Source organism: Simochromis diagramma, unplaced genomic scaffold (assembly GCF_900408965.1).
Source record: "Simochromis diagramma unplaced genomic scaffold, fSimDia1.1 OVJJ01000531.1, whole genome shotgun sequence".
Lineage (NCBI taxonomy): Eukaryota > Metazoa > Chordata > Actinopteri > Cichliformes > Cichlidae > Simochromis > Simochromis diagramma.
Genome location: NW_024387353.1, coordinates 1,856,966 through 1,929,054, shown reverse-complemented (window position 1 = coordinate 1,929,054; position 72,089 = coordinate 1,856,966). Strand labels below are relative to the sequence as shown.

The following is a 72,089-nucleotide window of genomic DNA, read 5'->3' as shown; positions in this document are numbered from 1 at the left end:
ATAAACAAGACACAAATTCCACATTGACAGTAGTAGTGATAATAACCATAACAATAATAAGAATAAGCCGGCAAAACAAAAATAACCCCAAAAATAGTTGTTTGAGCTCAATATTCAATTGTCTTTTTGTCTTTGGTCATTTGTCAAGTCAAAAATTCTTAGTCTAGTTCTTTTTCTCTTTCGTTTGTGGTTTGTGTGTTACCACTTGGGAGTCTCCGTCGAGGAAGAAGAGTAAGTTCCTCTGCAAAGTTCAGTCTGGGCTCAGGCTCGCCATCTCCATCCGGAGAGAATCCATTGGAATCCAAAATCTTAATTCCTTCCACACGAACAAGGTAAAAAACCTAGCCTGCACAACAATATTAACATTATTGTACACAGCCAGCTCCGTTTCTTCTCTTGTATCACAGCTATAGCTTTAGTTCTTTATCTCTTTTCACATTTCTTTCACATTACCACAGTAATACATTACATGCATGCTTTGAATATATCTCTCGTTATACATGAAATTATTTTAACCATGTAAAACAACAACTGAATTTCTTGTTCTCTTTTTAACCATGAAATTATGATTAATAGGTATAACCAGCAAGATAATACATTTTTCCAATCATCCTTCAAGTATGCTAAACAAATTCTACCACAAACAGCATTTCAACCGTTTTAAAACAGCAAATTACCACTCGCGAATCGGTATGAAGAGAAGAAACAACTTTTAGCAACAGACTAACACATTATTAACTTTTCAAACCCATGGGCTCAACTCACCAAAATGTTAGAAAATTCCGCACGAGCTATCCGTGGCCTGTCTCATCTACTTCCACGTGCGAAAAGATCTAGCTCATGTGAATGATGGTCTGGTATTTCGGAAGACGGGGCTAAAACCACCTTCGACCAATGAAAAAGGCATTTATCCCTTGTGATCCGGCAACAGAAAAATAAAGTTTGCTAGAGGATCACACTTCCTTTTTTCAAAATAAATGTTTCTTTTCAAAATAAAATAATGAAAATACATTTATACAAATAAAGCGAAAACAAGAAAAAAAAAAAAACAAAAGGCAGTTTTCTCTACTGGGTTACATCTGCTTTAATCAACTTATATAGAAGTTAATCTCTTCTAGTGTTCACAGCAAAATGAGAGAAACTCACTTCACTAAACCTCTTAACACAAGAAAAAGACCACGGTCTGTCAGGAGGATGATCACATCTTATTTTCAGTGGTTTCAGATTTTTGTACGACTTTATATTAATGTCACACTTTTAAGCATTAGTAAGATATCATTTAAAGAGAAACTTTTTACTTCTTTGTTCTGTCTACATTAATACTTTGGAAACTGACTAAATAACTTTAGGTTTTTACAACAGTAACAGTGATTCGTTTGTGCTGGAAATATCCAAATGAGGCTAAATCTTCACTGAACACATCCCCTACAAACACTGTTATAACAGCCTGCTTGATTTGTTAATCAGCAGAATATCAGAATATTATAGACACTAGTTGTGATGTGACTACAATGATTTTCTGGATTTGTGTGATAACAAGGACTGCAGCTGAGCTCCACAGAAGGATCAGTTTAATATTTAACAGCTTACAAATAGAAAAGAGCTGCTCATCAGTGCAGAAACACTGACAACAGTATTTGTATTTCTAATGACAGCTTGTTATATTTTACAACTTGGATTAATATAAAAATCTTTAATGAGCAAAAACAACCTTTTTTTACTTTGTGGACCTTCCAGCTACGTCTTTTCATCTGAACTTATTGTTATAAATGTAGAAACTAAGAATGAGTCAGACTGATGGGCTGCAGAGAACATCAGTCATCTAAAAATAATGTTAATGTGTTAAACATCTGGAGCCAGTGTTGTGTCTGTATTCTGTGACTCATTAAACATTTATCTTTTTATTCGGGGACACCACTTCATTTCTTTTTCATGTTACTAACAACGTATTCAATAAGTTTATGAATGTTAAACTGTGAGTGCACACAAATGAAATTCGACAGTAAATATTAAAGTAATCGTTCCTCCCAGTCTTTTAGTTTGTTCTGCAGCTGTTGCTTCAGATCAGTTCCTCTTCAGCTGAGAGGTTTTTGTACGACAGATTTTCACTGTGTAAACAGAGTGTTTGTTTTTGAGCCTCAAATTTATGTTTAGATTATTTAAATTAAACTTTATTTTTATGTCGAGCTGTATGATATTTATTGATTTTATTTTCATATATTTTAACATAAAGGTCTTATTTTACTGATAACTGTTAAAATTTAACAAATCATAGATGATATTATGGTGGTTCTAGTATGGAATGGAGGTCAAAGGTCACAATGAGTTTTCTCTATAACTATTCGACTTGTTGAACATGTTGACTGATTTTTACTTAATTTTTAGGGAAAAGAGAAAAAGAAACTATTTTTAGATTGGAAGCAAATGTGTGTGTGTGTGTGTGTGTGTGTGTGTGTGTGTGTGTGTGTGTGTGTGTGTGTGTCCTCAGTGAACTGTATCAGTCTCTGCAGTATCTTCCAGCTGCAGCAGTCACTTCAGTTTCTGTTCAGTCTGACTGAGGGAGGTTTTTGTACGACTGTTTTTCACTGTGTGAACACCCACTGACTGTTAGGATAGTGTTCACTCTGACAGTAATAAACTGCTGCATCTTCAGCCTGGACTCCACTGATGGTCAGAGTGAAGTCAGAGTTTGATCCACTGCCTGTAAAACGATCTGGAATCCCTGATTGTCGAGTGCTAGCAAGGTAAATGAGCAGTTTAGGAACTCCTCCATCTTTCTGTTGGTACCAGGCTAAATAGTGATGTGGCCTGCTGTAGTAAACATCCTGACTGGTCGTACACTTGATGCTCACAGATGCTCCCACAGCAGAGCTCACTGCTCCAGGCTGAGTCACTGTGATCTGTCCTCTGGACTCTGAGGACACAGAGACAAAAACATAAAGCAGCTTCATGGTTTTGTGGGCTTCATTTCAGAGGGACAGATGTTGATAGAGGAGAGGAGTTTGATTCTCTGGACTTTACCTGTGAAGCAGCAGCAGAGGAGAGTCCAGATGAGGACGCAGATCAAAGTCATGTTTTTGATGAGGAGGATTTCTGTGGCTTCTGTTGTGATGAAGGACAGCTGTCAGTCATCCAGTGTTCAATTCTCAGGACTATAAACTCTCCCAGAGCACTGGAGCATGGTGCTGCTGATGCAAAGTGCCTCTCTATGGAAATGATCTGACTCTAACAGGGACTTGCTTCAATCAGCTCGCATGTTTTTTAATGTATTTATCTTAAAGGATGATTTTCACAATTAAATCCTGTCTGGACTCTTGGGGTAACTCTCGACTCTGCATACATTTAGGATTCTAATGCAAACCTCCAGTTTTCTGTCTTGTTATTCATTTCTATTCATTTATTTCTTCATTGTAATTCATTGCACACTTTTGTAAGCATTATGAGCAAGCACCAGCTTGTCTTGAAAGGTGCTACATAAATAAAATTTCACTTACTTTTGTCGTGTTGTTGAATGATGGATCAGCTAGTTTGTCACAATACTCCACGTGTAACATGTTATATAGATAGCTTTGAAATGAGTAAGCAATATAGAAAAATTACAATAAAGGTTGTGTAATTTTACTAAAGAAAGCTTCATATCAGCTGCCAGAATTACACACGGAATACACTGAATGTTGGAAGTAAGTTTTTACCCTTTAAAATTATAAAAATAATATGTTATATTTGCTTCAGTTGTTGGCTGTTGGGTGAGATTAAAAAGCATCCAAACTTTATTGTGTTGTTTTTCCTGATATATGAAGGAGGCTGACAGAAATTTATGTCTAAATTTGTGTTTGAACTTTTTACCTACTTGCTGTTGATAAACCAGTTCCTTCAATGATTTTTCTTTATATGATCTTCACAGCAAGTTGTGGATAAACTAAATTTTACATGAATAAAAATTCTTCTGCATCATCTTCCTTGGTTTCAGATTAGGGTTAATTGTATAGTAAATATCTCTGTTTATGCAGAAAATTGTTTTAGTGAGTTGTGTTTGTAAACGAATTTTGGCCAACAAGGGCTTCCCCTCAGACTGGAGTCTGTCCTGGATCGTTGACGGCCGCAGATGCAGCAGCATTGATTGTGAAGTGAGCAGGAGCCCCGGGGTGCAGCAGACAGTCATGAGCTGATTCACTGGGGACATGACGTTGTGTTGTTGTTGTTGTTGTTGTTTAAACTTTGCTACAGCTCTCAGTCTGCAGTCTTTTTCAATCTCAGTCTCTTTATTCTTCATCTGTTTGTTGCCTGTTTTATGAACTTGTCTCAAGATTTTACAACAATAAAGATTTTTCACCAGAACATGTCCTGTTATTTCTGCTGTTTGTTATATATGTTTATAAATACATTAACATGGATTTCAAAATAAAAAAAAAAAACATTTAACACATTTTATTAAATAACAGTTTTGATCTGGTTACAAACACACTGATTCATTGAAATAAATAAACTGCTTTAAAAGAAAGAAAAAAAGACGTATAATGGATAAATCAACCGGCTAATTAGATTTACTATGTTAACACACAGTAAATCGTGTTTCTTTGTAAATAACTTGTATTCCTATGTATTATCTTGATAACAATGATAATGTTTGTAAATAAAAATATTATATTTATTAATCATTAATTTTCTCCCTTGATTTTTCACAGCTTATTAAAACTGATTATTTCAACATTTTAATGAATGAAGCAAATATTTTGTGTTGTCAAAAAGGTCGTACCAGTATTGAGATACAATTAATAAACAGCATCAAAGTAAACAATGAAGTAATGTTGCAATTTGTACATTTTCAGACTGAATACATTGATAGGTTCGTAGCTTGAACCTATTCGCTGGAACGTTGAAGACAATATAATTACACCGCAAAGCAAGACACGAGTAGGCAAAGTTCTTCATGTTTCTCGTGCACGGGAGAGAACCGGACCACCGCCGTTCCTTCGCTTGACCCCAGTTGCTCTCGTCCGCTCCCCGTAACACTGCTCTTTTATTGAGGTTACATGAATATGCATAGGTTCATTAACGTATGACGTCTACATACAAACAAAGAGTACCGTGTGTGTGTGTGTGTGTGTGGTACTGCTGATCAAAGGGTCATATACATAAAAGCACAAAGGCAAACATCCCTGGTCAGGAAGAGGGTAGACCCCCCCTCACCCTAGATGGTTCACCCTAGATAACACGGTGAGGAAGTCAAGCCGTTAAAGCACTTAGACTAGAACAGACGTAGCTACGTTAATCCTACCATAAAACAATAAGACAAGGTACGACCTCTCATGCTCCCAGAGTGCTCTCTAATACACACAAAGTTTGCAGACTATCAAGGATCAAAACCTCTACCAATCTACAACTAATTACAAAACTCTAAGTATACATGGTTAAATATTTCTAAGCATAAATGACAACCAACAATACAAAACCTAACATTCCCCCCTTTTTGACAATTATGCTAGAAAAGTTCCCAGTTATGAATACCTCATGTCTGACAGTTTCAATGCAAACATTTTTATACTCAGCATATGTCAAATCACCCTAAATTACTGAAAAAGTACACAGTTTAACAAATGTATTAGCAGTTATCCCAGTCCTCATTGATCTCATCCAATGGCAAACTGCATCTGCTCTTATGATCCCAGCAGCCTTCAGAGTGTCATCGTATGCACAGTATAGTGGCACAGCATTAGGTGATGTTCATAGGAAACTGCTGTCATCACCACCATAGCTTCTGGTTCCTGTGCTTTTCACAGGATCATGATGCCATCCTTAGACTCCCTCTGCGTTGTCGATGGAGCTTGGCACGCTCTCTCCATCCCTCGAGTTTTCATGTTCCAACGCTGCTGAAGATTTAAGGCAGAGCACGTCGTACACCTTAGTTGTCTTCCTCAGCGTCAACATTGAATCTTTCATTTTATTTAAAATCTTGCTGTGGGAAGTCTCCTCTTGATCTCCTGGAAGCTCAGTAGCACAGCTCTCTGTGTGATGTCTGCTGTGCTGAAGATGATCTCTGATCCTCCTGAAGCCTCTCTCCTGGCCTCAGCTCCCATCTTGTGGACGATCCTCTCAGGCACTCCTTCTCGTCATGGCACCTCACGACATCTACAAATTGAAAAAAAAACACTCTTCTCGCCACACGGCTTTCGCCATGTGTCAACTCCCCAATGAGACATGTACAAGAATGTTGCACAGTCTCCCTAAAACAATCTCCAGGGTTTGTCCCTCGCTAGGAAGAAAAACTTCTATTTGGAGAGCATGTCAACAATCATCAAACCACATTCTTTAGTTCAGTGAACTTCACTTATAGGCCATCAAAGCCTCATCTGAACATGGATGCACCACTTGCATAGGTTTAATACCTGTAAATAAACGGTTAATCACACAAATCACTGCAACAATAATAGAAAACATTATTTCATGTTAATCCTGGACCCCTCCTCTTGACTCATGGACACTCCCACGAGTCAACTCATCAAACCTAGATTCCTGTCTTAAAGAAAAAGGTTAGCTAGATCATGTCCCAGGCAACATCAGGGCATCTCCGCTGGAGTAGCTCCGTAACCCTGCAATAAAAGATGTTAGTGTGTTTTGCATATTAAGTTTGCTTAACACCTGGCTCTCCCAGGAGCCTGCATACACACCATCATGGCCTGGAAAGCAAAATCTGGAAGTAAGATCAAACTCCACACTTATAAACAATTATATCACAAAAGTAATAAGCATTCAACATCAGCAAGACAAGTGTCATGTGCAGGTTTTCTCAAATCAGTAAACTACAATTATTACCATAATTTGCCTCAGACATGGATCATCCCATGTACTCAGTCAACATTAATGTAATCGGTGACTACCCTTAAGCAAATTCACTCCACTCATATATTACTATGGGCTCAAAAGTGGCCAGCAAATGAGCCCATATTAAACTATCCCATAAACACTGCATCTCTTATTTGTTTTTCTCATGTCACTTGTCCGCTTCTGCTGAATCCTCCACATGCATTCTTAAAAAAAAACAAACATTAACAACACACATTGACTGTGGTCAAACGCAGGTCGACAGGTTCCAGAGGTGCCATAAAAAGACCATAAAGTTAGCCATCCATAGCTGTGGAAAAAGTGACACTAGTTTTCAACACAAAAAATTTCTCACATATTATTCACATCATCAAAGTAACCTTCACATTTTCCCAAAAACACAGTGTAACAGCATCACCACTCATAACCTATAAACACAGTTTCTTCACACATAAACCCAGAAATCCTGTAGTAGAAAAAAACATCAACCAGTTGTCCTGGTATAAATCATCTAGTCACATGAAGAACTGTCATGCTGTAGAAAAGAAAATGCAAATGTTAGCGCTGCGCAGACGTATACACTCTTTCTCACAGTTTCCTCTGTGAGCAACACAGGATAGTGGATAACACCCCTGGTAGATGCACAGACACAGAAAGTGGCATTTAAATTAATTATTATTATTATTATTATTATTAAAACCATCACGCAACCTCGAATGTTGCTGTCATCTTTCTGCTCCTGTAAAAAAAAATACACATAAATTCATCTGCACCTTTGTCAGGTGGAGGTTAACTTCACACAGTCGTGTTACATCAGTAAAGTCTTGTCAGCTTTTACCAGTCAGTCAGTTTTTTTTCTTTCACTCATTCATTCATTCATACATTCATTCTTTCTTTCTTTGCTGATAGTGGAACCTATCGTCGCATTACGTTTCCACTCTCAGCAAAATGACGTCATTACAAAAAGAAAAAAAAGAACTTTAGTTCGGATTACATCGCTGAATCCTTTTTGGACAGGAACTTACTTTCTAATTGTCCCAAATAAGTGGCTTTCTCCAGAGCCCATTTTAATGTGGAGAAACTCACTTGTAACAATTTCCTCGACGACGTGTCGTACAGCGCTTTCTGTTCTAATCGTGCAGATCTGCTCAAACGACAGAGATTATCGAACAAGACTTTCAGTGCACTGTGAAAGTATCAAAATAAAAAGGCCTTGTTAAGTCATGACACAAGCTCCTCATCTCAGGAGGGTAAATCATACCATTAGCATGGTTTATCATACCATCATACTAATTGGCAGGCTCAACTTCACAACAAAAGAAAAATCATCAGCTAGATTCACTCCAAACCAACCATCAGCTGCACAACACACAACATAACCCTAATGTCTTATTAGCTATGAGTTTAGTCACCAGGTCTGTGCTTTTCACTCATTTAGGCCACAGATTTTATTCAGTTTTCCTTTTTCCCTTCATCATAAAACATGTGACATGTTGTCATGCACTTTACAAAAGAAGTTTGTTCTGACGTATTCAGAGTTGTGTATCTGGGTACAGGATTCACTCGCACATCAAGACAGGAAACTCAGTGTTTTAGAGTCTCCACTCAACACACAACAAACTCCAACACATCTCATTCACTCGTGCTAGAATTCAATCACCTTTCATTAATCTAAGAACGATCAACTAATTTGCATATCAGCTATTAACCCACTAAGATGACAGGACAACAGAAATGCATGTTCAAAATGTTATCACAAAAATAGAATTTCCCTCATACAGTAAGTTACTTGTACTGCATCAATCAAGCAGGAAGCATCTCCCAATTTACTATATCAACAACTAAATTTATTGTCTGATCACTGGTTGGTCAAACCAGAATCTTTTTCCCACGAAAGTTAAACTGTTGTCCTGCAACCTAGAGAGTCAATTTTTTGCATTGGATAAATTCAGCATTTGATAACAAGTGTCTGCTAAATTGACACTATTTTAACACTGATGAAAGATAACAAGCTAATTTTCATTGCATGTGTGTTTGTGTTATTAGGCAGATTTAATGCATGTCTGTGGAGCTGCATATCCAACAGAGCATGTTCTTAAAGCTGCCTTTCCTACACACTTCTCTGCTATTATTTGATCATTTCTTAACTAATGTGCTATGAGTTCCACTGGTCTTTGCATCACACTAAGTGACTTGGACAAGATGATAAACAGACTCACACGCTTAATATGTTGTCTAATCTTCATAAACTCTCTTGTGTTTGTGTTAGTAGGGTTAATGCATGTTCTGCTTGTGTGTGTGATTTTGTATATGTTTCTATTTTCGCAGTGTTTCAGACTCCTTCACAATTTTCCAACTTAAGCAGTCAGTTTTCTTTTCCCCTGGTTTGCTAACCCAAATTTTGATTTCCCACATTAAATAATTCCTATGTGTTCTCACCTAGTCTTCTCACTCTGTTGTCCTCTCACTCTGTTGTCCTCTCCCACTTCAACAGTCCAACAGCCGGCAGTTCTCCTTCAGCTTTGTCCTGTGTCCCACTGTCTCTTCTTGCCATTTTACTCCAAAGGTGGCAAATGTCAAACTCCAACTGCTCAGTTCTCCTCAAACGTTTTCTTCACATGCCCAGTGAAGTTGCAGCTTCACAGTGCCATTCATCCGATCAGTCAGGATGATGGGTTTGCTCTTCTTCTCTGATGCTGTTTGTCCACATTGCTGCTGCTTGCTGGGACTCTTTGCTCAGGACTTTGCTGCTGTCTCTTTATCTGCCATGTTATTGCTCTTTGGAGCTGCATTCCTTGTCTTCAGGGAGGAGTGAGAGCTCGCTTGTGAGGTTGAGAGACACATGGTGCTGTAAATAAGTCAGCCAGAAACTTGGCCTGAATGTTTCCAATGATGTTAAACTATAACTTTCTTCCGACTGCTGCATGTGGAAAATTGATTCAGGTCTGCTTTTCACCTGAAAGTGACAAACTAAGACATTTTCATTATTATCATCACTGCTTAATCAACACACATCTCTCTCTCTCTCTGTGATTTTGTGAACAATCCTTTCTTAAAAGCAGAAAATAAAATTGTGGTTGTTCTTGGCTGATCAACACAAAACCTTTTTCCTATAATTTTTTACATCTACAATATAAATTCTTTCTCTTCTTCACTCTTTTTTTTCTTTACAATAGCTGGTGACCTGCAGAATCACCGCTCTCACAATCAAAGGCAATTACTTTTACACAGCGCACAAAAACACTGTGATGTCAGACACATTCACACTCACTTTGTCATCTGCATAAATAAATCATATGGCTGATGATATGTGCCATGGTGATCCATAGGCATGATCACAAGTTTATTTAATCATTTTTAACCCAACAAAACAAATAACAAAAACATGATGCTGATGCTACACACACGAGTCAAGGTGCAGAAAAACTGCTCACGGAAACGCTGCACACTCCAGTTATCACAGTTATCATAGCTCTGTTTCCCTCTCTTTGAGTAGTTCTCAGACAGCTCTCGATCTGATAATGTGTAGCTTGCTCATCACGGCTCAGGTCCGCGTGAAACCCGCGCGACCGTGCTCGCGTGAACCCGCGTAGCTAAGGAGCCGTCGCTCTCTTTCATTTTTATTTAAATACTTTGTGGTGCCAGGAGCAAAGTCCAGCATAAACGTCTGTCACCCTCTGACTCACTCTTGGTTGCTTAGGAACCCATGATAACAACAACAGTCGGTGTCACAGACCACGTGTTCTGCTCCGCACACACTCACACAACAACAACAACAACGACGACGACAACAACGACAACAACACAAAATAGGCCTACTCCGGACTCACACCGGACCGCTCGGGACCCTAACCCAGTTGTGGGACGCTAACCCAGTCTTTCGGGACCCTCACCCAGTCGCGCGACAAAACCCAATGAAGGGACGCTCGGGACACACACCCAGGGCGATTTCAAAACCGGACACTCACCGGACGCTTGGGCCCTTGGGCGATTTTACCAAAACCTCTTTTTCGGGACACTAACCCAGTTATGCGGTTATAGAGTCGCTCTCTCAACTTACTTGGCGTTGCTTAGCGTGTAATATCAGCCTCGGATCCTGCCGATCGTCATTCATCGAGGAGAAAAGACAGACAGTTAATCCACAGGAACTTCCTGGCTGACGTCAGTCTGTCAACGTGTCCCTCCTCCCCTCGGTGAATGCCGATTCCAGGGCTCCGGCTCTCGAAGGACCAATTAATGATAGGTTCGTAGCTTGAACCTATTCGCTGGAACGTTGAAGACAATATAATTACACCGCAAAGCAAGACACGAGTAGGCAAAGTTCTTCATGTTTCTCGTGCACGGGAGAGAACCGGACCACCGCCGTTCCTTCGCTTGACCCCAGTTGCTCTCGTCCGCTCCCCGTAACACTGCTCTTTTATTGAGGTTACATGAATATGCATAGGTTCATTAACGTATGACGTCTACATACAAACAAAGAGTACCGTGTGTGTGTGTGTGTGTGTGGTACTGCTGATCAAAGGGTCATATACATAAAAGCACAAAGGCAAACATCCCTGGTCAGGAAGAGGGTAGACCCCCCCTCACCCTAGATGGTTCACCCTAGATAACACGGTGAGGAAGTCAAGCCGTTAAAGCACTTAGACTAGAACAGACGTAGCTACGTTAATCCTACCATAAAACAATAAGACAAGGTACGACCTCTCATGCTCCCAGAGTGCTCTCTAATACACACAAAGTTTGCAGACTATCAAGGATCAAAACCTCTACCAATCTACAACTAATTACAAAACTCTAAGTATACATGGTTAAATATTTCTAAGCATAAATGACAACCAACAATACAAAACCTAACATACATAATACTATTTTCTGACTTTAATGAATATTTTTGATATCAGTATTAGCATTATTGCTATTTGATTGGGGATCAGCCATCTGAAAAGTGTTTGGAGACTCATTGTTTTTGCAAGACTTTAAATATTTTTTACTTTATCAAAAATAAAAAAATAAAAACACTAATATTTATTTAATAGAAAACAAAAAAGTCCTGGTTTAAACTGATATGATTATGAGATTTGGATATCATTGCATTTTGTGAAAGTTGCCTGAAAAGCTCTGTGTGTGTGTGTGTGTGTGTGTGTGTGTGTGTGTGTGTGTGTGTGTGTGTCCTCAGTGAACTGTATCAGTCTCTGCAGTATCTTCCAGCTGCAGCACTCAGTTCAGTTTCTGTTCAGTCTGACTGAGGGAGGTTTTTGTACGACTGTTTTTCACTGTGTGAACACACGCTGACTGTTGATGCTGTGATAACTCTGACAGTAATAAACTGCTGCATCTTCAGCCTGGACTCCACTGATGGTCAGAGTGAAGTCAGACTTTGATCCACTGCCTGTAAAACGAGCTGGAATCCCTGATTGTCGATTGCTAGCATAGTAAATGAGCAGTTTAGGAACTCCTCCATCTTTCTGTTGGTACCAGTGTAAGTAGTTGTTGCCATAAACATTCTGACTGGTCGTACACTTGATGTTCACAGTTCCTCCCACAGCAGAGCTCACTGCTCCAGGCTGAGTCACTGTGATCTGTCCTCTGGACTCTGAGGACACAGAGACAAAAACATAAAGCAGCTTCATGGTTTTGTGGGCTTCATTTCAGAGGGACAGATGTTGATAGAGGAGAGGAGTTTGATTCTCTGGACTTTACCTGTGAAGCAGCAGCAGAGGAGAGTCCAGATGAGGACGCAGATCAAAGTCATGTTTTTGATGAGGAGGATTTCTGTGGCTTCTGTTGTGATGAAGGACAGCTGTCAGTCATCCAGTGTTCAACTCTCAGGACTATAAACTCTCCCAGAGCACTGGAGCATGGTGCTGCTGATGCAAAGTGCCTCTCTATGGAAATCATCTGACTGACTTGAATCAATCTGACGATGCTGTTTATCAGGAATAAATAAATCCATCGTAGTATTGAGCAGATATATCAGTTTGTTCTTCAGAATATTCTTATTCCAAAATATTTTCTATTATTTAAATGTTTTGTTTTATGGTTCCTTGATGGATTCACATGTTTATCATAATATTTAGTAAGAATATATCTGGATTAATTAAAAATATGAATTAACGAGGTCACAGGTTCATGCTGTAGAGTAGCTAAGCTTAGTCTCAGAGAGTGAGGAGCTCAGACATGTGGAGGTACAGTCACTGCTCTTTGCTTCAAAGGACTTCTTATAAAACACAAACAGACACAATCAGTATCTTTTAAACGAGGCTGTTATCTCTGACAGCACTACCTATAACACCTCTTTCTGTAGCTATATGATCACAACCATGTGACATGTAACAGCGGGGCAGATCAAGCATCGTTGTTCACTGCTGTTGATGTTTTTTTAATCACAAATTACAAACAATTACACAACTGAATTCCAGCTTTATTCAAATGAATAAAACTAAGTAATAAAACCCATCATGATAGAATCTCTGTTATCATCACGGACACTTTAAGTTCAAGAACATGTACCTGGATAAAAGCTGCTGTTGGAGGTAAAATCCTCAGACTGAACTTGGGACCTTCACATTTCTAATTCTTACAGAATTTAATGAGCAGAAACAAACAACTGATTGTTTAGAATTTATGATTGTTCAGCACTTTTCTGCACCTTACTGAGTGCTTACATTTGAGTCTTTCATGCTACTCTGTACACAAATCTGTACATCTGTGTCCATAACAGAGAGAGACAAAATGGGTATATTTGATTTGCCTTCTGTGGCGGAGGTGTGGTCCTTGGCTCATCTGCAGGGGAGGAGTGGTACAGTGAGCTCAAGGCGGCGGTACCGGGAGGCAGGTGAGCCACAGGTGGTGGCGACTGACTGATGACGCTGTCTCTTTCTGTTCATCTATATAGTGAAGACAGAGTCGAGCGGGGACGGGGAGAGCTGGACTGGAACAGACTGTGTTCCTTGAGTTCATAACTGTCAGTAAAACGCAATAATAGTGAGCACAATCATCGTGTGTGTTGTGTACTTTTACACCTTTCTAACAATCCTATTTATGTGAAGTTGGGATAAGGTTCCAAGAAACCTAAAACCTCTGTGAAGCGTGAGTGAGGTCAAAGGTCATGAAGCTCAAGTGTCAGCATTGTAAGTTAGCTTTTTAGGAGTTTCACCATTTTTCTGTTGGTAACAGAACACGTCATTACCTTCATCTACCCCATGATTGGTTGTAAATCTGAGGGTGATGGAGACCAATTAACTTCTTTTGATGAAATAATACACACTATGTTTGTTGACTCCAGAAACACCAACAGTGACATCTGGAGGAGGTTCCCCACATGTTTTGTTTTTTTGATTTTTTTTGTAATGTGTGTTACACGTGTGGCATGCCACTATACTGTGGAGCACAACAGTCACTTATGGGGAAAAACGCTCGTCCCAAACGAGTTTAAAGGCATTTGAGTCTCAAAAAGTGGTTTTAGTGTCAGGGTTACAGTTAGGTTATAGTTAGGCATTCACTTTTGATGGTTAAGGTTATAGTAAGCAGTTGGCAAAAGCATTATGTCAATTAGATATCCTCACTAAGATATGAAACCCAGTGTATTTCTTTGAGTGTGTGTACTCAGTCAACTGTATCAGTCTCTGCACGAGAGAGGTTTTTGTATGACGGTTTTTCACTGTGTGAACACAAGCTGGCTGTTAATGTAGTGCTGACTCTGACAGTAATAAACTGCTGCATCTTCAGCCTGGACTCCACTGATGGTCAGAGTGAAGTCAGAGTTTGATCCACTGCCTGTAAAACGAGCTGGAATTCCTGAATATCGAGTGCTAGCAAAGTAAATGAGCAGTTTAGGAACTCCTCCATCTTTCTGTTGGTACCAGGCTAAAAGATGGTAGTTGCTCCAAACACGAACATTCTGACTGGTCCTACACTTGATGCTCACAGTTCCTCCCACAGCAGAGCTCACTGCTCCAGGCTGAGTCACTGTGATCTGTCCTCTGGACTCTGAGGACACAGAGACAAAAACATAAAGCAGCTTCATGGTTTTGTGGGCTTCATTTCAGAGGGACAGATGTTGATAGAGGAGAGGAGTTTGATTCTCTGGACTTTACCTGTGAAGCAGCAGCAGAGGAGAGTCCAGATGAGGACGCAGATCAAAGTCATGTTTTTGATGAGGAGGATTTCTGTGGCTTCTGTTGTGATGAAGGACAGCTGTCAGTCATCCAGTGTTCAACTCTCAGGACTATAAACTCTCCCAGAGCACTGGAGCATGGTGCTGCTGATGCAAAGTGCCTCTCTATGGAAATCATCTGACTGACACAATGAAATCCTTCGTGCTTTTTCTGTCTGAATTAATGATGTCTTTTCTGTTTTTGCTTAGTTTCCTATTAATTGATATTAAAAATTACTCAAAATTTAATTTGCAGTTTCCATATGGATTACAGTTACAGTTAATGTGTAACCTGCCCCTTACCCTGGGACAGCTGGGTAAAGCTCCAGCCTCTCCAGAATCCTGTCAGATAAGATCACAGATTGAAATAGAAAGTGTGACATCATCAATATTTTTTATAACTTTCATTTGATGCTTTTTTTGTTATATATAAATTTGTTGGCCCAACAGCTAATTTAGGAAATTATATAGGTGACTCATAACTGAATGATCAGTTATTCAGTGTTAACAGTAACAGAACGGCTTATTCATTTATTAATGTCAATAGTAAATGATCAACTGTAATGAATATTATCCGTAGTGTCCATCTTAACACAAGGTCACTCTTCTGAAAAGAAAAACAAATTATCATCAAGAGAACTAAAACCATGAATAACAATAATCAAGAAATATAAATTAAACACAGAACACTTGGTCACAGACCCAGGGCCGTGAAAGCTATTGTTGTCACGGCTGGGGCGGCAGTCGTGTGGAGGGTGAGAAAGGAGGATCCAATAGCACACAATGGCGGAGGTGCAAGTGGGTTTTATTTACAGTGCACAAAACCAAGGTGTGGGCAGAACCGAACACAAACCTAAACTGGGAAAACTAATACAAAATGGACGACATGGAGCGAGGAGCAGAGAGACACAAAGAAACATGGAATAATGTAGACTACACGGGAGATTCACAGAGAAACACAGACGGACATGGAGTTAAACAGACGACGCAACAGAGAGCACAGGAAAACACAGGGCTTAATCAGGGAATGGGCCACAGGAGGGAGACACAGCTGGGAGCAATCAGGCTAACGAGACAGGGGAGAGGTAAAACTGAACACACTGACATGAGACATGAACTTTCAGAATAAAACAGGAAACTAACAGACACAGAGAACCAGACAGGACACTGAACTTGACAGGCAGAGTCATGAGCAGACACAATAACACCATGGACAGACAGAGGGAACACAGGCAGGCATGAAACAAAAACACTAACACATAGCAAACCTAAACAAAAGACAAAACAGAACAACCGAGAACAAAGAATAATATAAAGAAACACAAAACACCGAGTCCTCAGACTCAGGACCATGACAGTACCCCCCCCCCCTCAAGGGCTGGCTCCAGACAGCCCAACAGAAGCACAAAAACCGTCCAAACCCCCCCCCCAAAAAAAAAACAAATTACAGAAAACGACCCGGCCAGTGCGGGCGGTAGGGGTCCAAGACGGAGGGACAGAGTCCAAAAAAGGCCCAGACGGACAAGTTCAGGGGGCCGACCCAGAGGCCGACAGCGCCAGAGGCCAAAACAGTTCAGTTCCGGGGGCCGACCGTGTGAAAGGCAGCGGCAGTGGGGCAGGTCCGGAGGCTGGCCACGCAGTAGGCAGTGGCGTGGAAACAGTTCTGGGGGCCGACCGTGCGGATGGCAACAGCGGCGTGAAAGCAGTTCTGGGGGCCGACCGTGCGCACGACAGCGGCGGCGACAAAGCAAGTCCGGAGGCCGGCCACGGTGGCGAAGATGCCCAACATGCGGCCTGGCAGATGATCGACGATGTCGAGGCGGCAGTTGGGGACCTGAAGGCTGCGTGGCCTTTGGAGCACCAGACGAGACGGAAGCTGAGACTGGACCAGATGAGGCTGAAGCTGAGGCTGGACCAGACGAGGCTGAAGCTGAGGCTGGACCAGACGAGACGGAAGCTGAGGCTGAAGCAGAGGCTGGACCAGACGAGACGGAAGCAGAGGCTGGACCAGACAAGGCGGAAGCTGAGGCTGGACCGGACGAGGCTGAAGCAGAGCCTGGACCAGACGAGACGGAAGCTGAGGCTGGACCAGACGAGGCTGAAGCAGAGGCTGGACCAGACGAGACAGAAGCTGAGGCGGAAGCAGAGGCTGGACCAGACGAGGCGGAAGCTGAGGCTGGACCGGACGAGGCTGAAGCGGAGGCGAAGCCAAAGCTGAACCAGGCGAAGCGGGTGAAGCTGAAGAAAATGCTGGACCAGGCGAAGCCGATGAAACTGATGAGGATGCTGAAGCTGGACCAGGCGAGGATGATGATGCTGGAGCTGGAGCAGGCGAGGATGAAGCCGGAGCTGGACCAGCGAGGATGAAGCCGGAGCTGGACCAGGCGAGGATGAAGACTCGGAGGCTGCAGCTGGCGAGGACGATGAGGCTGCTGCTGCTGGCGGCATGAATGAAGCTGCAGCTGGCGGCTGGACGGGCTCCTCGGGCCCTCCAGCTGACGAGGCAGGAAGCTGGCTAGGTTCTCCTGAACCTCCAGCTGACGAGTCTTGGGGCTGGACGGGCTCCTCGGGCCCTCCAGCTGACGAGGCAGGAAGCTGGACGGGCTCCTCGGGTCCTCCAGCGAAAACAGTCTCAGAACCAGTGGGCACCGGAGCCCCTGGCATACACAGGACAGAACCAGCAGGTGCGGGGACCTCTGGCGGGCGCTGGACAGAACCAGCAGGTGCGGGGACCTCTGGCGGGCGCAGAACAGACTGCAGCTGCGCGGAGCACCGACCCTGCTCAGGCAGCGACTGCCGGGTGCAGTCCTCAGCTGGGTTCTTAACCTCCAGGGGTCCAGAGTCGGCTGAGGGCTGTAATTTAACCTCTGGTGAGGCCCTGGAGCAAGTAACAGTCTCTAAACTAGCCAGCTGTTGAGGAACGGTTGCAATTTTAACGTGTTTTCTCTCTGCAAAAAATACGTACTAGAAAAAGAGTCCAAAACCGGAGGCACAGATGCAGCCTCGCATACAGAGGGAGTTGGTGAAGACGGAGATGGCATAGATGACTGGGCTAGCGGGGATACCGGAGGGCGAGCTGAATGCTGCTGCGCAGCTAAACGAGCTTGTGGCTGTGCAGCTAAACGAGGTAAAGACAGCTGAGCAGGAGAATGAACAGGCAACAAACAGTTCTCCTTGTCATCTGCTGCACAAAACAAAGCCCCTGAATAAACTGTCCCACAGTCCAAAACAGAAAAAGGGTCCTTCTCACTCACCACAGCCGGCAATTCTGAACTCCTAATATCCGGCTGTGGGGTGACGCGCCGGCGGCGCGATCGTCGCTTCCTCCCTGCCGGGTCGGGCAAAACCTCTGGCGGGCCGGGCAAAACCTCCGGCGGGCCGGGCAAAACCTAAGGAGGGGCGGGCAAAACCTCCAGCAGGAGAAGCTGACGTGACTGTTCCGGGGCGGCCGTAGTCCGCTGCTGCTGGACAAAGTCTGTGGATTCCTGAGCTTGCACCACCCCCCGGGCTTTATGCAGTAGTATTTATTGATAATGTTACTGCTGATAGAGGTAGCATGTCACAATCTGGGAGGCAGATCGTCTGGAGGAGGATTTGGACCCAAACGCAAGCACGGACGACAGCGTAGCTGTGAGCAAGTTTATTAACAATGAAAGGCAAAATATAAACCAGAGCAGAGCATTTTGTGGGCCTTGAAGGTCTGCACTTCAGTCACATCCTAGTTCTTTGAGTCAGATTCCACTGTGTTGTGTACACAGTAAAACTGTGAAAATGTGTCATTGTCCAAAAGCTTATGGATCAAACTATATTTAAACTAATGTTGTACGATGTTATTATGATGGTATTTGAAGAAGTCATATCAGCTGAGTCATGGCTGCTGTGCAAACAGTGAATGATTTAGTTGAGTTTGTTTGTTTCAGAGTCAGAGAGCCGTGTCTCTCTACAGTCAGAGGTTTTTGTACGGCGCCTCAATGAGTTTGTATCACTGTGGTGGACTTTTGGTGGAGGAACCAGACTGCAAGTTGGAAGTAAGATTATAAAGTTTTTAAAGAAACTACATCGAGGTTTAAATGTTAGCTTTATAACAATGAAGTATTCATGTAGAGGTAATATTATAACCATTATACACTGGAGGCTGACTCCATCAGCTTTAATTAGATTTTATGTCTACATTTCTGACATAAAGACGATGCATTGTGTAAATAATATAAACTGTCATCAGCCTGTGATTATTTTCTAGTTTGAAATCACAGTCACTGTTTCTAAGATGAATTAAATGTAACTGTCCTCAAGTTAAACAGAGTGAAGATAAAGATTTCTGGTCTTTTACTTAGTCAGTAAAAATGTAGAATTTGCTTAGAAATCATAAAAGCACTACAATAAATGACTGAAACTCACATGAGGTAAGTAGAAAACTTGTGTATTATACAGAACAGAGGTTTTTGAAGCTTAACATCTTGTATAATTGTTGCCATATCTGCTTATTTTATTTCCAGAAGTTAAAGATGGGCATTTGACAGTGTGCAGCACGTCTGGTGTTTCTGTTGTAGCAGATATCATTTCAAATGTCATTAAAATCATGTAAGCAGTAAAAAAAATTAATCCACATCATTCAAGTAGTGCTATTAAGATTCTTATCTCCAACAAGTGATGTGTTATAGATAACTGATGAATTTGAAGCTAAAATAGTTTTTGTAAATGTTTCCACATCTGCTTCTTTTATTTCCAGTGTAGTTTGAACATATTTCAGCTCAAACTGTGTGATGATTCTCTCTGTGCTGATATGCATGAGAGGTTTCTTAAAGGGAAGTGAAACAATGTGTGAGTGAATGACTGGTGGAGCAGAAAAAACACCTGACAGAAACTTCTTAACGGAGAAAATCAAATTGTGGTTCCTGTCCTCTAACCTGATTGGTGTTTCCTAGGTGATACCCGCCCTGCCCTGAAGGTGCTGGGTCCCTCCAGTGAGGAGCTACAGCAGGGGAAGGCCACGCTCATGTGTGTGGCCAACAAGGGCTTCCCCTCAGACTGGAGTCTGTCCTGGAAGGTGGATGGCAGTGGCAGCATCAGCTGGGAGGAGAGCAGGAGCCCCGTGGTGCAGGAGAACGACGGCCTCTACAGCTGGAGCAGCACCCTGAGGCTCCCTGCAGACCACTGGATGAAGGTGGGCTCTGTGACCTGTGAGGCCACCCAGGGCTCCAGCACTCTGGTCTCAGAGCCACTGATGAGAGACCAGTGTCCCCAGTCCTGAACTATATGTGACTTTTATGCTGGTCTTACTTTCACACTGCATTCTGTAGCTTTTTTTTTTTTTTTTCAATTTCTTCTCTCATTTTTCATTGCTTTGTTTAAAGTTTTAAAGAATAAAAAAAATCTACATTAAATAAGAATCGAGTGTTTCTCTTACTTTTGTGGAATACATGAAGTTAAGCGAAGTTTATGTTAAAGAATAAGTGCGAAGGGGAATTGATAAGAACTTAGAGATTATGATTTTATTACTGAGAATATTGAGCGACACCGCCGTTATTCATGCAAAGTCATTGCATGCTGTTTAATGAATGTTTCAGCATGTTGTAGCTTGTTATATAAAGCAAGTTGAGTTCTCAGGTGGAGTAGAAAAGCACAATATAAGAATGAGTCAAATGATCAGTGTTGAGGTAGGTATCTTAAAGTATTCTATTATGCAGAGTACTTTTTTAAAGTAATGCAGTACATTATTTTGGTGTTTTTCTGTAAAATCACCTGAAACACACCATCTCATAACTATCATTTAACAATAAGAACTTATAGGCTACAGTCCCTCACGCCAATATAAATCTGTCATGGTCCTGGGTCGTTGACCCAGTGTTTTGTGTTTATTCTGATTTTGTATTAGTTTAGGGTTAACCTGAAGTTTGGTGTATTGTCAGCCCTACCTGTGTCTGTCCTTGGTGCTCTGTTCATGTCCCCGTGTTGTGTTGTACATCAGTCTGTTTCCTGTTTTATTTTGAAGGCTCGTGTTCTGGATTTCCTGTTCTGTTCTGAAGGTCTGTGTCTGTTGTTATTGTGTTCAGCTTGTCTCCTCCGGTCCCCATGTGTATTAGGTTCAGCTGTTCTTCCCTCCTGTGTGTGATTACCTGATTACCTTGTGTGTGTGTGTATATTTAGTGGGTGTCGGTCTGTGTTCGTTGTCGGCTCGTCTGCGTTCCTCCGTGTATCTCTGCATTCATCTGCGTTCTATGGTGTTTCGTTCCTGTCTCTGCGTCTCTCTGCCCCGCACCCCTTTTGTATGGTCTCAGGTTTGTCTTTAGTTTCTCCCATTTAGGTTTGTAATTGCTCATGCTGAGTTGCCTGTTTTTGCCACCACCACCACCTTGTAAATAAACATCACTCTGTCATCAGTTCGCTGCATCTTGGGTCCTCCTTTTCCTCCACACCACACGGCTCCCTCTGCCAGCCGTGACAAAATCCCTATCCTAATGAGGCCACACATACAGTGGCTTGCAAAAGTATCCGGCCCCCTTGAACTTTCCCACATTTTGTCACATTACAGCCACAAACATGGATCAATTTTATTGAAATTGCAAGACAAAGTTATCAGACTAGTATTGAACAGCAAAAAAGAAAAAATATACAAACCTGAGAAAACTGGACTTAAAGTTTCTATTTGAAGTATTTATATAAGTTATGCAGACAATTGTGACTCACTGATTTTGGTGATTTATTGTGTTTTTTTTCTCTTTCTTTAAGAAATGTTTTCATAATGAGCAATATTCAGGAACTGGTTCACATGTATTTGAGCTGCTATGAATCAGAGGTCAAAGGTCAAAATTTGATTGACTGAGAAACAGATAGGTTTCCAACTTCTTATTTTTTTCACTCAACAACATTTTCACTCTATCACTCTGTGTGTGTGTGTGTGTGTGTGTGTGTGTGTGTGTGTGTCCTCATTGAACTGTATCAGTCTCTGCAGTATCTTCCAGCTGCAGCAGTCACTTCAGTTTCTGTTCAGTCTGACTGAGGGAGGTTTTTGTACGACTGTTTTTCACTGTGTGAACAGATGCTGACTGTTGATATAATGCTGACCTACACAGTAATAAACTGCTGCATCTTCAGCCTGGACTCCACTGATGGTCAGAGTGAAGTCAGAGTTTGATCCACTGCCTGTAAAACGAGCTGGAATCCCTGAATATCGACTGCTAGTGTAGTAAATGAGCAGTTTATGAACTCCTCCATCTTTCTGTTGGTACCAGGATAAATGATTGCTATAAATATTCTGACTGGTCCTACACTTGATGCTCACAGTTCCTCCCACAGCAGAGCTCACTGCTCCAGGCTGAGTCACTGTGATCTGTCCTCTGGACTCTGAGGACACAGAGACAAAAACATAAAGCAGCTTCATGGTTTTGTGGGCTTCATTTCAGAGGGACAGATGTTGATAGAGGAGAGGAGTTTGATTCTCTGGACTTTACCTGTGAAGCAGCAGCAGAGGAGAGTCCAGATGAGGACGCAGATCAAAGTCATGTTTTTGATGAGGAGGATTTCTGTGGCTTCTGTTGTGATGAAGGACAGCTGTCAGTCATCCAGTGTTCAACTCTCAGGACTATAAACTCTCCCAGAGCACTGGAGCATGGTGCTGCTGATGCAAAGTGCCTCTATGGAAATCATCTGACTGACTCACACAGGGACTTGGATCTATCAGCTCACATGTTATTGAATATAAGTATTTTTTGAAGAATGGTTTGGGGTTGAACTTAACTTAACCTGGACAGATTTGTGCCCAGTGAAATGAAAGTCCTTTGCACCATTTAATCACATTTAAATCGTCTGTCTGGACTAGTGATGTGCGAATCATGAACGAATCGTTCAATACTCAAGAATCACTTTACTGCCTCGTGAATCATGATTCACAACCCCAACTGACTCACTGACTCATCCCTGTTGCTGTTTGCAAACTAATTTCATTAGTAGAAATATATCTAGCTCATAATTAAAATTGTGGGGAAAAAAACAACAGCCAGTTCTATCTATCTGTGCTGCTCTAGTCCGGCATCTCCTGGTGTAGGTGTCCTGAAGCGGGGGGAGAGCAATCCTGCAGCAGCGTTCTGCTGTACGGATCAAATCAAATCAAATCACTTTTATTGTCACATCACATGTGCAGGTACAGTGGTACAGCACATGTGAGTGAAATTCTTGTGTGCGAGCTTCACAAGCAACAGAGTTGTGCAAAATACAATAATGTAAACAAGCAAAATACAAGAATGGCTACATCTGAAACTAATAAATATATATTCAATATATAATAGTATATGCATTCCTGGATGTGTATACTAAATATTTTTCTACGTGTGTGTGTGTGTGTGTGTGTCCTCAGTGAACTGTATCAGTCTCTGCAGTATCTTCCAGCTGCAGCAGTCACTTCAGTTTCTGTTCAGTTTGACTGAGGGCGGTTTTTGTACGACTGTTTTTCACTGTGTGAACGAATACTGACTGTTAACATAGAATTCACCCATACAGTAATAAACTGCTGCATCTTCAGCCTGGACTCCACTGATGGTCAGAGTGAAGTCAGAGTTTGATCCACTGCCTGTAAAACGAGCTGGAATCCCTGATTGTCGAGTGCTAATATAGTAAATGAGCAGTTTAGGAACTCCTCCATCTTTCTGTTGGTACCAGGATAACCAATTACTATTAACATTCTGACTGGTCCTGATCACTTAGTTAATGACTGGTGGAGCAGAAAAAACACCTGGCAGAAACTTCTTAATGGAGAAATTCAAATTGTGGTTCAAAAACTGATTCACGTTCCCTAGGTGATACCCGCCCCGCCCTGAAGCTACTGGGTCCCTCCGAAAAGGAGCTGAAACAGGGGAAGGCTACAGTCATGTGTCTGGCCAACAAGGGCTTCCCCTCAGACTGGAGTCTGTCCTGGAAGGTGGATGGCAGTGGCAGCATCAGCTGGGAGGAGAGCAGGAGCCCCGTGGTGCAGGAGAACGACGGCCTCTACAACTGGACCAGCACCCTGAGGCTCCCTCCAGTGGATGAAGGTGGGCTCTGTGACCTGTGAGGCTGCCCAGGGCTCCCAGAATCTGGTCTCAGAGATATTGAGGAGAGACCAGTGTTCCCAGTCCTAATGTCAATCGCGGAGCCGTTTTTCTTGTGGTAAAGCTCTAAGCTTGTGTGCCATAACATCCTTGTTTCTTTGTTCCTTTCACTTTTCATATTTAAAAAAATCCAACAAAATAAAAATAAAAAATTCTCCCATAAATACAACAATCATAACAAATGCCCCTGCACTGATCCTTTTGTGTCTACTGTCTGTTCTAAAAACAATAAAATCTAATGAGTAAACATGTTCTTGAGTTTGAGTTTAACAAATACACCAACCAGGCCAACCAAAATAAAAAATCAGTGTCAAATAATCTGCAATGGTTGACTATATTGTTATTTCCACATTTAATATATTTTTTTTTAAAAAAGTAGAAGCCAAGTTAATCGTACATTATGTCTTTCCTCTTCATAATTTCTAGTCTTGATGTGGCCATCTGACCTGTATTTGTACACAAACACACACACAGGCAGATGGCATGACAGCACCATCGTTTATGTCCTCGCAACTTAGGCAACCAGTCTGTATTTCTACAATAAAATCGAAAAGCTTTTTGTATTCTCCACCAAGCACAGAACGGCACCTACACAAGAGATATATATAATCGCATGAATCAGCATTTGAAAGTCAGAATGACAGAAGATGAGCTTTGAAGCGCCAAGAACACAACCTACTTGGATGTAATGGGTATCATAAATTTATTAATGCTGTCATGTACTGCTGCACTAGACTGAAACAGTACTGTAGTTTTAAAAAAATGAATTGTTACACATTATATGTTACACTGCCCTGATTTTAAATAATTAAGCTGAATCCATACAAATCTGTATTTCTATCTTGAAAAAACAGTCTGAATTGGGTTTATTTTATCACAAGCTTAATATTTGGGGTTGTTTTCTGGAAACCAGAGATCGAAAACATTTCATATGTTGATGGTTTATACCAGAATTCACTGTTTTGCAGGTAATTCATTGAACATTATTGGAGGGTCTTTACCTACAACATATAACATCATAAAATAATTGTTGATCTGATTTGATGCAATAAAACTGAATACAAAAAAATATTTAAAATGTAATAAATGCAAATATTATAATTAAAGCTTTACTAAATTATGAAATAGTTTACGTCTCTGAGCAGTCGTTTATTCAGATTTTCTTCTTCTCAGTTCCTCTCCAGCTGAGGGAGGTTTTTGTACGACTGTTTTTCACTGTGTGAACACATGCTGACTGTTGATAACATGATAACTCTGACAGTAATAAACTGCTGCATCTTCAGCCTGGACTCCACTGATGGTCAGAGTGAAGTCAGAGTTTGATCCACTGCCTGTAAAACGAGCTGGAATCCCTGAATCACGATTGCTAGTGTAGTAAATGATACGTCTGGGAGGTTTTCCATCTTTCTGTTGGTACCAGGCTAAAGCTTGAGAGTTTTGAACATTCTGACTGGTCGTACACTTGATGCTCACAGTTGCTCCCACAGCAGAGCTCACTGCTCCAGGCTGAGTCACTGTGATCTGTCCTCTGGACTCTGAGGACACAGAGACAAAAACATAAAGCAGCTTCATGGTTTTGTGGGCTTCATTTCAGAGGGACAGATGTTGATAGAGGAGAGGAGTTTGATTCTCTGGACTTTACCTGTGAAGCAGCAGCAGAGGAGAGTCCAGATGAGGACGCAGATCAAAGTCATGTTTTTGATGAGGAGGATTTCTGTGGCTTCTGTTGTGATGAAGGACAGCTGTCAGTCATCCAGTGTTCAACTCTCAGGACTATAAACTCTCCCAGAGCACTGGAGCATGGTGCTGCTGATGCAAAGTGCCTCTCTATGGAAATCATCTGAATCAAGGACATGTAATTATTTGTTCTTTGCACAGTTTTGCTTTCATCAGCTTCTGAAATGAAAAAGTTTAGTTTTTCAGTACAAATAAACAGAATAGAGCCCTTTCATCACTGTGAAAACAGGTCCTTGAATATTTAATCATAAATCCTTAAATAATTCTTTGTCAGTGATGCATTTTTCAGGTACAAAGAACATTTTATTATCATTTTTAATGAGATGTGCAAAGGGCCCTTGAATTCTGTGCATTTAAAAGTGGAGTAGAACCAACCACAAAATCACCTTCAATTCTTCATCAGATGATGGTTTAAAGCAGGGGTCTCAAACTTGCGGCCCGTTTACTAACATGAAGAATTACAACACAATTTGGCCTTTGAAGTTCCTTTTTTGTTAGGGAGGGTTTGTGTGCTGTTGAGTGCAATGTTACAATAAGTTCTTTAAAACAACCAGAAAGACAGCACCAATGTGTTTACTTTGTAGTTCAATGAAAGGCTTCAGTTCGTTAACAGTGTGAAGTACTGCGCTCACGGTTGCAGTTTTGTCTTGTTAAACAATATTTGACATAAAAAAATAAATAAATAAAAAAACACTACATTTTCAGAAATATTTGTTTTCTTGTTTGGTTGGTGTTTTTTCACTGCTTGAACACTAAATTGGCCCTTCAATGAGATGACAGTGCCAGCAGTGGCTCACAGCTCAATTAGGTTTGAGACCCCTGATTTAAAGGAACAGGAATACTGGTTATGTTTTTTGGACCTTGGTCGTTTTTTGTGATGAGAGGAGATGATCAATGTTGAGTTTTTCATGTTCCCAGAGTTGCACTTTTAATACTGCTTTGATTTCATTACTGTGCTAGTGCTTATGAACTTCGTTGGAGTCTTGTGTTTGTTTTTAGATTCCTGTTTTGACTTTAGTTATCCTCGTGATATGTTTCAGGTCTTGTTCACGTTGGACCTTGTGGTGATTTTGTTATTTTTATTATTAGTAGTAGTAGTATTATAGCCTCCCCAGTGTTTCCATTTCTCTTATCTGCTCTGTTATGTAGTTTATTCCTCTCACTTTTCTAATTAAAGTTTTGGTTTGGTTCCTGTTTAACATCTGAAGAAAGTTGAAAGTCTAGATCACAGGTGTCGTACTCCAGGCCTCGAGGGCCGGTGTCCTACTGGTTTTAGATGTATCCTTGATCCAACACAGCTGATTTAAATAACTAAATGACCTCCTCAACTTGTCTTGAAGTTCTCCAGATTCTTGGCAATGAACTAATCATTTGATTCAGGTGTGTTGACCCAGGGTGAGATCTAAAACCTGCAGGACACCGGCCCTCGAGGCCTGGAGTTCGACACCCCTGTAGATTTTCCGTGCAGACTGTCATGGTCCTTCTGTCCTAGTCAGTCTGACCTGCTATTTCTGCCATTCTCTCCTCCACCAGCTCTCTCTCTGCCTCCACTATCACTGTGTGTGTGTGTTCTGGTGTTCTCGTCTTTGTGCAGCATCAGTACTTTGAGAAGAGTTTCCACTTCTGGGCCACAAACACCTGCTGGCAATCACACACCTGCCTGATGATCTTGTCAAGCGCCACTATTCAGGAGTGTCATGTGTCTTTGACCCAGTGTTTTTGTGTTTTTTTGGACTTGGTTATTTATTATTGTGGTGATTTTGTTTCTTAGTCTTGATTTGTGCTTCCTACTTTAATTGTTTATATTTCTATTTATTTAGTCTGTTCTCTTTCGTGTCCTGGTTCTCTTGGTCTCATCTGTGTCTTCTCTCCAGCCCATCATGTTACCCCCTCGCTGTCCCTCGCTCTCTGTCTCTATGTTGTGTTTCCTGTTTTATTTTGGTAGTCCTTGTCTCACGTGTATTGTGTATAGTTTTGCTTCCCCCTCATCTCATTATAGCTGTGTCCCAAAACGTCGGCTGCATCCTCCGGAGGCCGCATTTGAAGGCCGATTACGTCACAGCCAGGCGACGAAGGCTGTCCCAATTCGTCAACTCCTTCAAATGCATCCTTCATTTCCCCAAATTTGAAGGATGGGTGGGGTGTGTCCTTCGTGGCCCACCATATCCCAGAATTCATAGCGCAGCCCAGCCAAATTTCAGCAGCCAACAATGGCACTAAGTTTTAAAATTACTCTTATTAATCTTTCTGGGCCACAAAATAAACTTTTAACATATTTTAAGGCGAGAAAGTAGCTGCGTAAATTACAAATATCTGCTTGGTTTATCAAGACATCGCATATTTGCAAAAGTGTGCCGACGTTTTCGGAGACGTCTGTTACCCACCAGCTCGATAGCAAGCCGGGGGGTTCAATGGTCACTCCAGCCGGCGAGAGCAGCGCACTCCCGGCTTCATCGTTTTCAGACCCCCGCTCTTTCGCTACTCAGGTTAAACATGATATAAGTCACTCGGATAACTTAAAAATGAAATTGTTTGCCTTTTTTATGTGTTTTATTTTTTTCCGGAGTAAATCGGTTTGGCTGAGATCAAAGTTATTAGATTATTAGATTAAATAAAACTTTATTAATCCATCGGGTGGGTTCCTCCGGGATTTTCACACAGCTGAATAAACGTTAAACAGAAAACTGATTAAACAGAAGTGTGAGACGGTCGAGAATTTCCGCCAGTGTCCTGTTATATTTTAGATAACAAGGAGCAGACGGCCGAGTTTATTAAACACCACCGACACAGCGGTGACGCAAATCTGAAGGCTAGACCGTCCCATTTCACAGCCTCGCACTTCCGGCCTTCTCGGTCTTTGAAGGACCCGGCCCACGTAGACCGCGAAGGCCGGGTCCTCCGAAGGATGCAGCCGATGTTTTGGGACACAGCTTATGTCTCATTTGTTCGTCCTGTGTTCCCATCTGTTGCCCATCCCCTCGTTATCCTGATTTAAATCCTCAGTTTATTTCTGCTTGTAGCCGTGTTTCCTTGAGGCCCACACTACACCCACTTTACTCCTTGTTCCTATTTTCAGAGTTTTGTGTTTTAGCAAATAAAGCTCCTTTTTTCAGTTCATCCCTTTGTTTGTGTTTTTTCACACCAACTCTAACAGGATTACATAAGCAGTCATCACAATGTAAATTCATAGGTGTCATTTCAATCGGCCAACGTGTTTTGAGAAAAACAAAATTCGGGGGTGGGGTCGACGTTAAGTCTTCTCCTGATGTACAAACTATGGAGCCCATTGATGGGTCTAAAACACTCTTTGGGAGGGAAATGGACTGGTTCTTTTACAGTGCTTTTGTGTTGTAGTCTGAGCACTCAGCTCTATCTGAGCTTTGGGCAACACTTTACATAACTTGTCTCATTCACCCACAAAGAAATACGAGAATTGTTTCTATGCTTTTCTTATGTAGGTGCTTTCTATATAACTCTTACAAACATTCAGACTCAGATAGATGCACTGGACAGATGCTTCTGAGCTACAGCCAACCCAGGTAGTTGTATCATACTCAAAGTCTACTGTCAAGAGATCAAGAGTCATGTTCATGAAAGGAAACTGTTACTGGTTGCAAACCAGTGGTTACCCTCAAGAACTGGAAGACTGGATTAGACTTTGCCAGTTAAACATTTGAAAGAGCAGGAACAGTTCCAAGATGAAGATTTTTCAGCACGATTGGATTACAAAGGAGAAAAACTGATCTGAAGCAAGTCACATCGCCTGTCAAAGATGGTGGAGCCAATGTTCTGGCACTGATGTGTATGGCTGCCAGTGTAGCTGGGGCACTAGTGTTTATTGATGATGTGAATGCTGATACAGGTAGCAGGATGAAGTGTACACATCTTTACTCTCTGCTCACATTCAACCAAGTGCTGCACAATCACTGGACAACCCTCCACAGTGCAAATGGATAATGGCTCAAAGAAAACTGTAAAAAAACACCCACGACTTACTCTGGCAAAGAAATAGGATATTCTTCAATGGTCAAGTCAGAAATTGAAACTGAAGCGGAAATTGAAATTGAAGATGGCTTCAGTAAAGGCCTGGTAGAGCATCTCAAAGAAGGACACAGCATTTGGTGATCTCCATGTATTCAAGGCATTAGGTAATGATGTCTACAGAGGATTTTCATCCAAATATTAAAAACTGTTTTATTAACAATTATCTCGGTTTGTCCAATTAATTGTGTGCCTCTGAAAATGTGGGACAATGTCTAAATATGGCTGAGATTCCTAAACAGCTGATACAAAACTCGACGTGGATAAGGAGTTTTATGGGCCTTGAAGGTCTGGATTTCAGTCAAGTCTGAATTGTTTCAGTCAGATTTCACTCTGTTGATGTACAAAGTAAAATTGTAAAAATGTGTCATCATCCAAACATGTTTGGATCTAACTGTATTTAAACTCATATTTGTATGATGGTTTTTGAAGAAGTCATATCAGCTGAGTCATTGCTGCTGTGCAAACAGTGAATGATTTAGTTGAGTTTGTTTGTTTCAGAGTCAGAGAGCCGTGTCTCTCTACAGTCAGAGGTTTTTGTACGGCGCCTCAATGAGTTTGTATCACTGTGGTGGACTTTTGGTGGAGGAACCAGACTGGATGTTGGAAGTAAGTTAATTAAACTGTGTTTATTAATAAATATTAGTTTTTTATTACTTGTTAGAAATGTATTTTTTATTTTAAATAGTTTCAGGATAGATGTTTGCCCTCTTTGACAGGGCTAATTCAGATTGGCTCTGCAACGTCAATATTTTTTTTTATCTCCATTTCTGTCAAACTGAAATAGAAATAACTTTTATTATAGAGCAGAAAAAAGTTATTTATCCTGGTATTAGTTTCAGAATTTTCACAACATCAACTGTTATTTGAACAATGAAAGTTTTCTTTGTTTACCAAAAATAGGACGTTTAACCTCCTAAGACCTGAACTCTTCCATGGGATGCATTTTTAATTTATCTTTGATATTTGGGCAAATTGGAACCCGATGAATGTAAAAACAAAGTAAAAACTGATTTTCTTTAACCTGATTTTTGTTTCTAAGAAAAATGAGAGTCACATATGAAGACATTAGTTTTAAATTGTCCTCGTAAGTGGAAATCAGGCCCTTGTAGCGCAAAATTTAGTATGTTGGTCTAGACAACCCAAAATGTGATGTCCACATATGTGGATACCAGGTGTAGCGCCTCTACTCAGCACCAGTACACACTCACTTTAAATAGAGACCCTAGACATCTTTCTAGGTTCAGGAGGAGGTTTTGTTTTGGAGACTCACAAAAGGAGTTGGCTTGGAAGTGAATAACTGGGACCTTTATTGCCTCAGTACCATTTATACACATATACAACACAATAACCCAAATTGCACACTAATAGTGCATTTTAAAGGTGAATACATGTAAAACAAAACAAAATAAAGACACTTAAATGGAAGATTTATACTGAACAGTATCAGAGCTCTTGGGAATGAATGAAACAGATTAAAGTGTTCCTGTTGTGAAGTTTGAATTGTCCAGTCTGAATTGTCCTTTAAAGTCGCTGAAAACCCAAACAGGTGTACTGTAGGGGAATTGTCAGTGTGCAAACCCTATTATCCGGGTAGGAAAAGTAGTGCATAGGGCTTATCTGTAATCCAGGGTTGCTTGAATCAGTTTCTCAGGCAAATCCCACAATCCGATCGCATGGCTGGCCACACCATTTCACGATCATCCAGGATCTCATTTGGGCTGTTCTCGCCGTCAGTGGTTCTCCAGAATCCTTCTAGTAGTTCAAAAAAACCAATCTACACAAACAGTGCAGAACAATCAATTTCTTTTCCCATTTTGTGTTCTTAACATGAGCTCATTAACTTCTTTTCCAAATGTATTAATCACAAATGGCATTCCCTTTAGCTTTACCAAGTTACACGAGTTACAGTAACTTGTTTGTACCAGTATCAACAATTTTACCAAAATTATATCACAACAAAGAACATCAGCAGCTTAAACAGTAATGTAAACAGTCATAGCAATGAAAGTGACATTCATCCTTAAGGCTGACAAGCAAATGTAACTTAATTCAGTGCAAATACTATTAAACTTGAAATATGAATATGCTCATTCTAATATAAACAGAGCTAGTGCTTCTACTTGAATACCTCCCCCCGATCGGAATATGGCTTCAGTGGGGTGGGGTGGCTAACAGCTATTAGCAGCTAGCATCGCATCTAGCATCGGCATCGTTTAGCTCAAAGCATACAACACTTATAACACACTGTAAAAAACAACAAGAGAAGTAAAACAACACGCCAGATTCTCATAGCTCCCGATTGGTTTTTGTTCAAAGGTTTCTGAGCTGAATCGGCTAGTGAAATACATTATCTAACTTAACAGGTAGCTAACGAAAGCACGTGACTCACCGGGATTTTCAGACACAAATAACTTGACAGACGTTATTCCCTTTGTGGTCAGAGTTCGGGACCTAATAAAAGAGTACCTTATTAGCATTTATACGTAAAACAATCTGGTCTCATTAACCGGGTTGCAGTATTGCATACCAAGATACTTTTTCCATGCGCTCCGACACGTACTTGACCGCCGTCAGAGGGAAGATCTCACAGGAAGAGACGGGTAATACTTCCTGCGCACTAGACGCAAGGTCGTCAGAACACAAGACTGCATCACAGCGCCCCCTTGTGACAATAACAGGCTATAGCCTTAGATTACAAAAAGGGATTTTGCAGCCCTGTATTTCACATGGGTTACACCCTCCCCCTTTGACCCAGCATGAGCCCCTTCATGCGTCACGCTGTGGTCTACAGATGAACTCTCATAGTCACCTATTGTGTAAAGTGCTTGGTTAAAGCTCTCTATGAGGCTCTGCGCAAAAGAAATTAAGGGATTTCCCAACTCAGGATAATGGAAGCGCCCTGGTGGTCGACGTGTCCTTTCTGACTTACGAACATGGTCATTGTTTTCTCCACTGTCAACAGTTTCCTTATGCTCCAGAGCTACCTCAGGGGTTTGTGGGTTCAGATCAATGGTTTCCATAGCTATAGGAGCCTCTACATCAATGGACGGTACATCAATGCTATCTTCGGCCACAGATGATTTTTGATTAGTCATAGTTGGTAAAGTTACATCGTCTTCAGTAGGGTGTTGCTCAGCCACAACATCTGGCTCCTCTCCTTCAGCTACTTCAGGAGGCACCCCTACAGGCTCTGCAGGCAGCAAAGGGGAGCTGCCTCTGCAAGGCTCATCCTGAGGCTGAGGGTTTACACAGTCTGCTGGCGTAGCTGGTATACAACTATCCTCCGGTACTGTTTTTCCTGTTTGCTGTCGTCTCTTCGGGATTTCAAACACCTGAACCAACTTTCCAGGAATGACAGAAGACTGCCTAGGATAGACAGGTGAGTCATCTTCAGATTCTGATTGCTCCTCCAGTAACAGAGGCTGACTGCGCCTCGTTCTTGGCCTGCAACTCTTTGGCTTGACCTGGTCAACTTCCTCAGCTTCAGATAAGTCACCACAAGGGAGTAAGAGATCCCTGTGAAGAGTTCGAATAGGACCATCTCCATTCATAGGCTGTACAACATACACAGGTAGGTCTACCATCTTTTCCACCACTCTGTACATGGTTGACTCCCACTTATCTGCAAGTTTGTGTTTATTCCGAAGTCGCAGGTTCCGCACCAGCACTCGATCACCTTTCTCCAAAGCTGACTCCCTGACAGTTTTGTCAAAACGGCGTTTATTCCGTTCAGCAACCTTCTGAGAGTTTTTGGCAGCGATCTGATAGCTCTCTTGAAGGCGAGCCTTCAGAGCTCTCACATACTGAGAGTGAGATGTAGGAGAGCCATCTTTAACTGGCAGGCAGAATGCAATATCCACGGGAAGCCTCGGCTGGCGACCAAACATTAACTCGTATGGGCTAAACCCAGTGGTTTCGTTCTTGGTGCAATTATAGGCATGAGTTAGTGGTTTCACATAATCGCGCCAATGAGTTTTCTCTTTGTCTTGTAGAGTTCCTAACATGCCAAGAAGAGTTCGGTTGAACCGTTCAACTGGGTTTCCCCGTGGATGATAAGGACTGGTGCGCACCTTCGTGATACCAGCTAGGGCACAGAGCTCTTTAATGAGTTGGGACTCAAAATCCCTGCCCTGATCACTAAGCAGGCGCTCAGGAAAACCATAATGCACCAGAAACTGCTCCCAAAGACACTTCGCAACTGTTGTAGCCTTTTGGTCTTTTGTTGGCATAGCAACAGCGTATTTGGTGAAATGATCAGTTATGACCAGAATGTCTTTGGTGTTGTGACTGTCAGGCTCCAAGGATAAATAGTCCATGCATACCAGTTCCATGGGACGGGTTGTTTGGATACTCACAAGAGGTGCTGCTCTTTCAGGAAGGGTCTTCCTTCTAACACAACGTCCGCAAGACTTAATCTTTCTCTCTACATCAGTTGCCATTTTAGGCCAATAAAATCTTGACCTAACCAAGTCGAGGGTTCTTTCCAAACCCATATGCCCCATGTCGTCATGAAGGCAGGTGAGAATGGTGGACCTTAAAGACTCAGGGACGACAAGCTGAAAGGTGACATCTTCACCTGATTTGCGGGTTCTGTAGAGGAGACCATTTTTCAGTTCCAAACGTTTCCACTCTTTGAGCATTAGTTTAAGCTCTAAGGATGCAGAGTTAGGATTGGAATTTGCTTCACCTCCATTTTCTAACATGTTGACCACATACCCAATAATTGGGTCAGACCTCTGATGTTGTTGGAGTTCTACCTCACTATAGGTAGGTATGACAGAACAACCTAATGTTCCATCATCTGCGTAGACGTCTGGCACCGCATCGGTATGTAGAGCAAGGGACTCTACCAAAGTGATAGAAGGTAGGCTATTGTCAGATTCACCTAAGAGATGACGGTGACACAAGACACTGAATGTGTCAGCTGTCACATCTTGTCTGTTGGGAGATGAAGAGAGATGATGGGAAGCGAATTGTTTCATTCGCTCTTTTTCTTCAAGAGAAGCATAGTCATCATCCACAGTATCATGTGGCCGCCTAGAGAGGCCATCCGCATCTTGATTGCTCTTACCAGCACGATACTTAATATTAAAGTCGAAGGTGGAGAGAGCGGCCAACCAGCGATAGCTGGCAGCATCAAGCTTGGCTGACTTCAAAACATAGGTCAATGGGTTGTTGTCCGTTAAAACCGTGAATGTGTTCCCGTAGAGATAATCTTGGAACTTCTCTACAATGGACCACTTTAATGCAAGAAATTCCAGTTTATGAGCTGGATACCGCTTTTCACTGGGTGAAAGTCCTCTACTTGCGTAGGCAATAACCCTCACTTCACCATCCTGTTCTTGATACAAGGCTGCCCCTAACCCAGAGGTGCTCGCATCAGTATGGAGGACGTATGGTAATTTGGGGTTAGCATATCCAAGCACTGGAGCTGATGTCAGTTTCTCTATGATTACCTCAAAAGCTTCCTGACAAGCAGGTGTCCAACGGCTGGAAAGAGGCTCTTTAGGGTTCAAGTATCCGCTAGGACCGGGTGTCACCTTTCTGCCCTTCCTGTATGGTGGGTAGCCTTTGGTAAGATCATTCAGGGGTTTGACAATTTTTGAATAGTCCTTCACAAACCGTCGATAGTACCCTGCAAAGCCTAGGAAAGACTTGAGGTCACTGAGCGTCTGGGGTCTTGGCCAGGTTTTGAGAGCTCTGACCTTCTCAGGATCGGTCTCTACACCTTTGGTAGACACGATGTGTCCTAGGTATCGCACAGAACTTTGGAAGAAGGAGCACTTTTTGGGAGAAAGTTTCAACCCATATTCTCTCAGTTGCTGAAGGACACGTAGAAGCCTGGTTTCATGTTCCTCCAAAGTGCTGGAGAACACGATGATGTCATCTATGAACACCAGAACTTCTTTCAGATTGAGGCTGCCCATACACCGTTCCATTAAGCGCTGGAAGGTGCTGGGAGCGTTGGTGATCCCCTGGGGCATACGGTTAAACTCGTAAAATCCCAAAGGGCACACAAAAGCTGTCTTGGGCTTATCACATTCCTCCATCTCAATCTGGTAATAACCAGACTTGAGATCCATTACTGAAAACCATTTGGATCCAGCAAGGGCTGAGAAAGCCTCTTCAAGGTTTGGAAGTGCGTACGCATCTCGTATTGTTAACGCATTGAGCTTACGATAATCAATACAAAGACGGACCTCTCCATTCTTCTTTTTAACCACCACAATCGGTGAAGCATAAGGGGACTCTGATTCACGGATTACTCCTGCATCAAGGAGTGCTTGCAAGTGCTTCCTCACAGCTTCATAATCATTTGGGTGGATTGGCCTGGACTTTTGCTTAAAGGGTGCTTCGTCCTTTAAGTTTATGTGATGTTTGACTTTAGATACATGTCCAAGATCCAAATCATGCTGGGCAAAAACATCAGCATAGGCACTTAGACGCTGGGTAACCCTCTCTTTCCACTCCTGCGGGAGGGGAGAATTGCCAAAGTCAAATGTCAAATCTGGGTGAGCAGGTTCATCAACTGGCTGTGCAGTAACATTATAACATTTCACAGTGTCATCGTTTTTGGTTGAAATGGGTGATTCGTCATATATCTTTGCAGGACTATGGAGCTCTGCAATGACACATCTAGAAGGCAGTGTCACGTCATGCTCAGTTTCATTTCTCACCCATATAGGTAACCTATGAGGATGCTTCTTGGGCAAAGTGACAAGACAGCACTCCACAAAAATTCCCCCTGGTAAGATGGATGTCGTTGGCTGTTCAACAATGGCACATTCACCAGCACTGTTGGATCTGACACAGCCTTCAAGGAGAACCCTCCCTTGAGCTGGTACTACGTGTTGCACCTTGCCCTTAAGAGTTACAAAGCCATCGTTTCCGGCTAGGTTTATCTCTCTCCTGACCTTGAGTGTACGGAGGATTTGCCTGTAGCCATAGACCGACGACAAATCATTGGGATCTTTACCTTGACAATATTCGTCGTACAGAACATCAAGTGCATTTGTCCCAATCAGCACAGGCAAGTCACAGTTAGAGCGTAAGTCAGGTACTACTAAAGCAAGGCTAGAAACCTCAGGCTCAGTTTCAATAAAGCTTTTTGGAAACTTAAGGCTGATGGGTATGTATCCCAAGTAAGGAACATTTTGGCCACTAGCAGCCTCAACATCCAGGCCACTGATAGGCTGAATGGGATATTCTGAAAGATTGGTGTTGTAAAATGAAGCGGATACTGTGGTCACCTGAGACCCAGTGTCAAGGAGACAACTGCAATTGACTCCCGACACGGTAACATTTGCTGTACATTTCTGTCCTACAAGTCCCTTGGGTAACCTAATCTGGGGTCGTGCTGCACGAGAGAGAGAAGATGCTTTGCTCTGAGGTTCCAGTTTGGGACGTTCATGATTACTTTCAGTTCCTGGTAGTCCCTCCCCAGAAACTGATTTTAGTTTAAAGCTGACATATTCTGTTCCTCCCAGACTTGTAGTTTTTGGTTGAACTCCTTACGTTTCATTTCAACTAGTTCAGGGTTTGGTTCATTGCTGCAAGAGGCAGCAATATGACCATCCTCGCCGCACCTGAAGCAGTACCATGGGCGTGGCTTCTTAGTGAGCTTAGTCTCGCTTGGGTCAGATTTCTCTTTAGGAAGAATCTTGAACTTAGGTTTGGTTTTCTTATTTGGCTTGTCAGAGTTCTGGCTTGAACTGTCAATAGCTGATGCTTTCAGTGAAGCCACTTGGGCTTGTAGCTTTGCAAGTTTCCTTTCTAACTTATGTGCATCAAAAGGCACTAGCCTATCATTAACAGCTGATACGTCTGTATCATCAGTGACATACTCTCCTACTTCAAGGGAGTTCAAATGTGCCTTAGGCTTAGAAATGCCTAAGTGCTGTTTCATTCGGCTGGACTTTGCCGCTTGCCGGTCCTCCTCAGTACGTAGCATGAGGAGCAACTCTGGAAATGAAGGTGGCTTGTCCTTCTTCTGCTCAAGCTGCAAGGTTGTGATCAAGCTGTTATTCCAGCAACCTCTACAAAACTGTTTAAGCAGTTGGCGATCTGAATCATTTGTAGTGATGCCACCTCTTTTAATGACTTTACTCAGGGTTATCTGCAACCGCTGTAAATAGGCAGAAGGCTTTTCACCTGAGTTCTGGTTTGTGCTCAGGAATTTGGCAAAAAGCTCATCCCCATCATCAACAGTACCATACGCTGAGTCAAGAAGGCTGAGATAGTCATGGGGAGAAGCGTTAGGACCAAGGTGCTTTACAATGTTAGCAGCTGGTGGAAGAAGGCTCTCAACTATTTTCCTTACCATATGTTTGTCAGATATGGTACAATCTATGAGGTGGAATTCAACATTGTTGCGCCACGCATCATAATCAGCTTCGAAAGTAGAGCAAGGGGTTTTCCCCGAGAAGGGCCTGAGCTTTGCATGACCTTGAGAAGGCATTTCATTGTTCTTAATGACATGCTCAACTACTACTCTCTGTACTTCAGGTGTAGTGAGCTGTTCAGGTGGTAAGTAGATAGTGGTTTTTCTGTGCGAGGGAGTCACTTCTACACTTGGAGAGGATGAGTGAGAGTCATGCTCAGGCAAGTGGGTTAAATCACTGCCCAGTTTAAGAGGACTTTGATGCTCTATGATGGCTGGTTCATCTTGGTCTGTGTCACTAGTGAGCTGCAGATTCTGATTAGGCACGGTTACATTTGGTCCAACTGCGGGATCACTCTCAGTGGACTTCTTCATTCTGGCCAGCTCATCTAGTAAAACCTTCTCAAAATCTGCACCACTCAGTTTAGCAAGCCCTTTCAGTTCAGTTAGGTAAGAATGGGTTAAACATGAACCCCTGTCTGCAGCATACAGCGCAGACAGAAGCTGGATATGATGGACAACACTTGGGTTACGGCTTTGTCTTTTGCAAGGCAAGCTATCCTTAAGGAACTGGACTGGTTCACCTGATTGGAACTCCACAATGGCTGTGTTTTTAAACTGTGCCTCTGTGCTAGTTACTTTGATTACTCTTCCAATAGAACCAAACTGCCCTAAGTAATCAATAATCTCATTGTCAACCTCGTCGCCTGTTAACCCTCCTACTAGGACAGAGTTAGGTACTTTGACACCTTCACTTTGGATTACATCCATGTTGTCTTATTGCTCCAACCCAGAATGTCATGGACAATTGTAATGATTTGACCCAAAAGGCATGAAAGCACCAGTTGCTCAACTTCCAAAAATAAAAGGAATTAAACCTCCTGGCTGGCTCGCCACGTTTTGTGTAGCGCCTCTACTCAGCACCAGTACACACTCACTTTAAATAGAGACCCTAGACATCTTTCTAGGTTCAGGAGGAGGTTTTGTTTTGGAGACTCACAAAAGGAGTTGGCTTGGAAGTGAATAACTGGGACCTTTATTGCCTCAGTACCATTTATACACATATACAACACAATAACCCAAATTGCACACTAATAGTGCATTTTAAAGGTGAATACATGTAAACCAAAACAAAATAAAGACACTTAAATGGAAGATTTATACTGAACAGTATCAGAGCTCTTGGGAATGAATGAAACAGATTAAAGTGTTCCTGTTGTGAAGTTTGAATTGTCCAGTCTGAATTGTCCTTTAAAGTCGCTGAAAACCCAAACAGGTGTACTGTAGGGGAATTGTCAGTGTGCAAACCCTATTATCCGGGTAGGAAAAGTAGTGCATAGGGCTTATCTGTAATCCAGGGTTGCTTGAATCAGTTTCTCAGGCAAATCCCACAATCCGATCGCATGGCTGGCCACACCATTTCACGATCATCCAGGATCTCATTTGGGCTGTTCTCGCCGTCAGTGGTTCTCCAGAATCCTTCTAGTAGTTCAAAAAAACCAATCTACACAAACAGTGCAGAACAATCAATTTCTTTTCCCATTTTGTGTTCTTAACATGAGCTCATTAACTTCTTTTCCAAATGTATTAATCACAAATGGCATTCCCTTTAGCTTTACCAAGTTACACGAGTTACAGTAACTTGTTTGTACCAGTATCAACAATTTTACCAAAATTATATCACAACAAAGAACATCAGCAGCTTAAACAGTAATGTAAACAGTCATAGCAATGAAAGTGACATTCATCCTTAAGGCTGACAAGCAAATGTAACTTAATTCAGTGCAAATACTATTAAACTTGAAATATGAATATGCTCATTCTAATATAAACAGAGCTAGTGCTTCTACTTGAATACCTCCCCCCGATCGGAATATGGCTTCAGTGGGGTGGGGTGGCTAACAGCTATTAGCAGCTAGCATCGCATCTAGCATCGGCATCGTTTAGCTCAAAGCATACAACACTTATAACACACTGTAAAAAACAACAAGAGAAGTAAAACAACACGCCAGATTCTCATAGCTCCCGATTGGTTTTTGTTCAAAGGTTTCTGAGCTGAATCGGCTAGTGAAATACATTATCTAACTTAACAGGTAGCTAACGAAAGCACGTGACTCACCGGGATTTTCAGACACAAATAACTTGACAGACGTTATTCCCTTTGTGGTCAGAGTTCGGGACCTAATAAAAGAGTACCTTATTAGCATTTATACGTAAAACAATCTGGTCTCATTAACCGGGTTGCAGTATTGCATACCAAGATACTTTTTCCATGCGCTCCGACACGTACTTGACCGCCGTCAGAGGGAAGATCTCACAGGAAGAGACGGGTAATACTTCCTGCGCACTAGACGCAAGGTCGTCAGAACACAAGACTGCATCACAGCGCCCCCTTGTGACAATAACAGGCTATAGCCTTAGATTACAAAAAGGGATTTTGCAGCCCTGTATTTCACATGGGTTACACAGGTCCTCGGGGGTTTTATATATATATATACATATACATGTATGTTTGACATAAATCATGTCAAACATACATGTACTGTACATGTACTGTACAAATCCAGCTTTAAAATGTACATCAGACAAAATTTATAGGTTTTGTTTTTTATATACTGCATGCTCCGGTTGGTGTAGTTGGTTAGTTGGTCACTCATGTTTTGTCTTGTTGACTGTGGACTTTCCATTTCACTAGCTGTGCCCACGTCCTCATTTTAAGTTTGACAGCGTTTTAGTAGGTAAAGGTGATGCTTTGACATGAATTGAGCTGCGGTTTGGGGAAGACCTCGAAGGGGACTGGCGACGGCTCCCGGGCCTGGCAGATCACCGTGTACTAAATAGGAGTGAAGAAGTTAAGGAATTGAGAACAAGTAGGGTGGGGCACGTAAACAAGAATGAACAGTTTGCAGAACTGGGGGGAAGCTATATAGATGACAACCGCAAGGAGCGTGTTTGGAGGCGTGGTCCCACTCCTGAAATTCCGATACTTAATCTCCAATAGAAAGATTGTGTCACGGCTGCGGCGGCAGTCGTGTGGTGTGTGGGAGAAAAGAACCCAAAATGCAGGAACTGGCTTGATGTGAGTCAGCGTTTTATTTACGATGGGTGAACTACAAACAGAAACGAGGGTGGTAAGGATAACACTACGACACAAACCTGAACTGTGGCCTATCGTGGCTCAAGAGTTGCCAGTTCGAGCCCCGGCTCGGACAGTCTCGGTTGTTGTGTCCTTGGGCAAGACACTTCACCCGTTGCCTACTGGTGGTGACCAGAGGGGTCGATGGCGCGATATGGCAGCCTCGCTTCTGTCAGTCTGCCCCAGGGCAGCTGTGGCTACAACTGTAGCTGCCTCCACCAGTGTGTGAATGTGAGAGTGAATGAATACTGGAATTGTAAAGCGCTTTAGGTGCTTTGAAAAGCGCTATATAAATATATCTGTTGTGATTTCATAGCAGCTCCCATCTCCTTTAAAACACACGAGCTAAACATGGACTATAGTACATTACACTGACTGAGTTATCAGACTGGAAAATCTGACATTTTGTTAATGAACTCATGAACACAAGTAAATACAAATTTTATGAATCATTTTGTTATTTTACACAGTGGTTTTGCACTTGGGTTTGTACTCCACCAGCTGAAAGCTGAAAAATGTTTTTTTCCTCATCTTTAATAACTGACTGCACACTTATTTCCACACTGTCATCCTCGAGTAGCTTTGAGGGAACGATGTCTTGCCCCAAAGACATTTTGTAGGTTTGGTGGCTCCTTAGAGTACGAGGACCTGGATGACTGAGAACCTTCACAGATCTATTTTCAAGCTGAGCTCAAAGGTCATAGCCAAGCTTTTTTCAATACACTGCTCAGCTTTCTTTATCATAATCGTACACATCATGGTTTTGGGAGCTTCGTTTCAGAGAAATGATTTTTGCAAGATGACAGATTGTTTCTCGAGACTTTCTCCAACTTTTCCTTGCTGTGCAAAAAATGATGGTATTTGTTTAAGAGATCTACAGTGTGTGTGTGTGTGTGCGTGTGTGTGTGTGTGTGTCCTCAGTGAACTGTATCAGTCTCTGCAGTATCTTCCAGCTGCAGCAGTCACTTCAGTTTCTGTTCAGTCTGACTGAGGGAGGTTTTTGTATGACTGTTTTTCACTGTGTGAACACATACTGACTGTTAGGAATGTGAAGACTCTGACAGTAATAAACTGCTGCATCTTCAGCCTGGACTCCACTGATGGTCAGAGTGAAGTCAGAGTTTGATCCACTGCCTGTAAAACGAGCTGGAATCCCTGATTGTCGAGTGCTAGCATAGTAAATGAGCAGTTTAGGAACTCCTCCATCTTTCTGTTGGTACCAGGCTAAACGGTGATAGTTGCTATAAACATGAACATTCTGACTGGTCGTACACTTGATGGTCACAGTTGCTCCCACAGCAGAGCTCACTGCTCCAGACTGAGTCACTGTGATCTGTCCTCTGGACTCTGAGGACACAGAGACAAAAACATAAAGCAGCTTCATGGTTTTGTGGGCTTCATTTCAGAGGGACAGATGTTGATAGAGGAGAGGAGTTTGATTCTCTGGACTTTACCTGTGAAGCAGCAGCAGAGGAGAGTCCAGATGAGGACGCAGATCAAAGTCATGTTTTTGATGAGGAGGATTTCTGTGGCTTCTGTTGTGATGAAGGACAGCTGTCAGTCATCCAGTGTTCAACTCTCAGGACTATAAACTCTCCCAGAGCACTGGAGCATGGTGCTGCTGATGCAAAGTGCCTCTATGGAAATGATCTGACTGACAGAAACATGCAAGTTAGAATAGAAAGCCTTTTTTTGTCACTATAAAGTTGTACAAAGAGATACAGAGAAAATGAGACAAAGACACAAAGTTGCAGGGGGAGAAGTGCCAGAAACACATTATATTAGATTAATATTTCAAACATGACAAAATGCTGATCTTACAGCAGCAAAATGTTTGTATCCCTACAGTTTAAACATTTCTTATGCACAGAGTGGATAGTCAAAAAAAATGAATCATCACAAATACATTATTTTATATTTATTACTTTAATTTTTTAGTCTAATATAATTCTTTTTGTCACGGTTTCTGAGGCAAGCTGCATGGTGTTATGAATGAAGGACCCAAGATTCAGGCACAGGCTGTGATGCGAGTGAGCTTTTATTCCAACAGGTGAAAGTTTAACATAACTGTCTGTCCTGAATCAGTCTTATTAGGTAATGTTCAAATAATTTCATCATCCCAGTGTTTCCAGTGTGGGAGAAAGTACTCAGGGCCTTCAAGCTACACACTATGAAAGGCAGCAACAAGTTTAATGTTCAGAAACCTAAAGTCTGTATCAGCAGCAGAATGGAGCTAAAAATAAATGTTTGTTTCAGTTCTATGAAGCTTTGAGTATTTTGGATCAGTAGCTGCTGTGTTTGTTGCATCATGTTGCTGTAACTGTTTATATGCTTTATATATTCTGAGGTAAGTTGATCTATTGTTACATCATATTCTATAAGGATGTTATGTGTTTGTTTACTTTCTGCCCAGTTTGACCCATTTAGCAGAAGTCAGCCTGTTTAAGGCTCTGATATCTATTCTGTGTGACTTACAGCAGTTATGACATGGTCTGATTTTCTCACCCAATAAAGGAATATTTCATATATCAGTCTACTCTTCATTCTATCAGACACAGTTATCACAGCTCGTACATTTTCTTTTTACACATATATGTAAGCATTGAGCCAAATGTAATAATGCCAACATATTAAATGAACAATATTTGTCTCTTATATATAATACATCTGTATATACACTGTCACAGATACTTGTCTTTGAGTGAAGAAATGAATGACCAACAAGACATTTTCCTCCTTCATTTCTGTCACACAAAGCTGTATGTAACGTTTCTCCCGGTTAGTATCATGGTTGCTAGGCAACCTGAACAGCGCGACACAGGCTAGACTGTCCCATTTCACAAGCCTCTCACTTCCGCACTTCTCGTACTCATAGTACGCACCGTAGTGCGCGTAGTGCGCGTACTTCAAGCGTGCAGACCCTGAATTGGGACACAGCCACGGGCTTTACACAGAGACCTGACTGAACTGGAACAGAGGGAGCATGGGAACCAAACCTAGGAACTAGAAATCATAGCAAAAGACATAACCAGAATAACCTAAAGCATAAGATAATAATAATTAACACAAAACACTGGGTCACATGACCCAGGACCATGACACTTATAGCACTAGAATTAAATAATAAGGGAAGGATTCTGGATTAGCATCATGATGAAAACTTGTGGCCGTAGTATATACAGTATTCTGGAGAAGGTATAAAATGTCACCGTATGTGTGTGTGTGTGTTTTATGTGTATGGATTTTTTAAATTATTACTCATCATATATTACTGTCTATTAAACCTGATTTTTTCATCCCCATGATAGAACAGAGAAAACCCAACTCAGGAGTGGTCCAAACATTTATAATTCTTTATTCAATCATCTTCCGGAAGAGAGAGACCCCACACAGCCCAAAAGCCAGTTGCAAAATCTCTAGAAATCTCTGTACCAGTTGTTGTATAGCAGAGGTGCTCAAGCATAAAAACAATAATAAACACAATGCTTTGGTTCTATAACATTTTTCTATCATTACTTTATTTTGGATTAGGTGCATGAGCTTTTAAGTATGGATAATTAAATAATAGATTAATGAAACACCAGAGTGTGCCCTGTTCTGAGATGTACAGCAAGTGGAGAGTGACAGATGAGATGAGGAGATGGAAGAGTGACTCACAGGCAGAGCCGAGTTCATTTCCCACAGTTTTGTTGTTTAATGCTTCCGAGCGCTGTCACCAATCTTTGCATTTTATTATCATCTCATAACACTTCTTTAATCAGCTACCATCTCTGCTGTGGACTTTTTACTGTCTACAGTCTCAAAGCAACACAGACCTCCATCACTATCTGCAGCAGGAGCAGCAGCAACCCCTCAACAGCAACAGTGTTGTTGTTATTCAGCCTGGTTCCATGTGCCCTTTTGAACTTTGAGCACCCGTCCCTTCCAGCATCTCTGCACGGCCCTGCTCAGAATCATTCATCTGTTTTAGGTTGACATTTTATATGTTTTGTAGAATAACAGGACAAACTGTGAGACTGGAAAGACCTGAGTTTCATGCTCTGTTTTGTGACGTAGTGTGTAATGCTCAGCAGTATTATCATTTTAACTGGTTCTGTGCGCGGTCTGAAGACACTAAGTGTTTGTGAGAGAACATAAAACTGTTTTGATGCATTTGTGAGGATTTACCTGATGAGTTTTAAGTTTTGTGATTGTAGCTTGAAAATTAAATTTAATGTTTAGAGTTATGAGAAAGAAGGTGGAAGCATTAAAGCGATGTATCTTAACAGTTGATAATGTAAATGACCAAATTGGATTATTGGAATATAGTTTTATTGTGTTTCGTTGTTTTTTATGTAAAAATTATAATATTAATATGTTATGAAATTATGATTTAAAGAATTCATATTGTTGAGTTTGTTTGTCTCAGAGTCAGAGAGCCGTGTCTCTCTACAGTCAGAGGTTTTTGTACGGCGCCTCAATGAGTTTGTATCACTGTGGTACACGTTCGGTGGAGGAACCAGACTGCAAGTTGGAAGTAAGTCGAACTTAAACCTCATTTACTTTAGCAAATTTCTTTCTTGTGGTTATCTTAACTTTTCTGTTCAGTGTGCCAGAAAAAACCTCAGGAAAATAGTTTTTAGATAAATTTTCATGAAGAAACAAAGTTAGCTTCAGAATAAATGTTAAAATGAATATTAAACACAATATAAAACATCAGAGTGGACTTGAGGATATTTTACATATACATATATCTGGTTAAGTCTCGAGAGCTTTTAGTTTTAATCCAGTCTGACAGAGTCAGAGAGCCGTGTCTCTCTACAGTCAGAGGTTTTTGTACGGCGCCTCAATGAGTTTGTATCACTGTGGTACACGTTCGGTGGAGGAACCAGACTGCAAGTTGGAAGTAAGTCAGCCTTAGAGCTTTTTTTTTTTTTTTTATGTAATTTTCTTTTCTTTAATTTCATTTAATATGAAAGGCTAGGAAACTTCTTGTGTAACTGATTAATTATTTTATTCATAAATTTTGTCCTAAGAAACAAAGTCAGCTTTGGAAATGAATATTCAGACACTCAGGACAATTTCCAATGAAAAAAGTTAAACTGCACAGAGGGAAGATAAAGATCTCTGGTGTTCTTATTGTATCATATCATTTAAAACAATGTAAGCAATAAAAAAAACAAAAAAAACAACATGAGGTAAGTAGTGGTATTGAGTTTCTTATCCAGAACAAGCTGTTTATTATGAAGAACTGATGACGTTGAAGCTTAACATCTTTTAAAATTGTTGACACATCTTTGTTTTGTTTTGTTTTTTTATTTCCAGTGTAGTTTGAACATATTTCAGCTCAAACTGTGTGATGATTCTCTCTGTGCTGATATGCATGAGAGGTTTCTTAAAGGGAAGTGAAACAATGTGTGAGTGAATGACTGGTGGAGCAGAAAAAACACCTGACAGAAACTTCTTAACGGAGAAAATCAAATTGTGGTTCCTGTCCTCTAAGCTGATTGGTGTTTCCTAGGTGATACCCGCCCTGCCCTGAAGGTGCTGGGTCCCTCCAGTGAGGAGCTGAAACAAGGGGAGGCTACAGTCATGTGTCTGGCCAACAAGGGCTTCCCCTCAGACTGGAGTCTGTCCTGGAAGGTGGATGGCAGTGGCAGCATCAGCTGGGAGGAGAGCAGGAGCCCCGTGGTGCAGGAGAACGACGGCCTCTACAGCTGGAGCAGCACCCTGAGGCTCCCTGCAGACCACTGGATGAAGGTGGGCTCTGTGACCTGTGAGGCCACCCAGGGCTCCCAGACTCTGGTCTCAGAGCCACTGATGAGAGACCAGTGTCCCCAGTCCTGACCTATATGTGACTTTTATGCTGGTCTTACTTTCACACTGCATTCTGTAGCTTTTTTTCCCCAATTCCTTCTCTCATTTTTCATTGCTTTGTTTAAAGTTTAAAGTTTGTTTAAAGTTTTAAAGAATAAAAAAATATCTACATTAAATAAGAATCGAGTGTTTGTCTTACTTTTGTGGTGATGTCAATATTAAACTCTAAATAATGATTTCCAGGATTCTTATTGGAAACCAGTGTGCTATCTGTAGAAAGTCAATATGAGTCAGTAGAATTAAGTCACTTTGAATACATGAAGTTAAGCGAAGTTTATGTTAAAGAATAAGTGCGAAGGGGAATTGATAAGAACTTAGAGATTATGATTTTATTACTGAGAATATTGAGCGACACCGCCGTTATTCATGCAAAGTCATTGCATGCTGTTTAATGAATGTTTCAGCATGTTGTAGCTTGTTATATAAAGCAATTTGAGTTCTCAGGTGGAGTAGAAAAGCACAATATAAGAATGAGTCAAATGATCAGTGTTGAGGTAGGTATCTTAAAGTATTCTATTATGCAGAGTACTTTTTTAAAGTAATGCAGTACATTATTTTGGTGTTTTTCTGTAAAATCACCTGAAACACACCATCTCATAACTATCATTTAACAATAAGAACTTATAGGCTACAGTCCCTCACGCCAATATAAATCCCTATCCTAATGAGGACACACATACAGTTTCTTGCAAAAGTATTCGGCCCCCTTGAACTTTCCCACATTTTGTCACATTACAGCCACAAACATGGATCAATTTTATTGGAATTGCAAGACAAAGTTATCAGACTAGTATTGAACAGCAAAAAAGAAAAAATCTACAAACCTGAGAAAACTGGACTTAAAGTTTCTATTTGAAGTATTTTTATAAGTTATGCAGACAACTGTGACTCACTGATTTTGGTGATTTATTGTGTTTTTTTCTCTTTTTTTAAAAAATGTTTTCATAATGAGCAATATTCAGGAACTGGTTCACATGTATTTGAGCTGCTATGAAGCAGAGGTCAAAGGTCAAAATTTGATTGACTGAGATACAGATAAATTTCCAACTTGTTTAGCAACAATAACATTTTCACTGTGTGTGTGTGTGTGTGTGTGTGTGTGTGTGTGTGTGTGTGTGTGTGTGTGTGTGTGTGTGTGTGTGTCCTCAGTGAACTGTATCAGTCTCTGCAGTATCTTCCAGCTGCAGCAGTCACTTCAGTTTCTGTTCAGTCTGACTGAGGGAGGTTTTTGTACGACTGTTTTTCACTGTGTGAACACATACTGACTGTTGATGTAGTGATAACTCTGACAGTAATAAACTGCTGCATCGTCAGCCTGGACTCCACTGATGGTCAGAGTGAAGTCAGAGTTTGATCCACTGCCTGTAAAACGAGCTGGAATCCCTGATTGTCGAGTGCTAGACCAGTAAATAAGCAGTTTAGGAACTCCTCCATCTTTCTGTTGGTACCAGGCTAAATAGTGGTTGTTGTTATAAACACGAACATCCTGACTGGTCGTACACTTGATGCGCACAGATCCTCCCACAGCAGAGCTCACTGCTCCAGGCTGAGTCACTGTGATCTGTCCTCTGGACTCTGAGGACACAGAGACAAAAACATAAAGCAGCTTCATGGTTTTGTGGGCTTCATTTCAGAGGGACAGATGTTGATAGAGGAGAGGAGTTTGATTCTCTGGACTTTACCTGTGAAGCAGCAGCAGAGGAGAGTCCAGATGAGGACGCAGATCAAAGTCATGTTTTTGATGAGGAGGATTTCTGTGGCTTCTGTTGTGATGAAGGACAGCTGTCAGTCATCCAGTGTTCAACTCTCAGGACTATAAACTCTCCCAGAGCACTGGAGCATGGTGCTGCTGATGCAAAGTGCCTCTCTATGGAAATCATCTGACTGAAAACAACAAGTAGTTGGATCAAATAGCCGATGCTGTTTATCAATTAATCAGTCAGTTTATGAAAATGTTTTCTTTCTTGTGTTTTAGGACACATCCACACATTGATGGATGTGTGGGATTTTTAAATTTGGGTATTTTCTGCAATCTTTTACAAAAACATGTCCATTGACTGAGAAAGGCAAGAAAATGTTTCATGATCAAACCAGAGCAGTACTTTGTGATATAACCCCAAGTGTTGCCAAATGCCAACAAAACATGCAAACAATGTCTGAAGATAAAGGCTCAGACATTCGTCCTTGTAAGACAAAATCTGATTTCCTCTTGTTCACTTAAAAAAAAAAAGAAGAAAAGAAATGTTGTACTTGTCTACTCAAACACTTGAACAGAGTTTCAGAGAATCTTCACCCTGAAAGAAGTTTTAGAAACTTACCTGTCAGCAAATCAAAGAACCGCGTAAGCAACAGGACAGAATAGAAAAGACTTCCCCCAAAAAAGAACCTGCACATTTGAACATGGCGTCAAAAATGAAAGACATTAAAAAAAATCAGAGGAAAGGTACAATTTGCAAAACCTATTTTAGAGTTTTGTAAAACTCAGTACAAAAAAACTTGCAGTGATTCACATTGATGCATGATGCTGACCACAGGATGCAAAAGTTAAACATGACCACAGCGCAGAATCATTCATCTCTGTTTTAATTTGATATTTTTATAACAGGACAACCTGTGAGGCTGGAAAGACTTCGGTTTCATGCCCTGAACAGGTCACTTTCTGTTTGGTGATGTAGTGTCTGCAGTGTTGGGAAGGTTACTTTTAAAATTTATTCCACTACAGATTACAGATTACATGCCCCAAAATGTATTTTGTAACGTATTCTGAATACTTTGGATTACTTAATATATGATCATGCTTTTTACAACTACGTGAATGTACTATTGCTGTGTGATTTATTACTGTTACTGAAGGCTACTTGCCGTACCAATAACAACTCGATTTTTACATCTTAATTTAAATGAGTAACAGTAGGTGGACATTAGGTAAGGCTGCACTTTTTGCAGTGATCTGCAAACGCATATATAAAACAGGTCCGCAGCTCCAAACCGTAGTAAAGGGACCTCTGGCTAATCCGTCGGGTTCGTGTCGGGCTCGTAGCTGAAAACTAGCTTTACTTTGTTGTCTGGGTCAAGTTTGTAAGAGACAGAGAGAGGCGTTGAAAGGCTGCTCCAGCAGAACTTATTGTTTCGGAGGAAAACATGAACACAGTGTCCAGTCGAGTCTTAATAGCTTACTTACAACTGGGCTCGTCAGGCTCTCTGTTTGGCTGCTGTGGTTATTATTATATTTACATGCTGCCAGCTCCCTGCATCAAAATAAACTATTTCCAGCAGTGCAATATGAGTCCTCAGCATCCCAGAAACGACACAGAAAGTCATAAAGTCAAACATAACTTTTAAAAACACAAGTATAGGCTCATAAGGCCACGATGGTAAAAAAAACTACATTTCCGCAAAATGACGTCACTTCCGGTTTCGGGCAGGACATGGAGGACATGTGATAGTTCACGCTGATGGACGTAGGAAGTGTTACAAACAGCTGATCGGATCGGCAAAGCGTGTTTCTGGAATATTATGTTTTTGTTGCTGCAAGTGCTTTTTATGCAGTTTTTGCAAAGCTGTATGTGGAAGGAAACTGTGACCTAGGACAAGCTGATGGCATAAGATGTAAGTACAACTCCTCCGGTTTCATATGCAAAAAAAAATTAATGCGCTAGCTTACGTGGTTGCAGTGCTACCGGGATTTAAAAATAGTTACGCAAATTGGAGCGTGTCCGCTCCGACCGGCTTTAAAGGGTTAAAGAGGGCTGCTATTCATCTTTAGAGACACGTATCAGTGCCCCACTGAATGTCCTCCCTCCCTCAACTGCTTGGGAATTAAAAAGGTGTTGGCTCATCGTGTCTGCAGACTTTGTTGATTATATTTCTATGACATTATTCTGCAGTGACAAAGTGAGATATGTCACAACAAAAGAGCGAAAACTGAAAAAGTGTTTGTTTACATTGTTGAATTAACACCGAATATAAAAGCTTCAGTGCTTTTTGGTACGGATTCTCCAGTTTTTTTATTTAAAAGTATTATAATTACGATTTTGATTATGTCCCCACATTCGGTGTCAATGATGGTGATGATACTGGAGGATAAACGTGAGCTCTAACACATCTGCTCAAATTTACACAGCTTTCACATCACTTCATTGTAGGGGTCGAGTTTTTCTTTATTTGTTACCTGTCTATGAATCTACAGTGTTCAGTTGAGTCACATTCCAAATATGCTGTGAAAAACTCTTTTTAAACGAGTCGTGCTGGAGTCAGTCAGTTCATTTCCATAGAGAGGCACTTTGCATCAGCAGCACCATGCTCCAGTGCTCTGGGAGAGTTTATAGTCCTGAGAGTTGAACACTGGATGACTGACAGTTGTCCTTCATCACAACAGAAGCCACAGAAATCCTCCTCATCAAAAACATGACTTTGATCTGCGTCCTCATCTGGACTCTCCTCTGCTGCTGCTTCACAGGTAAAGTCCAGAGAATCAAACTCCTCTCCTCTATCAACATCTGTCCCTCTGAAATGAAGCCCACAAAACCATGAAGCTGCTTTATGTTTTTGTCTCTGTGTCCTCAGAGTCCAGAGGACAGATCACAGTGACTCAGCCTGGAGCAGTGAGCTCTGCTGTGGGAGGATCTGTGAGCATCAAGTGTAGGACCAGTCAGGATGTTCATGTTTATAGCAACTATCACTATTTAGCCTGGTACCAACAAGGTGATGGAGACGTTCCTAAACTGCTCATTAGGCGTGCTCATGAGAGAATATCAGGGATTCCAGCTCGTTTTACAGGCAGTGGATCAAACTCTGACTTCACTCTGACCATCAGTGGAGTCCAGGCTGAAGATGCAGCAGTTTATTACTGTCAGAGTTTTCATGTTATCAACAGTCAGTATGTGTTCACACAGTGAAAAACAGTCGTACAAAAACCTCCCTCGGTCAGACTGAACAGAAACTGAAGTGACTGCTGCAGCTGGAAGATACTGCAGAGACTGATACAGTTCACTGAGGACACACACACACACACACACACACACACACACACACACACACACACACACACACACACACACACACACAGTAGTAAAGGTCCTCCATCTTTTTTTTTTTACCCAAAAAGGGTTTAATTTGTGAGAGTAAACTTGTGCAGTGTAAACAGTAAAATGTAAACCTTGCAGCAGTTAAGGAGTGAAAGGCCATTTTTGTTGAAACACTTGTTTCCTGGTTAAGAGCATTGCTTAGAAACTCGTCTTTGGTTTACTTTTCATTTTCTGTTTGGGAAGATTGGGGAACATAAGGACCTGTTTTCTTGTTTTGGCATTGCTCACATCCAAAACAAATAAACTCCTCTATACCAAAAACGAACCTTCTTATCAACTCACATGATCTTGTTGTGCAAATAAAGTCATCCTGTTTTTATCAAGCTGTATATTTTCAAACATGAACATTGTTAAAATGATTTGGTCGATGTTTCATCTTTCACTTTGTTATTCTCCTGGTGTTTCATTTGTTCAACTGTGATGCTAAAGTTCAAAAAACAAATCCCAGAATTGTTTTCAGTTAAGCTAAGCAGTGGCTTCATGTTCTAATTATCTTTAACATTACAGGGCTCTAGAATAACTTTTTGCCTTGGTTGCACTGGTGCGCCACTTTTTCAACCGCATCGCTTAACACCGCGGTTTTACATGTGCCCTTTTTTGGGGGGAAATTGCTGTCCATACAGACAATATTGATTTGTAAATGATTAACTAACAATCTTGTTCTTGTGCTTAAAGTGCTTTGGCACTCTTTGGCCATAAGAATGCAGAGATGGCACCGGGTGTTATGGCACGCCGTCTTTCTCTCGGTTCTGCAATGTTTGCATATTGTGTTCTTAGTGGTGTCCCTGCTAGCTTTGAAAACCCACTCCCTGTTGGTGTATGAGCGACAGACGCTTTTTAACATCCGTGACTCACTGCTGATGCTCCACAGTGTTAGCGAGCGATCTGGAGGAATCCCGCCGCCGTGCCGGAGGAGCAGCTTCGCCGTGATCGCTGCTCTGCGCTTCCACAGGCCCCGCTGGTTTAGAAACGTATTCCCGTTAACGACAAGGAAGCAAGATGAACAGCAATTTTACCTGCTAGCAAGGGAGGCTGGTTGGAACCAGGCTCTTGGAGCTAAACGCTCCTCACCTGTCTGCTAGCCAGCATCAAGTAAACAGCCTTCCTTGCAGCTTTTTATTCTGAGAACACAAACACCACTCGTTGTAAAACCCCTCTATGGTCACAAAAGGTTAAAACACTGCGTGAGCGTGTGCGTGTGTGTGTGCGAGTATGTGTGTTTGTGTGTATGTGAGTGTGTATGTTTGTTTGGTGGTGCGTTTGTGTGACCTCCTGCTTATCAAAAGGGTCATAAAAGCAGGAAGCTTACTAACCAAGAAAACAGAACCCTCACATAGGATGTCCCTATAATGAAACACTACAGCCTCCCCCACCAACAAACAGGCTGGAGAGGTGGTCAGAGACAAAGGAATGTCTTTGACCATGCTGCTTGAACTAAGTCTTACACATTTAAGTAACACAATGACAACATTTAACAATTTGACTCCAACAGTTCCCCCTTTTTGTCAGCTTTGTACTTAAATTTCCACTTATGCACCCTTGTGTTTGACAGTTCAGTATAGGCTTCATTCACACACAGCTCCTCACATCATCCACTTCCTACTGCTGCAAAAGTTCACAGTTAATACATGTACAAAACATGCTTAGCAATTATCCTACTTCTTATTCATCTCACACACAGTAAACTACATCCTGCAAGGAAACAAATGAATGTCAACAGTCAAAAACAAGAATCAATGTTCTCAAAAGAATATGCCACTACAATCCAAATGTTTTGCAGACATAGGCATTCAAACACATCCGTTGGTTTTTGGTTTGTCCATGTGGCTTCCAGCTATCTTCAAAGCTGTAGCCTGGTCAACACTCCTCTTTATGACCCCTTTCAAACCCCCAAATCTTCTCACTGTGGACACCCTGTGGGGTGATAGAGTCACCTGGTGAATCATCTGCATTTACAACTCCTCTCCTTTCCTGTTGTCACTGCAGAAAAAGTTTTTTATCTTAAAAATATTCTGCAATATTGCATAATTTTAAAAAAGTTTACATTTCTTCAGTATTGAACAGCAGAAAATAGGCTTTCTTGTCCGAGGTCATTGAAGTAAAAGAAAAAAAGAAAAAAAAAGACAGAGGCTGACAGCGCTGTAAACAACGGTAGACTGGTGGGTAATAAGCGAAGAAATAACGCAGAAAACAGAGATTTGAGACGGGAAACTGTTCTTGAAGTACAGAGAGAGAGAGAGAGAGCTGTGCATGAAGTGTGATTTTTATCTTGGTGGAAACAAAACAGTAAAGTAAGAGGGAATTCATGACGATGTTTATCAGATGTGAATAGTTTGTTGCTTCTTTTGCTGCTGGTTCAGTCAATTTTGCTTGGAGAGAGACAAAACCTGCAGCTCAGAATCAGCGCAAAAAAGACGTAAACAGCGCGACCCGACGCATCAGAATCAGTGAGCTGTCGGCTTTCAGCCCGATGGCGTGTCCGTCTACGTGCTGTCGTGTGAGAAAGCAGAGAAAGCTGATTCTGATGCGTCGGGTCCCGCTGTGTGTTTACACTGTGTGTCTTTGTGTGGAATCCGTTTACCTGCTCTCATTTACTGTTTGGTGGTTGATAAAATACTTTTGTGATCTTTAACCTGAGATTCCGGCGTTTCTGGGAAAATATATTTATGTTTAAAACTCGATTTAGGATTTAATGAATCAATGTCGCTTTATTCAAGCTACTCACCTCTCTCTATCTGCCTGTACGTTCAAACGTATAGACGGACTACATGAATATCTGAACTACGACCAATCAGAGAGGTCCCACCCCTGATTATCTCTGATTGGTTTAGACCACGATAGGAGCATAATGTGTGTCGGTTGTTGACCACAGGGAGAGTTTCAGAGTTGCAGAGAGTATTTTATTTATTTATTTTTTACTCGTGTAACGGATGCGGAAGGCTGATGTTTTATTTCCACAGTGTTTTGTGTTTTTTTAAAGGAAGGAAACCTTCCTCAAAACGGGCAGAGCAGTGGAGCCGCCGAGGGAAGAGCACACGATACAAAACTGTAGAATTAAAAATATAATTTATTATATTTAAATAGTTAAAAATGTAAAATGAATTAAAACAACCTTGGCCAAGGAGTAACACAATAAAACACAACATTAAAAGTCCAGTGGAATCCACCACGGCCTAAAAGTCACAGAAAAACTAAGAAATCCAGCGTAGTAATAAAAGAGGGAAACCCAGCAGAGTCCTCGCCTTCCTCCTCGCATTCCACGTCCTGGTGCACTGAAGAAAGGGAGGGAGCGGCAGTCACTATTCCTTTGACAGTTTACTTTATAAAAAGGGATAAGTCAAAGACTTACCCCGGTGGGCAGAGCTCTCAACTCCGCCCGCCGCTTCCTTAAACTGCAATCGGCACCGCTGTCTCACTGCTTCTGTTCTCCCGCAGTGCACAAGCCGGCTCTTGTTGTTATTGCCTTTTTTCCTCTCATCGTGTCTCTCTCCAGTCACTGGTAATCTCTTTTCCTCCCCAGTCGCTGGTCATCTCTCGCTCTCCCCTCTGATCGTCTGTGTCTTTCCTCTGTCTGTCTCGCATTCTTCTCTTGAACACCGGCTCCAACCCTCTTATGTGTCATTGAGCACTCTGTAAATTACCTTGCCTTTCCTCTCAGGTGTGTCCAATTAGTAAAAACGGGGGAAAGGGCGGAGTCTCTCCAGGACAATTTGACGGTAACTAAAACATGCAAACTAAATAAAACACTGCACAAAAATATAACCAATACATGCAATATAAAAAATAAATATGTACACTTCACATTAAAATACAGCACAGCAAAACAACATCCGTGCTTCCCTGGATGACACTCGAATAGTTGGTCGTCCCGCTGCGACTTGAGATTATTTTTAATCGCACTTGCGACCAAATTGGTTGCACTCTACAGCCCTGCATTACATTCAATTTTTCTAACTTAGCTTTGCTCCAGTGGTAATTAGAGTGAAAGGACTTGAAACTCAAAGTTTTACTCGTCTCTGTAAAACAAATTATTCATACCACCTTTACTTAACAGGAGCTTTACTGTGATAGTTTTAATACATTCTTCTATATTTAGTATGGTTTTAATATTTTCGTATTTTAAATTACGCAGGATATATGATAAAACAATAATTTACTTGCAAAGAGTTTTAATTTCTACACAAATACTTTCATTATGTGGAAAAAAAGTATTTGAGATGGAATTGTTTTATTTGATCTGAGAACAAAAAGAAATTGTTCATTGTTAATATATTTAGATCATATAAACAATATACAGGTACATTTAGCAAAGAAAGTAAGAGAGAAAAAATACTACAGACGGGCATCTGAGGGTGAGGGGAGCGTGCCAAGCTCCAATCGACAGCACAGAGGGAGTTCAATGATGGCATCATGATTCTGTGAGCAGCACAGAAACCAGAAGCTAGGGTGGTGATGGGGAATGACCGACGGCAATTTCCTATGAACATCACCTAATGCTGTGTCACTGTGCTAAGCATACTTTGACAATCTGAAGAGGGTCTTCCTTTGTGTCATTGTTGTTGTCATTTGCATCATGACCACTTCTACAAGACTGCTAAAGTGATTCAACAGGTGGGATCATAACAGCAGTAAAACAACTGGATCCAATACCCTTTCCGAGAAAGGTTTTCTGCAGAGATAAAAAGGACAATAGAGGAGTCATAAGTGTTCCCCCCACAGGAAGAATGCCTGAAGTGAGGCGATGAGGGTTGATAGAGGCCATAAAAAGGGGCTCTATCATATAATCATATATGCTTAGAGGTATCAATTGTATAATGATAGAGGTCTGATCCTTGGTAGTCTGCAAAGACTCTTCCAGAGTGTTCTGGCATGCACACACATCCTAAGGTCATGAGTGAGGTCGTACCTTCTTTATATAGTATGGGAGGACACCTACTCTGTATCTGTTTAAGTATAAGAGCCTTTTGTTTAGGTGGACCGCTGGACTCCTGGCACCAGCTTACACACACACACACACACACACACACACACACACACACACACACACACACACACACACACACACACACACACACACAATTCCCAATAAGAGGCAGCAAGCGGAGGCCGTCGTTGGGGTCATTTTGTGGTAGACACCGACGAGGCCTCCATTGCAAATAAATCGATCGATCGCTGACTGTCTCGTTTTCTTCATGATGAATAAGTCTCTAAACCAGCGGGGCTTGTGGAAACACAGACCCAACAACACCCAGATAGAAGACTAGTATTAATAACTGACTGCACACTTATTTCCACACTGTCATCCTCGAGTAGCTTTGAGGGAACGATGTCTTGCCCCAAAGACATTTTGTAGGTTTGGTGGCTCCTTAGAGTACGAGCACCTGGATGACTGAGAACCTTCACAGATCTATTTTCAAGCTGAGCTCAAAGGTCATAGCCAAGCTTTTTTCAATACACTGCTCAGCTTTCTTTATCATAATCGTACACATCATGGTTTTGTCAGCTTCATTTCAGAGAAATAATTTTTGCAAGATGAGAGATTGTTTCCCGAGACTTTCTCCAACTTTTCCTTGCTGTGCAAAAATGATGGTATTTGTTTAAGAGATCTACAGTGTGTGTGTGTGTGTGTGTGTGTGTGTGTGTGTGTCCTCAGTGAACTGTATCAGTCTCTGCAGTATCTTCCAGCTGCAGCAGTCACTTCAGTTTCTGTTCAGTCTGACTGAGGGAGGTTTTTGTACGACTGTTTTTCACTGTGTGCTCACCCACTGACTGTTAGGATAGTGAAAACTCTGACAGTAATAAACTGCTGCATCTTCAGCCTGGACTCCACTGATGGTCAGAGTGAAGTCAGAGTTTGATCCACTGCCTGTAAAACGATCTGGAATCCCTGATACTCGAGTGCTAGCATAGTAAATGAGCAGTTTAGGAACTCCTCCATCTTTCTGTTGGTACCAGGCTAAATGGTTGTTGTTATGAACATTCTGACTGGTCGTACACTTGATGCTCACAGTTGCTCCCACAGCAGAGCTCACTGCTCCAGACTGAGTCACTGTGATCTGTCCTCTGGACTCTGAGGATACAGAGACAAAAACATAAAGCAGCTTCATGGTTTTGTGGGCTTCATTTCAGAGGGACAGATGTTGATAGAGGAGAGGAGTTTGATTCTCTGGACTTTACCTGTGAAGCAGCAGCAGAGGAGAGTCCAGATGAGGACGCAGATCAAAGTCATGTTTTTGATGAGGAGGATTTCTGTGGCTTCTGTTGTGATGAAGGACAGCTGTCAGTCATCCAGTGTTCAACTCTCAGGACTATAAACTCTCCCAGAGCACTGGAGCATGGTGCTGCTGATGCAAAGTGCCTCTCTATGGAAATCATCAGACTGACAGAAACATGCAAGTTAGAATAGAATAGAAAGCCTTTTTTTGTCACTATAAAGTTGTACAAAGAGATACAGAGAAAATGAGACAAAGACACAAAGTTGCAGGGGGAGTAGTGCCAGAAACACATTATATTAGATTAATATTTCAAACATGACAAAATGCTGATCTTACAGCAGCAAAATGATTGTATCCCTACAGTTTAAACATTTCTTATGCACAGAGTGGATAGTCAAAAAAAATGAATCATCACAAATACATTATTTTATATTTATTACTTTAATTTTTTAGTCTAATATAATTCTTATTGTCACGGTTTCTGAGGCAAGCTGCATGGTGTTATGAATGAAGGACCCAAGATTCAGGCACAGGCTGTGATGCGAGTGAGCTTTTATTCCAACAGGTGAAAGTTTAACATAACTGTCTGTCCTGAATCAGTCTTATTAGGTAATGTTCAAATAATTTCATCATCCCAGTGTTTCCAGTGTGGGAGAAAGTACTCAGGGCCTTCAAGTTACACACTATGAAAGGCAGCAACAAGTTTAATGTTCAGAAACCTAAAGTATGTATCAGCAGCAGAATGGAGCTAAAAATAAATGTTGGTTTCAGTTCTATGAAGCTTTGAGTATTTTGGATCAGTAGCTGCTGTGTTTGTTGCATCATATTGCTGTAATTGTTTATATGCTTTATATATTCTGAGCTAAGTTGATCTATAGTGTTACATCATATTCTATAAGGATGTTATGTGTTTGTAGACTTTCTGCCCAGTTTGACCCATTTAGCAGAAGTCAGCCTGTTTAAGGCTCTGATATCTATTCTGTGTGACTTAAAGCAGTTATGACATGGTCTGATTTTCTCACCCAATAAAGGAATATTTACTATATCAGTCTACTCTTCATTCTATCAGACACAGTTATCACAGCTCGTACATTTTCTTTTTACACATATATGTAAGCATTGAGCCAAATTTAATAATGCCAACATATTAAACGAACAATGTTTGTCTCTTATATATAATAAATCTATATATACACTGTCACAGATACTTGTCTTTGAGTGAAGAAATGAATGACCAACAAGACATTTTCCTCCTTCATTTCTGTCACACAAAGCTGTATGTAACGTTTCTCGCGGTTAGTATCATGGTTGCCCGGCAACCTGAACAGCGCGACACAGGCTAGACCGTCCCATTTCACAAGCCTCTCACTTCCGCACTTCTCGTACTCATAGTACGCACCGTAGTGCGCGTACTTCAAGCGTGCAGACCCTGAATTGGGACACAGCCACGGGCTTTACACAGAGACCTGACTGAACTGGAACAGAGGGAGCATGGGAACCAAACCTAGGAACTAGAAATCATAGCAAAAGACATAACCAGAATAACCTAAAGCATAAGATAATAATAATTAACACAAAACACTGGGTCACATGACCCAGGACCGTGACACTTATAGCACTAGAATTAAATAATAAGGGAAGGATTCTGGATCAGCATCATGATGAAAACTTGTGGCCGTAGTATATACAGTATTCTGGAGAAGGTATAAAATGTCACCGTATGTGTGTGTGTGTGTGTTTTATGTGTATGGATTTTTTAAATTATTACGCATCATATATTACTGTCTATTAAACCTGATTTTTTCATCCCCATGATAGAACAGAGAAAACCCAACTCAGGAGTGGTCCAAACATTTATAATTCTTTATTCAATCATCTTCCGGAAGAGAGAGACCCCACACAGCCCAAAAGCCAGTTGCAAAATCTCTAGAAATCTCTGTACCAGTTGTTGTATAGCAGAGGTGCTCAAGCATAAAAACAATAATAAACACAATGCTTTGGTTCTATAACATTTTTCTATCATTACTTTATTTTGGATTAGGTGCATGAGCTTTTAAGTATGGATAATTAAATAATAGATTAATGAAACACCAGAGTGTGCCCTGTTCTGAAATGTACAGCAAGTGGAGAGTGACAGATGAGATGAGGAGATGGAAGAGTGACTCACAGGCAGAGCCGAGTTCATTTCCCACAGTTTTGTTGTTTAATGCTTCCGAGCGCTGTCACCAATCTTTGCATTTTATTATCATCTCATAACACTTCTTTAATCAGCTACCATCTCTGCTGTGGACTTTTTACTGTCTACAGTCTCAAAGCAACACAGACCTCCATCACTATCTGCAGCAGGAGCAGCAGCAACCCCTCAACAGCAACAGTGTTGTTGTTATTCAGCCTGGTTCTATGTGCCCTTTTGAACTTTGAGCACCCGTCCCTTCCAGCATCTCTGCACGGCCCTGCTCAGAATCATTCATCTGTTTTAGGTTGACATTTTATATGTTTTGTAGAATAACAGGACAAACTGTGAGACTGGAAAGACCTGAGTTTCATGCTCTGTTTTGTGACGTAGTGTGTAATGCTCAGCAGTATTATCATTTTAACTGGTTCTGTGCGCGATCTGAAGACACTAAGTGTTTGTGAGAGAACATAAAACTGTTTTGATGCATTTGTGAGGTTTTACCTGATGAGTTTGAAGTTTTGTGATTGTAGCTTGAAAATTAAATTTAATGTTTAGAGTTATGAGAAAGAAGGTGGAAGCATTAAAGTGATGTATCTTAACAGTTGTTAAATGTAAATGACCAAATTGGATTATTGGAATATAGTTTTATTGTGTTTCGTTGTTTTTTATGTAAAAATTATAATATTAATATGTTATGAAATTATGATTTAAAGAATTCATATTGTTGAGTTTGTTTGTTTCAGAGTCAGAGAGCCGTGTCTCTCTACAGTCAGAGGTTTTTGTACGGCGCCTCAATGAGTTTGTATCACTGTGGTACACGTTCGGTGGAGGAACCAGACTGGATGTTGGAAGTAAGTCAGCCTTAGAGCTTTTTTTTTTTTTATGTAATTTTCTTTTCTTTGATTTCATTTAATATGAAAGGCTAGGAAACTTTTTGTGTAACTGATTAATTATTTTATTCATAAATTTTGTCCTAAGAAACAAAGTCAGCTTTGGAAATGAATATTCAGACACTCAGGACGATTTCCAATGAAAATCTGGCATGTTTCATATTATTAATTATTCTTTCTAGTTCTGATGATAAAGTTGTATTTTGAGGGCTTGTAGGTTTAGTTCAGTCTAACAGAGTCAGAGAGCCGTGTCTCTCTACAGTCAGAGGTTTTTGTACGGCGCCTCAATGAGTTTGTATCACTGTGGTGGACTTTTGGTGGAGGAACCAGACTGCAAGTTGGAAGTAAGTCAGCCTTAGAGCTTTTTTTTTTTAATGTAATTTTCTTTTCTTTTCTTTAATTTCATTTAATATGAAAGGCTAGGAAACTTTTTGTGTAACTGATTAATTATTTTATTCATAAATTTTGTCCTAAGAAACAAAGTCAGCTTTGGAAATGAATATTCAGACACTCAGGACAATTTCCAATGAAAAAAGTTAAACTGCACAGAGTGAAGATAAAGATCCCTGGTGTTCTTATTGTATCATATCATTTAAAACAATGTAAGCAATAAAAAAAAACACACATGAGGTAAGTAGTGGTATTGAGTTTCTTATCCAGAACAAGCTGTTTTTTATTATGAAGAACTTTCCAGTGTAGTTTGAACATATTTCAGCTCAAACTGTGTGATGATTCTCTCTGTGCTGATATGCATGAGAGGTTTCTTAAAGGGAAGTGAAACAATGTGTGAGTGAATGACTGGTGGAGCAGAAAAAACACCTGACAGAAACTTCTTAACGGAGAAAATCAAATTGTGGTTCTTGTCCTCTAAGCTGATTGGTGTTTCCTAGGTGATGCCCGCCCCGCCCTGAAGGTGCTGGGTCCCTCCAGTGAGGAGCTGAAACAAGGGGAGGCTACAGTCATGTGTCTGGCCAACAAGGGCTTCCCCTCAGACTGGAGTCTGTCCTGGAAGGTGGATGGCAGTGGCAGCATCAGCTGGGAGGAGAGCAGGAGCCCCGTGGTGCAGGAGAACGACGGCCTCTACAGCTGGAGCAGCACCCTGAGGCTCCCTGCAGACCACTGGATGAAGGTGGGCTCTGTGACCTGTGAGGCCACCCAGGGCTCCCAGACTCTGGTCTCAGAGCCACTGATGAGAGACCAGTGTCCCCAGTCCTGAACTATATGTGACTTTCATGTTGGTCTTACTTTCACACTCCTTTTTTTTTTTTCCAATTTCTTCTCTCATTTTTCATTGCTTTGTTTAAAATTTAAAGTTTGTTTAAAGTTTTAAAGAATAAAAAAATATCTATATTAAATAAGAATCGAGTCTTTGTCTTACTTTTGTGGTGATGTGAATTTTAAACTCTAAATAATGATTTCCAGGGTTCTTATTGGAAACCAGTGTGCTATCTGTAGTCAATATGAGTCAGTAGAATTAAGTCACTTTCAATACATGAAGTAAAGCAAAGTTTATGTTAAAGAGTAAGTGCGAAGGGGAATTGAGAGACACTGCCATTACTAAGCAGGATATTAAAGACATTACATATATGCAAATTCATTGCATGCTGTGTAATGAAATGTTTCAGCATGTTGCAGTTTGTTGTATAAAACACTGACTGCGCAGGTGGAGCAGAAAAGCGCTGTATAAGAATGAGTCTATTCTCGTGATCAGTGTTGGGGTAGGTATTTTAAGAAGTCATTTAATATACAGAGTTTTTTTTGTTAAAAGTATTCAGTACGTTATTTTGGTGTGTTTTTTTCTGTAAAATCACCTGAAACACAACATGTCATAACTGTCATTGAACAATATGAACTTGTAGGCTACAGTCTCTCACACCAACATAAATCCCTATCCTAACGACGACACACATATTTTCTTTCTCTTGGCATTTAGGTATATGAATACCTGTCAAGGGTCCTTGACATACAGGTCTCCGACTCGGAGGACAAAAATTAATGTCCTGTGTCTTAGGAGGGCAGGATTGCTTTGCTTTTTCATTATACGATGCTTCGCAGTATTAGTTTTGCCTAACAACCTGTTTTTGACTCCTAAATTGTCATTAATGCAACTGCTCTACATAACAGTGTAACTGATTATAAATCTTTTATTCATGAACCTACACATTACGGTTTATTTACTAGTTGTATGTATTTTAACAGAGCAAGAGGTGGACCACACGTTTGAAGAGCTGCTGGTCTTTATAACTGGGGCTGACTTACTTCCACCACTGGGGTCCTGCAACATAGACTTTTATGATCAGGAGTCGGGGATACGCATCGATGTGCAGCTTATCCCTGTATCTTCCGAGACGTGTTGCATACGAGGATCAATTTAAAGATCTTATGAACACTGCATTAAAAGCATTCCTGGGATTTGGAAAGCTGTAGCTGCATTTACATGAACTGATGCTGGAAAGCTGTGGTTAAAACCTGTGGCCTTTTGGGAGGAAGTTGTGTTATTCTAAGTGTTCTGAAATGGGATTGCTCCTGGGCTTCTTCAAAATTGTACATTTTAAAAGTGTTTAGTATAAAAGTTTTTTGTTTTTACAAATGTGACTGTATATAGTTGTATTTATAGTCCCGTTAAGACAGGTGGGGTATGCATGCAACAAGCCATGCACCAAAAAGTGATGTTCAGAAAATGCTTCAAGTATTGGAAAGAAAATAACAATTCATCTAGAAATGTTCTTTTGAAAGGTTGTGCAGTCATGTGAACATGTGTCAGTGCTATTATTAGAACACATACTAATATACACAGAGGGTAACGAGGGAATACACCACAGAAGGCAGACACAGCTGAACCTAATCAGACATGACGAATACACTCACACAGAACGCAGAATCCAAATAAAACAGGGAACCAGAGAATAGCTCTGAGACACGGGTTGACAGAACATAAGGAACAGAGGGACGAAGAGATGCGACTGGAAAACAGAAAATAAATGAAACGAATCATATTAATAATCAAAAACATGAATAGGAAGTCAACAGGTCTTTGGACCATGGCAGTGTTGAAGAGCAAAAAAGAGAAAATCTAAAAACCTGAGAAAGAAAAGATGGAAATTTGATCATTTGACTGATTTGGACTTAAAGTTTCTATTTGAAGTATTTGCTAAATTGTGCAGATAATTATGACTCACTGACTTTTGGTGAGTTCATTTAGTGTCAGATTTTTTTTTCTTACAGAAATACACTGGGGCAAAAAAGTATTTAGTCAGCCGCCGATTGTGCAAGTTCCCCCACTTAAAATGATGACAGAGGTCAGTAATTTGCACCAGAGGTACACTTCAACTGTGAGAGACAGAATGTGAAAAAAAAATCCATGAATCCACATGGTAGGATTTGTAAAGAATTTATTCGTAAATCAGGGTGGAAAATAAGTATTTGGTCACCTGAAACAAGGAAAATCTCTGGCTCTCACAGACCTGTAACGTCTTCTGTAAGAAGCTTTTCTGTCCCCCACTCGTTACCTGTATGAATGGCACCTGTTTGAACTCATCATCTGTATAAAAGACACCTGTCCACAGCCTCAAACAGTCAGACTCCAAACTCCGCCATGGCCAAGACCAAAGAGCTTTCGAAGGACACCAGGAAAAGTATTGTAGACCTGCACCAGACTGGGAAGAGTGAATCTACAATAGGCAAGCAGCTTGGTGTGAAAAAATCAACTGTGGGAGCAATCATCAGAAAATGGAAGACATACAAGACCACTGATAATCTCCCTCGATCTGGGGCTCCACGCAAGATCTCATCCCGTGGGGTCAAAATGATCATGAGAACGGTGAGCAAAGATCCCAGAACCACACGGGGGGACCTGGTGAATGACCTGCAGAGAGCTGGGACCAAAGTAACAAAGGTCACCATCAGTAACACACTACAACGGCAGGGAATCAAATCCCGCAGTGCCAGACGTGTTCCGCTGCTGAAGCCGGTGCATGTCCAGGCCCGTCTGAAGTTTGCCAGAGAGCACATGGATGATACAGCAGAGGATTGGGAGAATGTCATGTGGTCAGATGAAACCAAAGTAGAACTTTTTGGTATAAACTCAACTCGTCGTGTTTGGAGGAAGAAGAATACTGAGTTGCATCCCAAGAACACCATACCTACTGTGAAGCATGGGGGTGGAAACATCATGCTATGGGGCTGTTTTTCTGCCAAGGGGACAGGACGACTGATCCGTGTTAAGGACAGAATGAATGGGGCCATGTATCGTGAGATTTTGAGCCAAAACCTCCTTCCATCAGTGAGAACTTTGAAGATGAAACGAGGCTGGGTCTTCCAACATGACAATGATCCAAAACACACCGCCCGGGCAACAAAGGAGTGGCTCCGTAAGAAGCATTTGAAAGTCCTGGAGTGGCCTAGCCAGTCTCCAGACCTCAACCCCATAGAAAATCTGTGGCGGGAGTTGAAAGTCCGTGTTGCTCGGCGACAGCCCCAAAACATCACTGCTCTCGAGAAGATCTGCATGGAGGAATGGGCCAAAATACCAGCTACTGTGTGTGCAAACCTGGTAAAGACCTATAGTAAACGTTTGACCTCTGTTATTGCCAACAAAGCTTATGTTACAAAGTATTGAGTTGTATTTTTGTTATTGACCAAATACTTATTTTCCACCCTGATTTACGAATAAATTCTTTACAAATCCTACCATGTGGATTCATGGATTTTTCTTTCACATTCTGTCTCTCACAGTTGAAGTGTACCTCTGGTGCAAATTACTGACCTCTGTCATCATTTTAAGTGGGGGAACTTGCACAATCGGTGGCTGACTAAATACTTTTTTGCCCCACTGTATGATTTTTGATAATGATCGATATTTAGAAATTGAGATTTATTTGAGCTGGTAAGAAGCAGAAGTCAAAGGTCATAAATGATTTTTTCTGATAATATTTTTTATCAACTGGGTTTCAAAAAATTAATATATTTCCAACTTTGTTTTCCTTTAGCAACAATGACATTTTCACTGTGTGTGTGTGTGTGTGTGTGTGTGTGTGTGTGTGTGTGTGTGTGTCCTCAGTGAACTGTATCAGTCTCTGCAGTATCTTCCAGCTGCAGCAGTCACTTCAGTTTCTGTTCAGTCTGACTGAGGGAGGTTTTTGTACGACTGTTTTTCACTGTGTGAACACATACTGACTGTTAGGATAGTGACCACTCTGACAGTAATAAACTGCTGCATCTTCAGCCTGGACTCCACTGATGGTCAGAGTGAAGTCAGACTTTGATCCACTGCCTGTAAAACGAGCTGGAATCCCTGATGCTCGACTGCTAGTGTAGTAAATGAGCAGTTTAGGAACTCCTCCATCTTTCTGTTGGTACCAGGATAACCAATTACTATAAACATTCTGACTGGTCCTACACTTGATGTTCACAGATCCTCCCACAGCAGAGCTCACTGCTCCAGGCTGAGTCACTGTATATTGTCCTCTGGACTCTGAGGATACAGAGACAAAAACATAAAGCAGCTTCATGGTTTTGTGGGCTTCATTTCAGAGGGACAGATGTTGATAGAGGAGAGGAGTTTGATTCTCTGGACTTTACCTGTGAAGCAGCAGCAGAGGAGAGTCCAGATGAGGACGCAGATCAAAGTCATGTTTTTGATGAGGAGGATTTCTGTGGCTTCTGTTGCGATGAAGGACAGCTGTCAGTCATCCAGTGTTCAACTCTCAGGACTATAAACTCTCCCAGAGCACTGGAGCATGGTGCTGCTGATGCAAAGTGCCTCTCTATGGAAATGATCTGAATCAAGGACATGTAATTATTTGTTCTTTGCACAGTTTTGCTTTCATCAGCTTCTGAAATGAAAAAGTTTAGTTTTTCAGTACAAATAAACAGAATAGAGCCCTTTCATCACTGTGAAAACAGGTCCTTGAATATTTAATCATAAATCCTTAAATAATTCTTTGTCAGTGATGCATTTTTCAGGTACAAAGAACATTTTATTATCATTTTTAATGAGATGTGCAAAGGGCCCTTGAATTCTGTGCATTTAAAAGTGGAGTAGAACCAACCACAAAATCACCTTCAATTCTTCATCAGGTGATGGTTTAAAGCAGGGGTCTCAAACTTGCGGCCCGTTTACTAACATGAAGAATTACAACACAATTTGGCCCTTGAAGTTCCCTTTTTGTTAGGGAGGGTTTGTGTGCTGTTGAGTGCAATGTTACAATAAGTTCTTTAAAACAACCAGAAAGACAGCACCAATGTGTTTACTTTGTAGTTCAATGAAAGGCTTCAGTTCGTTAAGAGTGTGAAGTACTGCGCTCACGTTTGCAGTTTTGTCTTGTTAAACAATATTTGACATAAAAAAATAAATAAAAAAAAAACACTACATTTTCAGAAATATTTGTTTTCTTGTTTGGTTGGTGTTTTTTCACTGCTTGAACACTAAATTGGCCCTTCAACGAGATGACAGTGCCAGCAGTGGCTCACAGCTCAATTAAGTTTGAGACCCCCGATTTAAAGGAACAGGAATACTGGTTATGTTTTTTGGACCTTGGTCGTTTTTTGTGATGAGAGGAGATGATCAATGTTGAGTTTTTCATGTTCCCAGAGTTTCACTTTTAATCCTGCTTTGATTTCATTACTGTGCTAGTGCTTATGAACTTTGTTGGAGTCTTGTGTTTGTTTTTAGATTCCTGTTTTGACTTTAGTTATCCTCGTGATATGTTTCAGGTCTTGTTCACGTTGGACCTTGTGGTGATTTTGTTATTTTTATTATTAGTAGTAGTAGTATTATAGCCTCCCCAGTGTTTCCATTTCTCTTATCTGCTCTGTTATGTAGTTTATTCTTCTCACTTTTTTAATTAAAGTTTTGGTTTGGTTCCTGTTTAACATCTGAAGAAAGTTGAAGGTCTAGATCACAGGTGTCAAACTCCAGGCCTCGAGGGCCGGTGTCCTACTGGGTTTAGATGTATCCTTGATCCAACACAGCTGATTTAAATAACTAAATGACCTCCTCAACTTGTCTTGAAGTTCTCCAGATTCTTGGCAATGAACTAATAATTTGATTCAGGTGTGTTGACCCAGGGTGAGATCTAAAACCTGCAGGACACCGGCCCTCGAGGCCTGGAGTTCGACACCCCTGTAGATTTTCCGTGCAGACTGTCATGGTCCTTCTGTCCTAGTCAGTCTGACCTGCTATTTCTGCCATTCTCTCCTCCACCAGCTCTCTCTCTGCCTCCACTATCACTGTGTGTGTGTGTTCTGGTGTTCTCGTCTTTGTGCAGCATCAGGACTTTGAGAAGAGTTTCCACTTCTGGGCCACAAACACCTGCTGGCAATCACACACCTGCCTGATGATCTTGTCAAGCGCCACTATTCAGGAGTGTCATGTGTCTTTGACCCAGTGTTTTTGTGTTTTTTTGGACTTGGTTATTTATTATTGTAGTGATTTTGTTTCTTAGTCTTGATTTGTGCTTCCTACTTTAATTGTTTATATTTCTATTTATTTAGTCTGTTCTCTTTCGTGTCCTGGTTCTCTTGGTCTCATCTGTGTCTTCTCTCCAGCCCATCATGTTACCCCCTCGCTGTCCCTCGCTCTCTGTCTCTATGTTGTGTTTCCTGTTTTATTTTGGTAGTCCTTGTCTCAACGTGTATTGTGTATAGTTTTGCTTCCCCCTCATCTCATTATAGCTGTGTCCCAAAACGTCGGCTGCATCCTCCGGAGGCCGCATTTGAAGGCCGATTACGTCACAGCCAGGCGACGAAGGCTGTCCCAATTCGTCAACTCCTTCAAATGCGTCCTTCATTTCCCCAAATTTGAAGGATGGGTCGGGTGTGTCCTTCGTGGCCTACCATATCCCAGAATTCATAGCGCGGCCCATCCAAATTTCAGCTGCCAACAATGGCACTAAGTTTTAAAATTACTATTATTAATCTTTCTGGGCCACAAAATAAACTTTTAACATATTTTAAGGCGAGAAAGTAGCTGCGTAAATTACAAATATCTGCTTGGTTTATCAAGACATCGCATATTTGCAAAAGTGTGCCGACGTTTTCGGAGACGTCTGTTACCCACCAGCTCGATAGCAAGCCGGGGGGTTCAATGGTCACTCCAGCCGGCGAGAGCAGCGGACTCCCGGCTTCATCGTTTTCAGACCCCCGCTCTTTCGCTACTCAGGTTAAACATGATATAAGTCACTCGGATAACTTAAAAATGAAATTGTTTGCCTTTTTTCTGTGTTTTATTTTTTTCCGGAGTAAATCGGTTTGGCTGAGATCAAAGTTATTAGATTATTAGATTGAATAAAACTTTATTAATCCATCGGGTGGGTTCCGCCGGGATTTTCACACAGCTGAATAAACGTTAAACAGAAAACTGATTAAACAGAAGTGTGAGACGGTCGAGAGTTTACGCCAGTGTCCTGTTATATTTTAGATAACAAGGAGCAGACGGCCGAGTTTATTAAACACCACCGACACAGCGGTGACGCAAATCTGAAGGCTAGACCGTCCCATTTCACAGCCCCGCACTTCCGGCCTTCTCGGTCTTTGAAGGACCCGGCCCACGTAGACCGCGAAGGCCGGGTCCTCCGAAGGATGCAGCCGATGTTTTGGGACACAGCTTATGTCTCATTTGTTCGTCCTGTGTTCCCATCTGTTGCCCATCCCCTCGTTATCCTGATTTAAATCCTCAGTTTATTTCTGCTTGTAGCCGTGTTTCCTTGAGGCCCACACTACACCCACTTTACTCCTTGTTCCTATTTTCAGAGTTTTGTGTTTTAGCAAATAAAGCTCCTTTTTTCAGTTCATCCCTTTGTTTGTGTTTTTTCACACCAACTCTAACAGGATTACATAAGCAGTCATCACAATGTAAATTCATAGGTGTCATTTCAATCGGCCAACGTGTTTTGCGAAAAAAAAAATTCGGGGGTGGGGTCGACGTTAAGTCTTCTCCTGATGTGCAAACTATGGAGCCCATTGATGGGTCTAAAACACTCTTTGGGAGGGAAATGGACTGGTTCTTTTACAGTGCTTTTGTGTTGTAGTCTGAGCACTCAGCTCTATCTGAGCTTTGGGCTACACTTTACACAACTCATTCACCCACAAAGAAATACAAGAATTGTTTCTTTGCTTTTCTTATGTAGGTGCTTTCTATATAACACTTACAAACATTCAGACTCAGATAGATGCACTGGACAGATGCTTCTGAGCTACAGCCAACCCAGGTAGTTGTATCATACTCAAAGTCTACTGTCAAGAGATCAAGAGTCATGTTCATGAAAGGAAACTGTTACTGGTTGCAAACCAGTGGTTACCCTCAAGAACTGGAAGACTGGATTAGACTTTGCCAGTTAAACATTTGAAAGAGCAGGAACAGTTCCAAGATGAAGATTTTTCAGCACGATTGGATTACAAAGGAGAAAAACTGATCTGAAGCAAATCACATCGCCTGTCAAAGATGGTGGAGCCAATGTTCTGGCACTGATGTGTATGGCTGCCAGTGTAGCTGGGGCACTAGTGTTTATTGATGATGTGAATGCTGATACAGGTAGCAGGATGAAGTGTACACATCTTTACTCTCTGCTCACATTCAACCAAGTGCTGCACAATCACTGGACAACCCTTCACAGTGCAAATGGATAATGGCTCAAAGAAAACTGTAAAAAACACCCACGACTTACTCTGGCAAAGAAATAGGATATTCTTCAATGGTCAAATCAGAAATTGAAACTGAAGCAGAAATTGAAATTGAAGATGGCTTCAGCAAAGGCCTGGTAGAGCATCTCAAAGAAGGACACAGCATTTGGTGATCTCCATGTATTCAAGGCATTAGGTAGTGATGTCTACAGAGGATTTTCATCCAAATATTAAAAACTGTTTTATTAACAATTATCTCGGTTTGTCCAATTAATTGTGTAACTCTGAAAATGTGGGACTATGTCTAAATATGGCTGAGATTCCTAAACAGCTGATACAAAACTAGACGTGGATAAGGAGCTTTATGGGCCTTGAAGGTCTGGATTTCAGTCAAGTCTGAATTGTTTAAGTCAGATTTCACTCTGTTGATGTACAAAGTAAAATTGTAAAAATGTGTCATCATCCAAACATGTTTGGATCTAACTGTATTTAAACTCATATTTGTATGATGGTTTTTGAAGAAGTCATATCAGCTGAGTCATTGCTGCTGTGCAAACAGTGAATTATTTAGTTGAGTTTGTTTGTTTCAGAGTCAGAGAGCCGTGTCTCTCTACAGTCAGAGGTTTTTGTACGGCGGCTCAATGAGTTTGTATCACTGTGGTGGACTTTTGGTGGCAGAACCAGACTGGATGTTGGAAGTAAGTTAATTAAACTGTGTTTATTAATAAATATTAGTTTTAAATATTACGTCGACTGAGAAAATTGTCAGGCGGTGGAAGGAATACTTCGAGGACCTCCTTAATCCCACTGATACGGAGGAAGCAGAGTCTGGGGATGAGGGGAATGACCCGCCAATTTCCGGGGGCGAGGTCACTGAGGCAGTTAAA

General features: G+C 41.3%; 1 protein-coding gene, 1 long non-coding RNA gene and 6 gene segments (V, D, J or C); 3 read left to right on the top strand and 5 right to left on the bottom strand.

Annotated features, from left to right (window-relative positions):
* Nucleotides 1–2,594: 2,594 nt before the first annotated feature.
* Nucleotides 2,595–3,073, bottom strand: LOC120718542 (the record flags this gene model as incomplete). The annotated part of the segment is given in 2 exon segments: nucleotides 2,595–2,914; nucleotides 3,022–3,073. Coding segments are annotated over 2 exon segments (372 nt in total), but the record flags the coding sequence as incomplete, so codon positions are not given.
* A 14,947-nt stretch (nucleotides 3,074–18,020) lies between these two features.
* LOC120718556 lies at nucleotides 18,021–20,280 on the top strand. The segment is given in 3 exon segments: nucleotides 18,021–18,104; nucleotides 18,966–19,005; nucleotides 19,903–20,280. Coding segments are annotated over 3 exon segments (450 nt in total).
* A 10,135-nt stretch (nucleotides 20,281–30,415) lies between these two features.
* LOC120718544 lies at nucleotides 30,416–48,021 on the top strand. The segment is given in 2 exon segments: nucleotides 30,416–30,447; nucleotides 46,858–48,021. A coding segment is annotated over 1 exon segment (255 nt).
* On the bottom strand, nucleotides 31,125–32,878 carry LOC120718545. Its single transcript, XR_005692510.1, has 3 exons — nucleotides 32,369–32,878; nucleotides 32,231–32,292; nucleotides 31,125–31,615 (listed from the first exon to the last, which is right to left on the bottom strand). It is a non-coding gene; the product is annotated as an uncharacterized LOC120718545 (long non-coding RNA).
* Nucleotides 36,647–40,686, bottom strand: LOC120718539 (zinc finger CCHC domain-containing protein 18-like). Of its 3 annotated transcripts, none has more exons than XM_040007080.1 (3): nucleotides 40,479–40,686; nucleotides 40,341–40,402; nucleotides 36,647–40,195 (listed from the first exon to the last, which is right to left on the bottom strand). In XM_040007080.1, exon 3 carries the CDS (start codon nucleotides 38,990–38,992, stop codon nucleotides 37,295–37,297), a length of 1,698 nt encoding a protein of 565 aa, XP_039863014.1. In that variant the 5' UTR covers nucleotides 38,993–40,195; nucleotides 40,341–40,402; nucleotides 40,479–40,686; the 3' UTR covers nucleotides 36,647–37,294. The 3 variants fall into 3 exon arrangements, with proteins under 3 accessions (XP_039863014.1, XP_039863012.1, XP_039863013.1); XM_040007078.1 differs by having other exon boundaries at nucleotides 36,647–39,725; XM_040007079.1 differs by having other exon boundaries at nucleotides 36,647–39,725; nucleotides 40,341–40,686.
* Nucleotides 48,022–48,376: 355 nt separating the features above from the next.
* LOC120718541 lies at nucleotides 48,377–48,947 on the bottom strand. The segment is given in 2 exon segments: nucleotides 48,377–48,788; nucleotides 48,896–48,947. Coding segments are annotated over 2 exon segments (384 nt in total).
* A 2,673-nt stretch (nucleotides 48,948–51,620) lies between these two features.
* Nucleotides 51,621–64,633, top strand: LOC120718540. The segment is given in 4 exon segments: nucleotides 51,621–51,672; nucleotides 51,780–52,098; nucleotides 61,888–61,925; nucleotides 62,472–64,633. Coding segments are annotated over 4 exon segments (735 nt in total).
* Nucleotides 57,969–58,529, bottom strand: LOC120718543. The segment is given in 2 exon segments: nucleotides 57,969–58,370; nucleotides 58,478–58,529. Coding segments are annotated over 2 exon segments (375 nt in total).
* Nucleotides 64,634–72,089: the final 7,456 nt, after the last annotated feature.

What these genes read in the sequence shown, in the direction of transcription:
- LOC120718539 (XM_040007079.1), bottom strand. Translation starts at nt 38,992, where the DNA reads ATGGATGTAATCCAAAGTGAAGGTGTCAAAGTACCTAACTCTGTCCTA.